At 38.1% G+C, this 72,089-nt stretch overlaps 3 protein-coding genes, 2 long non-coding RNA genes and 1 other non-coding gene across 6 annotated transcripts; 3 read left to right on the forward strand and 3 right to left on the reverse strand.

Annotated features, from left to right (window-relative positions):
- The first annotated feature begins 15,775 nt into the window (after positions 1 to 15,775).
- On the forward strand, positions 15,776 to 16,582 carry LOC104105074 (uncharacterized). The gene is made up of 2 exons (XR_011410618.1): positions 15,776 to 16,029; positions 16,115 to 16,582. It is a non-coding gene; the product is annotated as an uncharacterized lncRNA (long non-coding RNA).
- Positions 16,583 to 17,222: 640 nt separating this feature from the next.
- Positions 17,223 to 20,762, reverse strand: LOC104105073 (uncharacterized). Its single transcript, XM_009613310.4, has 4 exons — positions 19,059 to 20,762; positions 18,153 to 18,954; positions 17,947 to 18,030; positions 17,223 to 17,860 (listed from the first exon to the last, which is right to left on the reverse strand). The coding sequence occupies exons 2-4, from the start codon at positions 18,456 to 18,458 to the stop codon at positions 17,768 to 17,770; spliced, it is 483 nt and encodes a 160-aa protein (XP_009611605.1). The 5' UTR covers positions 18,459 to 18,954; positions 19,059 to 20,762; the 3' UTR covers positions 17,223 to 17,767.
- A 3,831-nt stretch (positions 20,763 to 24,593) lies between these two features.
- Positions 24,594 to 24,700, reverse strand: LOC117278956 (small nucleolar RNA R71). The gene has a single exon (XR_004509337.1). It is a non-coding gene; the product is annotated as a small nucleolar RNA R71 (small nucleolar RNA).
- Positions 24,701 to 26,466: 1,766 nt separating this feature from the next.
- On the reverse strand, positions 26,467 to 29,662 carry LOC104105072 (uncharacterized). Its single transcript, XM_009613309.4, has 2 exons — positions 27,976 to 29,662; positions 26,467 to 27,871 (listed from the first exon to the last, which is right to left on the reverse strand). Exons 1-2 carry the CDS (start codon positions 28,678 to 28,680, stop codon positions 27,815 to 27,817), a joined length of 762 nt encoding a protein of 253 aa, XP_009611604.1. The 5' UTR covers positions 28,681 to 29,662; the 3' UTR covers positions 26,467 to 27,814.
- An 8,166-nt stretch (positions 29,663 to 37,828) lies between these two features.
- LOC138898125 (uncharacterized) lies at positions 37,829 to 41,918 on the forward strand. Its single transcript, XM_070184162.1, has 4 exons — positions 37,829 to 38,152; positions 38,327 to 38,396; positions 38,595 to 38,951; positions 41,761 to 41,918. The coding sequence occupies exons 1-4, from the start codon at positions 37,829 to 37,831 to the stop codon at positions 41,916 to 41,918; spliced, it is 909 nt and encodes a 302-aa protein (XP_070040263.1).
- A 672-nt stretch (positions 41,919 to 42,590) lies between these two features.
- Positions 42,591 to 52,704, forward strand: LOC138896962 (uncharacterized). The gene is made up of 3 exons (XR_011410619.1): positions 42,591 to 43,125; positions 49,979 to 50,431; positions 51,066 to 52,704. It is a non-coding gene; the product is annotated as an uncharacterized lncRNA (long non-coding RNA).
- The last annotated feature ends 19,385 nt before the right edge of the window (positions 52,705 to 72,089 follow it).

Here is a 72,089-nt window from a genome sequence, read left to right on the forward strand (position 1 = left end):
GACCTCGAAGCAGTGCCTTGCGGATCGATTCGGTCACGGGCTCGATAAGGTTATCGAGCCGACTCCTCGAGCGACCTTCGGACTCGAGGTTCGTTAGTACTTACTTCGGAGCTCACTCCCAAAATCTCACTCCGACTTTTTAACACTTGAACTCGATCTGTTATTGTCAGCAGTCAGCGGAGTACTTTGATCGATGGCCAGAGTGTTTGTGTTAATATGGATCCGAAACCAAAATATGATTCTTTTGAACTCAAAGAACCAAAATATGTGAAAAAACACTGGCCACCATAATATGTATAGCGTGGCATGTCACCGCGCTATACCTTAACGACCGTTTGTCCGTTAAGGTATAGCGTCGTGAAATACCGCATTATATTTGAACTTAAATGGACGGCAAGGTCAGAGGCGGATCCAGAATTCGAAGGTTGCGGGTGCCACCATGTTAGGTTGACAGATTAGGAATAATGGGTCGGTTCGGTTAGTTTTTGGTTAATTTGAATAGGCCTTTCATTCACAAAGCAAATAAGTTGGATTTTAGTTCAAATTTTTAACGCTTAATTTAAACACATTCTAAATAAAAATACAAAAGAAAAATAATATTTCATGAAAGAGCGCCTCCAATATAAATATTTGCTTAAAGAGTAACTTAACTACACTATATATTCTTTGTTTGACTAGACTAATTTACTTGTATTGTTCTTTTTTTATTTTTCCATCTTAATTGTTGAATTATATTACAATTATTTTCAAAGAAAAACCTTCAACATTTAACCTATGATATTCGACTCAAAACAACTATCAATCAAGCCATTTAAGTTTTTTTCAAAACCCAATAGAAGATATTGCTCAAATTATATTCCAATATATAAATTAATATCGTTTCATTAAAAATAAAGAAATTATATGCTAATTAAAATCAATTCAAATTAGCTATAGAAAATAATTGTTCGTAAAGTAAAGTATAATGATAGAAACAAAATGAGGACTGAAAGTTAAAAAAAATGAAGAAGAGAGACTTAGCAAGTAATAAAAGGAAGAAAATGAGGGTTTGAATCGAAAAATAAGGAAAAGAGGTGAGGCCCTAGGGCTCAACTGAAAATAAAGGAAATCTTAATAAGTAGAAAAAAGAAAAAATCAAAGGAGCTGCTCCAACAAGGAATCGAACTTGCATGCATGATGCCAAGGAAAACCTTCAAAGGGAAGGCTGAACCAATGGCATCCGCTTCCACTTTGTGACTTCTGGGTGCCACTCTATCCATATATACGTTTCTTCACAGAGATATTATGTACATAGTAAGAATTTTAGCGAAGCGAGCGGGTGGCATGGCACCCCTACCTCATAAGGTAGATCCGCTCTATATCACCCTTATTTACCAAGTTATAGTATAGCGCGGTAAATAAGGGTTATATACCTACATAAATACCATCTTCTTCCCCAAAAACAAAACGTCCCCCCCTAAAAAAGAGCCAAAACCCGCGCCCCCCTCCATTTTTAACCGGAAAAAACTCGGGTAGAGCCCACCGGTCCAACAAAAAGTGTAGATTCTCAGTCCCACATCGTATCTAAGGCGTTATCTCGTAGTGGGTTGCTTGTTTCGGCTCCAAATCACCGAATCTAACTTTTCAAAAAATTTAAATCGAGGTATTCCGACTTATTTTTTTTGTTGAAACTCATGTATAAAAATGCCTATTAGTTATTTTTACTGTGTTGTATGTTATTTCGTGATTGTTTTGCGATTTAATTAATTTGTTATTTTTTATCCGGATTATATTATTAGTGTGATAAAAAAATTAGTAAAATAGAGAAATTGTTATTAGTTGTTAAACAAATATTAATTAGTTAATTTTTACTTTGGTATATATTTTTTTGTGATTGTTTTATGATTAAATTAATTTATTATTTTTATCCGGTTTAGATTAGTTATTTGCTAAAAGATTAGTAAAATAGATAAATTGTTATTTTAGGAATAATTAATTTTATTTAGATGTTATTGTTGTACATATATGAATATGTGACTTTAGTTCCCTGTAGTGGTATTTTGTGCCCGTAATTTTAATATAGTGCCCGTACTTGTAATGTTGTACCCTTTTAGCATAGTAAAATGTAGTGCCCTTTAGCATAGTATCTTTGTTGCTATTGAAATTAATCACTAACCCAAAAATATCTGAAAAAAGTTGATAGTTCAAACACAAACCTAGTCAACAAACGTAAGAAAATAACATTAGAAAACAACAATATTTGTCAAACTAAGTATTGTTACATGAATATTTAATAATTAAATCTTGTATAGTTATGAAAATTAATTATTTAATTTTATTATAGTCAAAAATAGGTGAGTAATAAACTAATATATAAAATAATAAACTAACACATAAAATAATAAACTAACGTATAAAATAAGAAACAAACATATTAAATAATAAACAAACATATAAAATAGTAAACTAACATATAAATAATTAAAGAAACATATAAAAATATCGAATGTATCAACCTAATTAACAATATAGTAAAAATATCGAATAAATTTTAATATTAAAGATATTGTAATATATTTAAAGATGTTAAGCAATGAAAAAGAAAAATACTTTAATTAATATTGTTCAATTTATAGTAGTCGTCATGGAGGTTCCGCATGTGCATCCCGGACCTGCATCGCTAGAGCTACTATTGCTACAGGCCAATCAAAGGTCTCCGTACATATGGGAGGGGCAGTGTTTGACCCAGACATTCCGCTCTAGACAGGTAGACGATATGTGAGACTTTCTTAGGGACCACCCACTCCATCCTCGTATAGTCATACGCCTTCTAGATACGGGTTTCTATAGGATCATAGAGATCGGCCGGTTGCAGTTGGACTGGTCATTGATCAGTAATTAATATTTTACATGTTGTGCAGGCTATTGTCTTACATCTGTTCTACCAGTTGGGGCTGCAGACGCAGTAGCATACCAGCGAGGGAGCGGCAACTTTGCACGAGTATGGCCGCCAGGTTACAGATCTGGCTTCCCGGACATTGAGGCGAGCCCGAGATGACGAGCTCTTAGGACACGAGGCTAATTATCTGTAGCCAGAGCAGTACCATCGTGGGCCAGCAGTGGAGCCTGAACGTGGTCGACGTGACAGGCGTGCCCAGAGAGGAAGAGATATCCCACAAGGTTGTGGGGGTCGGCGAGGATGTGGTCCCCAGCAAGGGGGCGTTGAGCCACCTGTTGAGGATTTTGGAGTTGATCAGCTAGGTGACCACCCTGCGCCGGACGATTCTCCTCATGATATGACGCCAGGGACTTCACCGGTGACCCCGTCAGCTCCATTGTTGATCGCGGGCACGTGCATTACGTGACATGAGTGGGATCAGTATTTTCCTAGTCCCCCAGAGCCATCGACGGTTGCTGATGATCGTCCGACATGAGATGTGAATAGTGGGCACCGACTGAGTTATGGGTCATCATCGAGGAATGCTGAGGATCTTTCACAGGCGCAGGTTTGTTTGTATTACTATTATTTATATTTGTTTTTATTTCATTGATTGGTCATAAATATCTAAAGCGTTTTTATTTTTTTTAAAGGCATTATCCTCGCCCGTCACAGAGGCTACTTTATGCGATACTAACATGCCTGAGACAGATGATTATACTCAGGAGCCTGCCGAGACCATGGTAAGATCATTAAATTTTTTTAGCTAACACGTATATCAGTAATATATATTTCATATACTAAAATATCTTATTATTCTGTAGGTTACTGGTGGACCGACGACCCCTTCTACCGAGCCTGCCAGCCTTACCGACGATCATGTTGCAGCGCATCCTCTGATAAATAGGCGACATGATGAGGATGATCCTGATAGTATAGGTGGGCGGGATGGGATGCGCCTCGGGCCAGTTAATGCTTTAAAGCATACATGTTGTGGGACACATTGACATTTTTTATTATCTATACATATGACATTCAGTACATAATAGCAACATTATTTATGTTTTACATTATTTGCGCATGTGTTTTTATTTCTCGGGTTATTTATTAATTTAATACTACAACACAAAAACATAAACGACAACTTAACATAATTTAAATTTGGTACAATTAATGAAAATACATGACACGTAAAACATAAAGATAAAATACTACACTCAACACATTCATGTGTTTGTTTAGTCATTATCGCCCATTATTCTGTGGTTCAACCACTTAAATTTCTCTTCCAACCTATTTTTTTCTTCTTCTTCATCTTTTAGTTTCTCCTTCACTGTCGCAAGTTGTTGTTGAAGTTTAAAGATTTGGAGTTCGTATTCACCATTCATATTCCAAACATACTGCAAACATGATTTGTAGTATTCCTGGTTAATGGGTTCATCATACCATTCTTCAAATCTACATTGATTTCCGTCCTACCAATGGGGATTACAACACAACACTATTAATTAACATGTTATATAAAAAATATTTACAAACAGTTTTTCCAAACAATAACTTACAAGTTATTGACAGATCCAGTGTCTGCGCCCCACATTACTATTTGACCAACATGGCTTCAAAATCGCATGTTTGCCACAATAACACCTTGGTACGTCATTGCGTCCAGACATTTCTTAATGCAAGAAAAATGAAAATTTTATGAAAAAGTTTTCTATTTATTTTGGTTAAGCGCAAATAATAACTAAAATGCATTAGGCTTTTATAGGCAAGATAAAACACATAATGTCTATTGGTGGCGCGCTATGTTTCGCGTGATAATGGTTCTTTAGGGTACAAGACAACGTTTTCCAGAACGGCACCTTTTTCAGGTCGACAAGACAATACACATAACGTCTATTGGTGCCGCGCTATGTTTCGTTTGATAATGATTCTTTAGGGTACAATACAGCTTTTCTAGAATGGCAGCTTTTTTCGGAACGACAACTTTTTTAGGTTGACAAGACAATACGCATAACACATATTGGTGGCACGCTATGCTTTGCGTGATAATGATTATTTGGGGTATAAGACAACTTCATAAATTGAACCAATACATCTGTATTCAAAGACCATTTTAAGAAATATTACAACATCCATTTAAAAAATGCCACTAACATTTAATAAGTGGTTCAAAAAGAGGCAGAAGGGTAAAGGTAGTTCAACAGATCCCCAATGGAACATGTCTTAATACTATCGATCCCTATCTTAAAAAAAATGCTAGGTTGCTATACTGACTTGGTTGATGACAAGTGGTATGGTGTTCTTCCCCCATTGGAAAATAATCCTATTAATATACACACTGATCTCAAAGTTGCAGGGCACATTATTGAGGCCGAAACACATTCTACAAAGCCTGAAGGTATACGAATTTGGGGCGAAAAACTACAATGGGTTTTCCTTTTAATTCAAAACGATGTGATTATGAAGTACTATGTCACTGGCATGGGCTTATTTTTGCTACAAGCACTATCTGCAACCTTCCTAACAAACACACACAAAGATGAACCAGAAGTGATGCGTCATTTGATGAAGGAGATTTTAGAGATGGAAAAGGCACTAGCTGTTCATCATGCAATGGATGATCTTAACTACCTGGGAGGAATGGAGGATCAGTACTGGAATTTATTCGAAAATGAAAAATTGCATAGAGACAATGATTATCCTATTTTCCCAACAGTTGTCGAGTGGGAGGGACTACCTAAGTTTCTACCACAAACGTTGGACGTTGGAATCCCATATTATTTTAGAAATCAAGCAAGTGGTCTTATTGATAATAGCGATGAAATACGAAAAATGTATGTCAATTGGGGCCTAGATTACGATGCCCTCGGTCCCGAAGGGTGCGTACACGATGTTGACAAAGAAGATGAAGACAGTGACATTGAAATCGTGCCAAACAGCGACGATAATGGCGAATGACTATTATTATTTTTCTTGGGGTGTATGTTAAATTGTTGTACTGAAGTATTAATGCTAAATATCAATTAGATTTAACCCCGTTGGAATAATAATTTTATTTCATACATTTTGCAAGTTGAACATTTACATACATTTATTACAACAAATTACTGTAACAAAACACTAGGTGTATCCTTGATAATTGGGCACATTGGATGAACTTCCACTAGGAGCTGAATTACCACCGCTACCCAAACCAGCGTAAGGACATTTACGATGATCGTGTCCTGTTTGTGAACATATGTCACATTTAAGCGCATAAACGGTATCACCAACATCCATTTGGTTCCGTATACGCGTTCTTTTCTGCACTTGTCGTTGACGCACATACTCCTTGTTACACACCATTTTAAATGGTTCCGGCGGCCAATAATGCTCAGCACCCACTAGCTGCAACTGTCCACTATATGACTTTAAGTATGCAGCAACGCTATATTATTTATGAAAGTACCTCGTTGCCACGAAACCTGTATGTTGAAACCACTTCATGGCACGTGAGAACGACATGTGATAGATGGACCATTTCCCACAGGAGCATAACCTTATGGTTTCATTGACGGTGTGTGTATTATTCCCCCGGTTATGATGGATAGCGGTGCGAACTTCAAAAATATTTCACTCGTTGCAATACTGCAAAAATGAATGCCATTGTGCTCGCTTCCTGTATTTCTCAAATCTTTTCATTGGTATTGGCATGAATTTAACACCCCTTTCCATCAATGAGGATGCACATCTAGACCTTTCAACAAACCTCTCCGCCATCTGTTTGAATGACATCCACACCATGGCAGTGACATGCAATCCACGTGCAGACTTCAATAATCCGTTAAAAGACTCTAACACATTTGTAGTCATAATTCCCCATCTTCTTCCATCCGCATGCAAAGTCTACTTGTCAAGCTCATGTCGCATCAACCAAGTATATGCTCCATGGTCTTCCTCCCTGATCAATTCTATTCGCCTCCTGAATTTACACCCTTAGTGATCTGTTGCAGCCATCCATATTAAATCATGCAAGTCCTTGTTAGGATAAGCCCTCTGGAAGTTGGCCTTCAGGTGCCTCACACGGTAACGGTGGTAGGCATACGGTTCCCGCTATGCATGCAAATTCTGTACAGAACTTAAAATACCACCATGACGATCAGATATTAGACAAATACCTGAATGTTGTCTGACAACGTGCTCCTTCAAGCGGTTTAAAAATAATGTCCATGTATCTTGGCTTTCATTGGCACAAATACCAAATGCTAGGGGAAATATACTTCTATTAGCATCTACTACAACGACGATCAACAATTTATATCATACTTTCCATAGACATGAGTGCCATCTATGGATATTACCGGCCAACAATACACAAAACCATCAATGGCTGAATATGTGTTCTGCTATTCTCAGACTCCACTCAAGCTTCCATTCAACAACAGTCCCGGGGTTAAAATGTTATGCAAAGGACTTATCTCAGTTACCATAAATAATTTCAAACACATGTTTGTGCCCGAGAAATGCTTTTCTTTTGGTAATGGTACATCCATATACCTGGTGGACATATGTTATACATGCTTTGATCTTGTACATTATGGACACTTCAATGTGTGGAATCAAGACAAGATAAATCAAGTCAACATTCAAGTTAAAATGATTCCCATTGAATGTGTCCATTTCACAATTGTGGGTGCCAATGTATTTACCTATAACCCACATATTTGTTTTCAGCTTCCTCGCACGCAGCATCTAATTACAAACTGTAAACTATCTATGAAAAATAACCTTGTATACATCCGGAGATGACTCATGAAATACGATCTCACGACACTCTTTTATGCTGTACATTCGCACTGCCCTGCTTAGGCGCGCTTTATCAGCAAAAAGTATGCCCTTTGACAGCACCGTTGCTCTAGATTCATCCCACATTGCTGTCCGAATTTCATCAAGATCCCTTGTGAGGGCATCCACATCCGACATACTTAGCAAATGATAAAGGTAGGGAATCTCCCTTGAATGAAACGACATGTGAGACTCGTACACACTTGGTCTAACGGGAGGTGGAGCATGCTCCCTCGTCAAATTAGGTTCAGCATTCTCTTTCTCCTCATCATCACCTATCGTGCACTCATTTTTCTCTATCAAAAATCGGGCCTCGACGTGTGACAACTCTTTTAAAGGAGGGCATTAAGAGAGGAGAGTCGCCACCTAACAGTTTAAGGTGTGTTAGGGTACCTATTTGCATATGACTCGGGTTTGACTAGTTTGCATCACCAGAGATCGGTTAAGGGCTAAAAATTACCTCGAAGAGAAGGTGTTAGGCACTCTTCGAGGTCCACAACTGTGGGTCCCAGCTGAACTTGAATTATATGAATTAATCGGATAAATAAAGATAGAGAAAGCAAGAAGTTTGAGAAATTTGATTATCAAAGACTTTGAGTAAATATAAACACTTAATTCAAAGGTAGAATGGGGGGTCCTAAGTTTTTTAGCCAAAAGTATCACCCCATGCAACATAAATAATACTTCGTAACTCCCTTAAGATGGGGTGTTACTCATATTATTCAGCGGGCACAGACTATCATCTCCTGCTACCCGATTACTATCATTAAATTATTACCTAAAGCGCACTAGTTGATTCTAAATCGTGCCTTATGCGTGCAATACCTTTCCCGTGCCTATGGCCCAAGAGGCATTTGGACCTCTATTTGGATGGTTCTGGACTTTACTTAGGTTGCTCAAAATGATAAATCTAAGCGACATTCAAAACAAATAAGACTGCACTTAAGGACAGTTAAAGGCTCAAGTTAACCTCCTCAATTAGACAACAAATGCACGCAAACAGATTTTTACGTTAGGCATAAGACAGTTTCAGAATTAAGGAAGATTGAAGTCATTAATCTCTATAGACATGGTTTCTATATGATCTAATCCAAATATGCAAGCAGTTTCAGATGCAGGGCGCCACTTTAGACCTATGATTTCTAAATTACCAGTTTGAGAGTATCTGATACTGCTAAGTTGTTTATTGATATTACAGATTATAAGTTAATAAAACCTATAGGCATGATCTCTAAGTGGTTTACACAGTAAAGGACAATAAAAATTATTGGAAATGCTCAGAATTACTCATGTTTTCTAATAGTGGCGTGGCTAAGCAAAAAACAGCGTTTGAAGAGTCCAGTATCAGTACTTTAGAGCGAGTAGTAATACCCTATAGGCAGGATTTCTAAAGATTGGCGATTGGAACCGATTTTTTTATATTTATATCCTATAGGCATGTTTTCTAGGTGCAATAGCAAATTAAATAATTAAAATCCTATAGGAATGATATCTAATGAACATGGTGCAGTTATGCAAATTGAAGGATAGTTATTGGCATTTATTTCCTATAGGCATGGTGTCTAGCGACACATAGCAGTAGACATGGGAATAAATAAAGCACTTTATGCTTTGATAGCATACAAGTTGTGTGAGTGTGTGATTTCCCTAATGGCATGATTTCTAATAGTGTACATAGAGAGTGAACGACACATATAGCAAACACATCATTAAGTCCTATAGGCATGTTATCTACACATCGCATATGAATATTAAAATCTACCCCATTCCCTTTTACTAACAACCCCAATTGTTTATACAAAAATTATTACAGGCCCAATAGTGAGTAAAGTAACAATGTCACATAACAATGAACATGCCCACTGTAGGCTCAAATAAATACCCAGCATTGCCTGGGCCTTCAACATATCCTACAACATACACATGCCTTCAACAGAGAGTCGCGTTCAATACAATGACTCAAGGGTCCATAGAAGGATCCAAACCAATTTAATGAGCCACAGCGCCAAGTGTTGCACTACTTGGAACAACCAATATAGATATACAATACATGACAGGGAAATAGAGTATTAGGGACAGTTTTGGAGGTTGAAAGGATGACTAGGACCAAGCCCTAGTGTGTCAGAGTTCACAAGAGTCTCAATTTGACCCCGAGCAGTGCTCACACTAGGGAGGTCGACAATCGACCCTAGATAGCCTTGGCTTTCAGCCGGCTAAGAATGAGAATTCAGAATAGCATGAGTAGAAAATAAAGAGAGTGGACAGTGATAGAGGGACAGAAATTAAGTACTACACCAAGTTAAGCATACAGAGCAACTAATCAAGCAAGCCATCAGGTTCAGCAAGATAGCAAAGCACCACATAGATAGTCTCATATTGAAATAAATTGGGGAAGCAAATAGTTTGCAAGATATACATAGATTATCATTCATGACACTAAACCAATTGAGACCTAAGAGGTTTGGATTAAGCTAAGAATGCATCTTAGGGTCATACTAATCAGTATTTATACATTGTGATAAACACTGGAAGAGGCAAGACATTAAATGAACAAAAACAGACTGGAAAAACATATTAGCATGGGAGCAAGATCATAGTTGAGGCAGAAATGAATGTTTATCTTAACATACTACATGATGCTAGGGATCAGGATAGCAAGGAAAACATGTTTAGAATAAACCTTAAACCAGTGTTTTATATAGTTGTGGCTAGTACACAAAGAACAGTCAATCAGACACAAAACTCAGCACTAAATGATTCATAGAGGGAGATTTCCATAGAGTTGTAATAGTATCCAAAGCAAGGTATGAAGAAACTCTATAACTAATAACACATAGTCACAACTGTCAGATTTAGATCAAAATAGGCACGCATTGAAACTCAAAACTAAAACATATTCAGATGCTAGAGGTACAGGACTGATTCCAGAAGAAAACAAAGAACCAACATACAAGTGCAGACCAGCCTAGCACAAACTAAGGACAAAGCAGTAAACTATCTCATGCATTCAACTATCATGGGATGACAAAAGAGTGTTGAGCATTATCATAATAGTGCTATATCAGGGATTCACAAACTAAATCATACTCATATAATTCAAACACATATAAGTATGCAGAAGGAAAGAAAGAAAATTAACATTGCAGAGGTTAAAGCACTAACCAATAGCAAAAATTATACGAACAGAAGAATAGTAAAGAGCTTAATAGCAAGAACCCCAGATCTCCGATGCTTCAGAGTTCACAAGAGCCTCGAGAAGGGCTCCGAGCAGTGCTTGCATCGAAGGAGGTCATTTAATGGCCTTGGCTTTCAGCCGGCCCAGATTTTCACAGAATATTCGAGTGTAACAGAGTGAATGAGTAAGTGAAAGAGGAGAACGATGAGAATAATAGCAGTGATTAGGAGATTCTGAGGTCTGTTCAATGGATTTTAGGGGAGGGGTTTATATAGTGTAGAAATCAACCAAGTAAACATGGAAAATAAATTATTCAAACACAAATAAGGAAAGATATATTAGAATCAATTAAAATCGGTTTTTAGGGCGTGAACAAAGGGGTTCAGTAAATCAACAGGGAATAACAACTATTACGCAAATAATACTAAAAAATAAAGGAATACAGAAGATTAAAGAGAGAATAAGAAAAATCATTTAGAGTCAGATTTAGGGCAAAATAAAGTAGAAAATAAGGAAACATGGCAGATTAAACAGAAATAAGGGAAAGAATAGTCAAACACGGAAAAGGAAAAGTATCAATCAATCAAAATTCAGTAAAGAAGAAAAAAAAAGTCGCAAACCCTAGTTGGGACTGACGACTTGAATTGAACCAATAATGCAAGAATCGTTCAATATAACATGCATATAGATGAAAACTCATCCAGATCTTCATAGAATCAAAGTAAATCGGTCCGTTCTTTATAAGTAGTTCTTGCCAAAAATAGGACAAGAACTAAGTAACACCATAGACATGCGTATAATGATAGAGTATCACAAAATAGGTAAGTAGATCATGGATTGATTCCATGTTTGAATCGGAATCGGAGAAGGTTAGGGTTACGGCGGCTAGGGTTTAACAGAGAAGAAGAGAGATGAGAAAGTTGAGGGGTAGCGGGTTAGAGGAAATGGGTTAGGGTTTCGGGGTGTTGGCTAATTAAAAGGGTAGGGTGATTGTAGATCGTTGATCTTGAGAGATCAACGGTCAGGATCAAGGAATAGGCGGGGCGGGTCGTCCAACGGTTTGCGACCGGGTTAGTTTAAAGAGGGTCGTTTGGTTTGGGCTGGGGCGTTATTGGGCTGAGGTGTGGGTATTTGGGCTATTGAATTGGTCCGGAATTGGCTCCAAATTTGGGCTATAAATTAAATACATGAAATAATTTAAATAAAAATAATTAATATGTAATAAAATATTAATTATGCAATAAAATGATTGAAAATAATAACTTATTATTGGAAAAAATATAAAAATGTTATTTTAGCAAGAATAATGTAATAATTATAATTATACATAGCATATAGGTTATTATTGCAAAATTATGTAAAGAGCTTAAAAATACAAATCTAATTATGTGAAATAAAGTAAAAAATATTATAAAACATATATGTAGGTGTAAATAATAAATTTGGATGATTTAGTCATCACAAAATAATTTGAAGGGATAATTACTAAATATTTATATAATAAAAATGTAGAAAAAATTGATTTAGAGCTTTAAAAATTATGAAAAATTATAGAAATACTTGTATAGGTTTGTAAACTAAATGATGATGCAAATATGCCATGTTGAAAGTATATATGTATTTTTAGAAAATATGAGGAAAAAATTGGGTATTAACATCACCCTCATCAGGGAAGGGTGTGTCATATCCAAACTCATCAGCATTGTTGTCATAATCACTATTCTCTCCCTGACTCTATGCATCTGCCAGATCCTGATTAAATATGTCGTCTTCGGGCAATTGAGTAAAGACATGACCTTCAAGTTGCTCATTTTCACTGCACAACCAATAAAATAATGAGTTTCTCAAATTCATCCAAACTTTACATATAAACTTTATCACTTCACTTACAAATCATAATGTGTTGATATCTCAAGATGGACATTATCCCGTTGATGATGACTCCCGAATGGACAACCATGATCCAACATACCAAAATTAGGCATATTCCAACTGGCAGTTGGTTCATAACTTGTAAAATTCATATCTGACTGGTAACCCCTATGGAATATATGAGTGTTAATACAAATTCAATAAAAAAAATAAACATCTTAACACAAAGGACAATTGAAGTTTACCACTCGGCTTGTGGATTATGTAAACTAGGGGAAAAATTATTTCCTTGCTCCTCATTCGCTCGTGGAGATAATTTTAGATCATGCCAAACTCTTTCACCTGGAACCTCTTCGGCTAAAACTTCTCCAAAATAACCACCCGATGATTGAGGGATCACATATTTTGATTCTTTGAGTCCAAAAGAACTATATTTTGGTTCCGGACTCGTGTTAATATTGAGTTCCAATTGATTTACTCTTGGGCCAGGGGTGAAGAGATCACGGACTTTGAGTTATTATAACTTAAATTCCTACATATGTAATGAATGGGGGAAATCATAGCATAGTGTGAGAGAATCATCATAATTCTTGGTTTACCTAATGTCGGCCCATTAGCCACTAGCTAGTGATTTTCTTGTCATATATAAGCAGGAGGAAACAATGACTGAGGAGGGTGGTATGGGAGGGGGTGGGGAGGAGGGGGGTTCCTCATAAATGACCAAAAGTACATGATTTTGAGTGTATTTTCTATCATTTTGTATGTGAGATGGAGGATATTATATGCTTATAAACGTGATATATGCTTATTGTATGTAGGAACGAATTTGGATAGAAGTCGGTGAAAATTGAATGATTAGATGCAAAAGAAGTTGAGAGCAAAAGCTGGAAGCGTGCCACAACTGACGCCTCACGCGAACCATAGGCATGCCAAAGGTTTTTAGCTTGAAAAAAAAACATTGAAGTATAGAAGATTGGCACCAGACCTGGTGTGAGAAAAATTCAAAGAGCTGGGAGCGTGCCTTAAGGCCGCGCGAGGCGCGAGCCCTAGGCGCGCCCCTCCAGTTCTCCTTTCTAAAATTTGGAGTGTCAAGTTCCGCCTTATACAAATCCTAATTGATATAAATACATCCTAATTAAATATTTTTTTAGCAGAGATACACTACTTTGGAGTAAGAAAATACTCTCGGAGGCAAGAACGCGCTAGGAGCAAGGAGGAAGATTCAACCACGAGTTTTTCTCCTTCTTCTTTATTTTTTTTATTATTGGCTATGAATTTTAATTGTATGTGTTTCACATACTTTTATGAGTAGCTAAATTCTCTTATCTAGGATTTGTTGGAACTTCTCGGAGGATGAATTTTTCTTACGTTTAATATAATTTTACAGTTGGATTTTCTCTACTTGTTCAACCAGGTGATTATCTGTGTTGATTGAAGGGCCCTCAATTGACTATGCCTATTTATTATGTACTGCTTGAGAGAGTGTGCATATTTAGCTGATTGCTGAACAATGTTACTCCTAAAGTATACGAGAAATCAATACAGATAGTTTAAAGACGAGTTTAAAAATAATAAAACTATGACGTGATTATAGCAAGCAACAAGAAAGTGCAACTAACGTAATTCGAGAGAATACGCAGTAAATTATTGTAGTTCCTCGAGAGAGAAGTAAAATAAGTGAAGTGCTCATGATTAGTAGAGAAGTTAGGCGAAATTATAGGTGACATAGCGGAAGAAATTCCGACATTTGGGAAAATCACAACCCTAGGCTTACATAATCTTGTTTACAACATTCAATTTAGTTAGCGGTAATTTTTACTACATTTTGTTACTTGTTTTTTTATGATAAATAATCAAAACTCATTATTTGCTACTTGTGGCGTGAACTCTTGCGAGACGAATAGTTATGATTAATATCTTAATTTTCTGTGAAATTCGATTCCGACTCTTAGAGCGGATTATATTTGCAATGATCGCAAGTCATCTTAGGAGGTATAGTTGGGCGTGATCAGTTCCTTTACCAAATAATGGACTAATTTTCAGGAAAAAAAAAGAAGGCATGTTCCAATGCAATAATATTTGCAAAACAGGAACTTTAAGCGCAACTGATAAATTTAGTACTCGTGCATATTCAAATAGGAAAGAAAAGAAATCGAGGATGCCTAGATTATAGTCTAGAATATTTTGTTAATAAGAAAATTCTGAAATTCGTAGAATTCTTTCGGAGTTAATAAATCTTTTTGACCACCGTCGTCAATATCCTAGCATTAGATAACCTATCAAATTATTGTATTATATTTTTTCCGTACATTAACACTATTATATAAAAGCATCTACAAAGGCTTCTACCTATTCATGATGTGTGTACACATGCACATACACATACACATACACATACACAGTGACGGAGCCAGGATTTTTATTAAGAGGAGTCAAAATATAAAGAAACAAACTCACCAAAAAGTCAAGGGGTGTCATTATATAGTATATATACATATTTTTAAAAAAATTACCGAACTAAACATTATAATTTTCCGACGAAGGGGTGTGAAGGGGTGTCGGTTGACACCCCTTAGGTGCATGTGGCTCAGCCACTGCACGTGCACGCACCCAAATACGTGATTACGTGCATATGGCTACGATTTAATACTGTCTTTTTTCCAAGATAAATGACCAATTTTGTTAGATGAAAACTTTTCCATTTTAACAACGGAAAAGGTCCAAATACCCCCTGAACTATACGATAAGGTCTACAAATAACCCTCGTTAGAAGTTTGGCTCATTACCAATCTTGTCGTTACACTCTTGGCTTGGATATCCCTTAATTTTAAACGGCTGCCAAAGTGGATAAGTTATCCACTCACAATTTAACATGTGAAATTTTAATTTACACCCAACCCGATTTAATTAGCCTACCCGTTATCCGACCCGTATAACTTAACCCCTTTCTTAAAAATACCTGAATTACTTCACTTATCAATTAGGGATAACTCTTCTTCTCGTTATCAACAAGGATTTTATAGAGTTGCTGCTAATTCCGGTGAAATTCTGGACGACCAAGTTAGGGTTAGTGTCCCGACCATATTTCACCATTCAATTCCCAAAATATGAGTCAGGGATCTTCGAGTTCATCATATGGTTCGAGGAGGAAATTCTGTTGTGGAGTTGCTGCTAGCCAATTCACTGCTTGACTCCAAATAATGCCGGCAGACGATTTAACAAGTGTTCAATGCCTAAGGTAAATTTTATAAGACTTTTTTGTGTATTTTTGCTTAGGTTTATGATCGACAATTCTCGATAATTTTATTCTAATTACTGAGGAGGGACAGAAATGTAAGTTTTGGGAATGGGTAGATGATGAACTTCCTCTTAGAGTTACAGCACTGATCAACAACTTAAAGAATGAAAATGAAGCTCTTAGACGTGAAAGGAATCTTCTGCTGATGAAGGTTGTCGAGATTGAAAGCGTCTTAGCAAGGGATGTTGCAAAAACTGAAGATTTCAAGGAATTTGATGATGTTAAAGGGGAAAATGATGTTTCTAAGGAGAAAATGGATGAAGGTTTAGTGTTTGTGATGGAAAGTTGTCTGAAAAAATGGAATGTGATTGGTATGATATGGTGTTGCTTCGTTGGGTTTATGTACGCTTGGATGATAAAATAGATACTTTGCTACCTTAAGATCAACCAAAGTTTAGGTGTAATTGACATATTTAAGTAATTATGTAACCTATGTTCAAACAAGGTTTATATATAATTGACATAGTTAAGGTTTAATTTATGATTTTAAGTATTTGTATGTTACCAGTTGCAATGTTTTAGAAGATTATTTGCATTTGCATATATGAGTGAATGAAGAAACACTCCAATGTATGTTTGGATCATCTTTTGTATTTTCAGTGATTGTATATTTGGCCATGACAATATTGGCGCCTTTGCACATATGCTTTGGATCATTGTTTTCCTCTGTTTTCAAATTCATCATTAGGTTTACTTATAGGACTTCTCGTTTATAAGCTTAAAGTCCTTGTTTCTGCTTATAAACGTAATTTGTTGTTCTTAAGTAAGATTATTTCATCTAAATCTACTCTATAAATGAGAGACCAAAGTAAAGAAGTGCTCCACTTAATTAGTATGTAATAGTAAATAAAGAAACAAAGGCTTTATTATTGTTGTGGCACATCCTGTCCTTGTATGTTACTAACTCTAGCTACAATTGCTGACTCAAGAGTAACATAACAGGACAAGACAAGGATCATCTCTACATTTACCAATCTGCTTGTTCTATTAAAAGGCCAAAGTTTGCAAAAGATTAACTTCCAAATTCCTATCTTAAAAGTAGTAACAGAAGACAATAGAGACAACTTTATTTCTTCGACATTCCTTTCTTAAAACTAGAAAAAAGGAATGGAAGTAAAACAAAAGTAGACAGATTTGCAGAAAACATATTTGAGTGCTCCACAACTTTGTACGTAGCCAAAAAAGGTTTCATCAATACCATTTGAACAAGGCACATAATAGTTTTACCACACTTAACCATCAGATACTTAACCAACCCCAAAAAAGGTTACTAGCTAAACATAATTGTTTTAATAACCAATCATAGCAATTGGCTTCAAAGAAAATTTTCATCATCAAGTGCAATTTTTCGTTTGCCCTTTGTTGCCATCATCTTGGAATTTCTCTTTCTTGCCTCAAGTTGGACTTGGCTTGATGAGATTGCAGCTTTTTCCTTCCATGTCAGCTTAGTTGGAGAATAAGAAAAATTGGTAGGTGTCGAATCCCCAGTGTGATCTCCAGTAAACTTAATTTTTCTTGCCCCAGATGTAGGCCCTCTTAGGTTGCCCCTCTCAATCCTTGACTGTGTTTCTGAAACAACCATTGGCCTAAGTGGAGGGTCTTCTTTATTGTGAACTTCCGGACCATACGGTTCAAACTCTTGGGTGGAAGCAAATGGTCCAAAATCAGTTTGTGACTCTTAGCCACTCTCCATTGCATAAGACTCTTGAGTTTGACTGCAGCTTGCACCCTTTCTTTTACTTGATTGAGAACACTTTCCAGCAGACTTAGGCTATTGAATTTTTTTTTAAAATAAAGTCAATACATAATGTAACTATTAATGTTATTTAATTAAACAAAGATTAAGAAATGTATTACCTTGTAACAACTCCTTTCATTGTGGCTTGGTTGATCAGATTCTTGAGTTTGACTGCAACTTGTAACATTTCCAGAAGACTTAGGCTATTCAAAAAATGTAAGTTAAAGTCAATTAAAAGTATCAATGCAACTACTATTGCTAAACAGTAACAATTTTTCCAGCATCAATTAACAATATAACTATTACTGAATAAGAAAAGTATTACCTTGTAACAACCCCTTGCATTGTGGTATGGCTCGCCACAGTTACTACATGTCATATGTGTCCCCTTCCTTGATTGACTCCACTGCCCTATCCTTTTTCTTGCCTCATCTGGTTCCCTATTTCTTTTCACTTTGGATCTGCCAACTTGCTTCACAATATCATGAGGTAACATGGCATGTGAAGGTTCAATTTTCCAGAACTGCCGACCCCTAACAGGCTGAAGCTTTTCCTTATATGTTAGCAAGTATGCCTCTTTACTATACCACCAATGGATTTCATCTAGAGGCTCTACCCTCTTATGCATCATTGCTTTTATTGCATGAGGGAAAGGAATTCCAGATAAATCCCCTCCAATCACTATACAGTTTCAAGCAAGCTGGATTATATTCTGCATTCCAACTTCTCACCTTAGCCTCGTTATCTCCTAACAACACCATCACTTTCACTCTTATGTCCTCCAACATTTTGATTATTGGTTTTCTTCTAGCCTCAAGAATTCATGCTTTAAATGACTCAGCGAAGTTGTTATCAACCATCATATTCTTACATTAAGTGTCAAGATAAGCCCTGCACTATGCCCTTGGGGGATACTTTAAGATATCCTTTGCAGTATCTTCAGACAGATTCCCTAATTTTTTCAATTGGTCTTTAAACTCCTCATCATATGAACTCCATGCACACCACCATAACAACTTTCTCATTTCACCACTCCTCCATGATTTTGCACCAGTTAGCCTCAATATGTCTCACACAGTACATGTAATTAGCTTCAGGAAATACTGTGCTAGCAGCATCCAACAGCCCTGTGAAGTGAATTAAAAACAAATAATGAAATAAATATTAGACTATTAGTGCAAACCATCAAATACTTTAAAATACAGAATGAAGGAAAATTAGAACTATTTACCTTTTGCATATCTGATATGAATGTGATTCCTGCACCAGTTTTAAGCTCCAAAGACAACTTCAACAGCTCCATGAACCAACTCCAAGTCCTGCTTGTTTCCTTGTCCACCACAGCCCATGCTAGTGGGTAGAAATGATTCATGGAATCTTGTCCTAATTTCACCAATAACTGACCATTGGTTCTACCCTTTAAGAATGTACCATCCACTCCAATTAATGGTCTCAAACTATTTTTTCAGCCTTGCTTCAAAGCATTAAAGCATAAGTACACTCTCAAAAAATTTCTCTTACCTTCTGCTAGTGCATCTTTGGAGATATTTATGACTACATCACTTCCCGAATTAGACAACCTAATTTCTTGGCAATATACCTCAAGTTTGTTGTAATCATCTATAAAACTACCCTCCAGTTTTTGAAGAACCATATTCTTAGCCCTTTTCAGTTTGGATCTAGTCACATTCAACTTCAAACTATGTTCAAGCTAGCCTCTCGTATCTTTAATCATGTATTTAGGGTTATTTTGGACCTTACTTTTAAAATACTGAGCTAATGTGGCATAATCAGCTCTAGGATTCTTAAAGCCATACTCACATGTGTGTTCATCCTTCCAAGTTTTAACCTTGAACCCACTAGTTCTCCCATCTTCAGAAATTAGACACCTAAAGGGGCACCCTTCTTGACAACCATACCTGGTTCTTTTTTTTCACATTTAATCAACTCCAAAGCCTTTTTGTTAGCTAAAGCATAGAAATTCACAGTTTGTCTGCCTTCTTTCATGTCCTTAAATGACATACTTAGCTTCAACTCCTTATAGTTTTCCAACCTATCATCTACAACCCTCCTCCTTTCATTGGTATTACCCTCAATTTCATCAGAATTATACTCCTCACTATCTGAAGGTTCATATTCACCACCAGAACCAACACTATGTTCACAGTCTGCACCAACCTCAATATCTACATGATATGTTTTTGTATGGTCTGTGGTATGTGGAGCAAAATTAGTCGACTCACTCTCATCAACAACAAAGAAATTTAAGACCTTGAATTTGTTACATAATAAGCAAAGAAGAGCCCTGATACTCTCATCACCTTCTACCAAATAGTACTTACCCGAAGGCCCAACCACTAACAATTGTTTAACTTTGACAAACCCTAATCTAGAGGTAAACTCATCACATATATCCTTATAACTCAATAAATCAGGATCAAATGATGTTCATAAGTGCACAAGTTTCTCACAGTATACTAGGTTAGGTGAAAATACCCATTTACCCCCATAATTGAACACAATATTAACCTCTAAAATCATCATTCGAAAGCTAGGAAAAAAATAGAAAACAATAAAAACAGAGATGGGACCACATCAGAAAAGATACGTATAAAGATAAAGCATGTAATAAAAAAAAACCTAAAAGACAAATATGATTTCGGGACAACCAAAGACCTACCAAATCCCTAACAAAATCATGAGAATACACAAAATCCAGCAATAAACAAACATATATAATACTTATAAACAGACAAACATTAACTCCACCAAATGTCATATTAAAACGATTTTAATCCTAAAAGCCTAACCCAACAGTAAAATGTAATAAAAAGAAGCAAAGTAACTTACCTTGACTAGAAAAGTCAAAAATATGTTATAAATTTCAGCAGAAACCTCCTTCGATTGGTATTCCTTCGTATATGAAGAAACCCTAGCGGAATTTGGGTGAACTAGACGAGAGAAAACAATGTGGCTTAGTCTGTAAATATTTTTTAATATTTTGGACTATACGAGATAAAAAGGGTTAAGTTATACGGGTCGGGTAATGGGTAGGCTAATTAAATCGGGATGGGTGTGAATTAAAATATTTGGGTGTAAATTAAAATTTCACATATCAAATTATGAGTGGATAACTTATCCACTGTGGCAGCCGTTTAAAATTAAGGAGTATCCAAGCCAAGAGTGTAACGGCAAGGTTGGTAATGGGCCAAACTTCTAACGAGAGTTATTTGTGTACCTTATCGTATAGTTTAGGAGTATTTGGACCTTTTTCGTTTTAACAATTTTAATTTAATAGTATTTGGTTTTAGCTACAGAAAGAACAAGCTAAGTGCATGGCATCGCCATCCATTATGCGATCAGAAAAAGTAATGTTACGTTGAGGTTACGTTGTTACACTAAAACCCCCGAGAAATGCTCTCAGAGGAGCTTAGTGTACGTTCTTCATTTTTGTGGTTGCTGGAGATCATATTAATTAATGTTCATGTTTAATTTGCTGTAACACGATATGCAAGAAAAAGATTCTCTTTCCTTTTTCCTAAAAGTCAACTCTTGATTCTCATAGTTCTTGACTCGAAAAAACAGGTAGTAACTGATAAAGTTATTGTCATGTGACTGGAAGGCAAGGCCGACTCTCATGCACAAACCACTAAGGCGAGTGCTTTAGGCCCCTAATTTGTGGGGGCCTCAATTTTCAGGAATAGTTACTAATTGCAAGTGGGATTGTTACCCCAAATAACCGGTCAGATTCAATGTTTACTTTTTCTAGCCGATATATATATATATATATATATATATATATGTGTGTGTGTGTGTGTGTGTTATCCATCCACCAGCTATTTTTAGTTTAAGAGAGTAGGTGAGCGACTATTTGGGCTAATTATTATTTTTTTCTTTAAAAAAATATTGAATCGAGATAGAAATTATAAAATAAAAGGCCTCATATTAGTATTTGGCTTTAGGCCACAAAATATGTCGAGAAGCCCTACCAGGAGGTCACAAGTTCGAGCCGTGAAAACAGTTTGTTGTAGAAATACATGGTAAGGCTGTGTATAATAGACTCTTGTGGTCCGACCCTTCTCTAAACCTCGCACATAGCGGGAGCTTAGTGCACCAGACTGCTTTTTTCTTAACTCGAGAAAGCACCGACAAAAGTTATGATAGAGTACTTGGTAAGTACACGTTTATTCTTAATCATAGATTTCGGGTTCGAATCCTTAATATAAGTCAATTTTATTAGAGCGTGCTTTACATTACTAATATTTAGAGAGGGGACTTCGTGGTGTACGAACAGTCGAACACAGGCAATAAATTGTTGTACAAAATATATTGTAGATTGTACTATAAACTTTACCCCATGTGATTGGTGAATAGACACGTGGATTCGACTTCTCTTTATAGAACAACCTGTAGAACTTTACATATGCACAATATTAATAGCACTTTCGTCTCCTCATATCTCTTACCTCTGCTACAATTTTCCTTGCTCTCTTCAATCTTCCTTCGCTACTCCATCCCTGCTTTGACGTACCATCTTAGTGTTTGGTGAGTTCTTCAACTTTCTTCTATGCTTCTTTTTGTTCTTCAGTCTTTCAATGTCAGATCTATATATTTTGTTGGTTGCTTCTCTCTGTTGTTACCCTTTCAAACTATGATTTTTTTTTATTGTCTTTGATGTTCGGCTATAATTACATATTTTAGTACATTATTTAACTTACATTTTAGGTGCTTTAATGCCAAACTATACTTTATTTGCGCGCAATGGAGTCTATTTTATGTGTAGGTACAATGAAGATGAAATTAGAGCAAAAGGAAGATTTAAAATATAAAGCATGCTCGAAAACAGTTGGAAAGAAGAAAGAAAGAAGTGAGTAGCGGAAAAATGAAGAAGCTGGCGAAGCGAGCTATGGAGCTCGCGTTAGAGCTGGCGAGGCGAGCCTATAAGCTCGCGTGGGAGCAGGCGACACGAGGGGTAAGGCGAGGATGAACGCGCTGAATGCCTGGCGCCGCTCAGTCTCGGGCGAGATGCATCTCGCGTTTTACCTCGCGAAGCACGGTCTGAGGCGAGCCTCATCTAGATTTTGAAGGCTTATTTCGTCTCTTTATTTGACTAGGACTTGGGCTATATCGTTTAGGTCTCTTCCTACACATAAATAGACATTAAACATCACTTTTGAAGGAGTTTTGCAACCGTAGGCAAGAATAGCTCGTGGAACACCCGTTGGGGGATAGAATCATCGATTTCTACATTCCTTCATCTTTACTTTGTAATTTATTTATGTAAAATACTTGGGATATTGTTACTATGAGTATGAGTAGCTAAACTTTTAATCTAGGGTTTTGATGGAACCTATTGGAGGATGATTTTCCTGTTACGTTTACTATAGATTTGTCGTAGCTTTTTCTCTATTTGTTCAACTACGTTTATATTGTGGTTGGTTGAAAAGCCCTCAATCGACTGTGTCTATTTAGTATGTATTACTCGGAAGAGAGTACATATTAAGGTAGTTGTTGAACAACATCACTCCTAACGTATATGAGGGATCAATACGGAGGGTTTAAAAGTGGGATTAGGAATAACGAAATCTTGGTGCGATCAGAGTGAGCCGTAACTTAGTGCCAGCTAGCGTAATTCGGGAGAATATATCGAGTAAGTTGTGGTAGTTACTCGGGAGAGAATTACGACGCTTAGAGAGCTCATGGTCGGTAGAGAAAAATTAGGCAAATTTATAGGAAACATAGCGGAAATAATTCCGACAATAGGGGAAATCAGAACCTTAGACCATTCCAATTTTTGTCTACAAACTGTTCATAGTTAGCTATTAATTACTGCATTTTCATTACGTGATATTTAGTTAGTAAGAATCCAATTTGTTATTTAAATATTTCTAAATATTGATTGCGTGAATTTGTGCGAGTCTAGTAAATGTACTTAATAGGTTAATTCCCCGTGGGATTCGACTCCGAACTTGTTAACCGAAATATATTTGCAACGACCGCTTAGTCCATTTTATAAGGCATAGTTGGGCGTGATCAAACTTTTGCGCCATTGTCGGGGACTTAACGGAGTTATTAATTGCAGCTAAAAAAAGTGCTAGAAATCTTAGTGTAGTCAATTTTCTTCATTTTAAACTAAATACATTTAAATTCTAACGTTTGCAGTCTTGAGTGTTACAGGTACATGCCTAGAAACTCCTCAAGAACTATTGAATTGTTCGAAGCATTATCAGATCCTGAGAAAGTTTTCAAGGCATTGAATCGTGCAAAAAAGAAGGGCAAACAATAATAGAACTCAACAGAACAAATCAAACCAGACATGGATGACGGAATAGAAAATTCAAACAACAGAAACAATGCGAATGACCTGAACAATCAGGGTGTGGTGCCTCTTATGACAGAAGAAGCATTGTATGATTGGGCACAACCCACCGCCGAAAATCTGGCAACTGCAATTGCAGTCCCTCAGATACAAGCAGAATCATTTCAAATCACAAACAACATGCTACATTTGTTGCAGAACAAGGGACTGTTCTCAAGGTCTTACAATGAAGATCCTTAGTAGCATCTGAAAAATTTTCTGTTGATATGTATCACGCAAAGGCAACCTAATGTGACACTAGAAGCAATAAAGTTGTTATTATTTCCATTCTCGGTGACGGGAGAGGCTCAGACTTGGCTTAATTCACTCCCCATAAACTTTATCACTACTTGGGAGGAATTAGTCAAGCAATTTTTGAACAAGTTCTACCCACCCAATAAGACCGCCAAATAAATTGATGAGATATTGAGCTTCATGCAAAGACCAACAGAAACACTACAAGAAACGTGGGAGAGGTTCAAGGGTATGCTGGTTAAGTGTCCACATCATGGCATTCCAGATCAGATGTTGGGGCAGAGGATCTACATGGGATTGGTAGGCAACTTAAAGGCCAATGTTGATACTTCAATAGGTGGCGCATTTTTGAGAAAATCATTCAGAGAATGCAAGATCCTACTTGATAAAATGGCTCAAAACTCAAGATGGATGACAAGAGACTCTACGATCACTCATGTCGTTCACTCAATGGCTTTAGACACAAACAACTCCATAGCCAAAAATATAGCCACTCTGGTGACGCAAATGAGTATCCTCACCAAAAAGATCAATGAATCAGGCCAGAAGCAGCAGGTACACATAGTTGACGTGACTAATGGGGGCTTATGTACACCATGCATTAGCCAACCATATGTATGCTCTTGGAGTGCGGAAAGTGACAACCCGCACTATTAGGAAGATATGAACTATGTGGCCAACTATGGAGGACAGAGGCAAGGTGGTCAGAATTAGGGGCAACAAAAATCAACAATATAGACCAGCACAACAATAGTACAATAATAGCAGCAATCCTGGAGCTATGCGACCATAGGATCAAGTTGTGCCGTACCAAAGGCAACATGGATACAATCAGCAAAATCAGCAGCTAGCTTATCAACAGCCTCAATAACATCAAATAGTGAGACAAGATGATGGGTTGTCTGAAATTAAAGGAATGTTGCAACAACTGATTGGGTCCAATGGAAAAATGCAAGAGAGAGTGGACGCACACGAATCAGCGATAAAAGGCATTGAGATTCAATTAGGACAGATATCAATGGCTCTGAATAATCGCCCCCAAGGGACGTTACCTGCAGACACACAAGTCAATCCAAAAGAGCAGGGACCGAAACAGCTTATGGCAATGAGTCTAAGAAATGGTAGGGACCTAGATCTAGAGCAAGAAATTGCTCGAGAAAGCCAACCAACTAAAATACTTGTGCCAATACCCATTGAGGTAGATGATTCAACAAGGTTAACTAAGGTGCCGATAAAACATGCACAAGAGAACACAAGCAAAGAAAAAGAGGTTGCGAAGGAGACTAAGGTAGCACAAGAAACGACAGAAGAAGTAGTGCCTGAGTAGGATAATGAGAAATCATTATTATTTGTTAAAAAAATGTTAATAAGTTACTTTTTACTGTTGTATATGTATTTTCGTGAATGTTTTGTGATTAAATGTATTTGTTTTTTTTATCTGGTTTAGATTATTTATTTGCTTAAAGACTAGTAATATAGTGCCCTTTTAGCGTAGTAAAATATAGTGCCTTTTAGCGTAGTATCCCTGTAGTTATTGAAATTAATCATTTAAGTATCTCTTATACCCAAAAAATACGTCAAAATAGCTGATAGATCAAACACAAACTCTGTCCAATTCTAATCAACGATCGTAAAAAAATAACATGAGAAAACAACAATATTTTTCGGATATCTTGGTGCTATGGGCCTCAAATATCGAGCTTGAAACCCATTTGTGAATATTTAATAATTAAATATTGTATAATTATAAAAATTATTTATTTAATTTTATTATAGTAAAAAATAAGTGAGTAACAAACAAACGTATAAATAAAACAAGTAAAATAATAAAACTATATATAAATTAATAAAACTAACACATACAAGAATTCAGGATATCTTGGTGCTACTGGGCCTCAAATATCGAGCCTGGAACCCATATGTGAATACTTAATAATTAAATCTTGTATAATTATAAAAATTAATTATTTAATTTACAAACAAACATATAAAATTATAAAAGTAACATGTAATTAATATTGTTTAATTTACAGTAGATGGCATGGAGGTTCCGCCAATGCATCCCAGACCTTCCAGCGATGAGCTACTGTCATTACAGGGCGATCATAGGTCCTCCCATATATGGGAGGGAGAGTTACTGGCCCAGACTCTCCGTATCAGGAGAGTGGACGACATGTGGGACTTTCTGAAGGGCAAAGTTCTCCATCCCCGTGTAGTCAGATGCCTACAGGATACGGGCTTCTATAGGATTTTGGAGATCGGGCGGCTGCAGCTCGATTGGTCTTTGATCACGGCCCTGATAGAGCGATGGCGACTGGAGACACACACATTCTACTTGCCCATTGGCGAGGCCACCATCACACTGCAGGACGTGGAGGTTATATATGGGATGCCCGTTGATGGACACCTCATTGCTCTGCCGTAGGCCATGAGAGAGCTGACGAGTGGGCAATACCTGGATATGCTGCAGCAGCTCACTCGTTTCCGGCCACAGGAGGAGACTGCACTGGCTGGGGCCAGTCGTCTACAGCTGACGACTATCCGAGACCATTTGGAGGTATTGCACCCTGACATCACAGGCGATACACCGGAGCTACATATTCACCGGTACACGAGGTTGATGTTGCTCCTTATGTTTGGAGGGGTCTTATTCCCGAACACTTCGGGGAACCTAGTCAACTTGAGATTTCTTCATCATCTTGAGCGGCTAGATGATTTACCCCAGTACAATTGGAGTTCTGCTGTTCTCGCCTACTTGTACAGGCAGATGTGCCGGGCGACCATAGGCACCCAGTGTGACGTTGCTGGATTTTTGCCGCTGCTACAGGTGAAAACTTATTCGAATACTCTATTCATTATAACATACCCAGTAAAAATATATCTTAAATTTTACGTCCACTTTGTATGTTAGGTTTGGGCCTGGGAGTGGTTCATGCAGTTGCAGCCACCTTTACCACCATTAGCTCCGGGTGTACCACCTCCGTTTCTCCCTCTAACTAGGAGGTGGATTCTCCTGCGGGGATATGGACAAGAGTACGAGGCTTGACATAATCTCCCCTTGTGCAGGGATTTGTTGGATTTGCTAGAGGGTGCACAGGTAAATGTATACCCAAGTTTACTTGGCCTGGCTTCACATGTGTTGCGTATACTCACGTTTTCTGTTGTTACTTAATAGTTCATCTGGACGCCATACAGCGACGCGCTGATAGCTGGCTTGCCCGATTATTACTCGGCCGACCGACTTATTTGGAGCTCTTCCGTCCCGTTGATGTACCTTGATATTGTGGAGCATCATGCCACCGAGCCCTGTCTAACATTATTTTGCACCGGTTAGCATCATTCCATTATTTTGCACCAGTTAGCCTCAATATGTCTCACACAGTACATGTGATTAGCTTTAGGAAGTACTGTGCTAACATCATCCAACAGCCCTGTGAAGTGAATTAAAAACAAAGAATGAAATAAATATTAGACTATTAGTGCAAACCATCAAATACTTTAAAATACAGAATGAAGGAAAATTGAAACTATTTACCTTTTGCATATCTGATATGAATGTGATTCCTGCACCAGTTTTAAATTCCAAAGACAACTTCAACAGCTCCATGAACCAACTCCAAGTCCTGCTAGTTTCCTTGTCCACCACAGCCCATGCTAGTGGGTAAAAATAATTCATAGAATCTTGTCCTAATTCCACCAACAACTGATCATTGGTTCTACCCTTTAAGAATGTACCATCTACTCCAATTAATGGTCTCAAACCATTTTTGCAGCCTTGCTTCAAAGCATTAAAGGATAAGTACACTCTCAAAAAAATTCTCTTACCTTCTGCTAGTGCATCTTTGGAGATATTTATGACTACATCACTTCCCGGATTAGACAACCTAATTTCTTGGAAATATTCCTCAAGTTTGTTGTAATCATCTATAAAACTACCCTCCAGTTTTTGAAGAACCATATTTTTAGCCCTTTTCAGTTTGGATCTAGTCACATTCAACTTCAAACCATGTTCAAGCTCGCCTCTCGTATCTTTAATCATGTATTTAGGGTTATTTTGGACCTTACTTTTAAAATACTGAGCTAATGTGGCAAAATCAGCTCTAGGATTCTTAAAGGCATACTCACATGTGTGTTCATCCTTCCAAGTTTTAATCTTGAACCCACCAGTTCTCCCATCTTCAGAAATTAGACACCTAAAGGGGCACCCTTCTTGACAACCATACCTGGTTCTTTTTTTCATATTTAATCAACTCCAAAGCCTTTTTGTTAACTAAAGCATAGAAATTCACAGTTTGTCTACCTTCTTTCAAGTCCTTAAATGACATACCTAGCTTCAACTCCTTATAGTTTTCCAACCTATCATCTACAACCCTCCTCCTTTCATTGCTATTACCCTCAATTTCATCAGAATTATACTCCTCACTATCTGAAGGTTCATATTCACCACCAGAACCAAGACTATGTTCACAGTCTACACCAACCTCAATATCTACATGATATGTTTTTGTATGGTCTGTGGTATGTGGAGCAAAAATAGTCGACTCACTCTCATCAACAACATAGAAATTTAAAACCTTGAATTTATTACATAATAAGCAAAGAAGAGCCCTGATACTCTCATCACCTTCTACCAAATAGTACTTACCCGAAGGCCCAACCACTAACAATTGTTTAACTTTGACAAACCCTAATCTAGAGGTAAACTCATCACATATATCCTTATAACTCAATAAATCAGGATTAAATGATGTTCATAAGTGCACAAGTTTCTCACAGTATACTAGGTCAGGTGAAAATACCCATTTACCCCCATAATTGAATACAATATTAACCTCTAAAATCATCATTCGAAAGCTAGGAAAAAAATAGAAAACAATAAAAACAGAGATGGGACCACATCAGAAAAGATACGTATAAAGATAAAGCATGTAATAAAAAAAAACCTAAAAGACAAATATGATTTCGGGACAACCAAAGACCTACCAAATCCCTAACAAAATCATGAGAATACACAAAATCCAGCAATAAACAAACATATATAATACTTATAAACAAACAAACATTAACTCCACCAAATGGCATATTAAAACGATTTTAATCCTAAACCCCTAACCCAACAGTAAAATGTAACAAAAAGAAGCAAAGTAACTTACCTTGACTAGAAAAGTCAAAAATATGTTATAAATTTCAGCAGAAACCTCCTTCAATTGGCATTCCTTCGTATATGAAGAAACCCTAGCGGAATTTGGGTGGACTAGACGAGAGAAAATAATGTGGTTTAGTCGGTAAATATTTTTTAACATTTTGGACTATACGAGATAAAAAGGGTTAAGTTATACGGGTCGGGTAACGGGTAGGCTAATTAAATCGGGTTGGGTGTGAATTAAAATATTTGAGTATAAATTAAAATTCTACATGTCAAATTATGAGTGGATAACTTATCCACTGTGGCAGTCATTTAAAATTAAGGGATATCCAAGCCAAGAGTGTAACGGCAAGGTTGGTAATGGGCCAAACTTCTAACGAGGGTTATTTGTATACCTTATCGTATAGTTTAGGAGTATTTGGACCTTTTCCGTTTTAATTTAATAGTATTTGGTTTTAGCTACAGAAAGAACAAGCTAAGTGCATGGCATCGCCATCCATTATGCGATCAGAAAAAGTAATGTTACGTTGAGGTTACGTTGTTAGACTTATACCCCCGAGAAATGCTCTCAGAGGAGCTTAGTGTACGTTCTTCATTTTTGTGGTTGCTGGAGATCATATTCATTAATGTTCATGTTTAATATGCTGTAACACGATATGCAAGAAAGAGATTCTCCTTTTCTTTTTTTCCTTTTTCCTAAAAGTCAACTCTTGATTCTCATAGTTCTTGACTCGAGAAAGCGGGTGGTAACTGGTAAAGTTATTGTCATGTGACCGGAAGGCAAGACCGGCTCTCATGCACAAGCCACTAAGGCGAGTGCTTTAGGCCCCCAATTTGTGGTGGCCTCAATTTTCAGGAATAGTTACTAATTGCAGGTGGGATTGTTACCCCAAATAACCGGCCAGATTCAATGTTTACTTTTTCTAGCCGATATATATATATATATATATATATATATATATATATATATATATATGTGCAGGTGGGATTGTTACCCCAAATAACCGGCCAGATTCAATTTTTACTTTTTCTAGCCGATATACATATACATATATATATATATATATATATATATACATATATATATATATATATATATATTTATATGTATGTATATGTGTGTGTGTGTGTGTTATCCATCCACCGACTATTTTTAGTTTAAGAGAGTAGGTGAACGACTATTTGGGCTAATTATTATTTTTTTCTTTAAAAAAATATTGAATCAAGATAGAAATTATAAAATAAAAGGCCTCATATTAGTATTTGGCTTTAGGCCACAAAATATGTCGAGCCGCCCTACCAGGAGGTCACAAGTTCGAGCCGTGAAAACAGTCTGTTGTAGAAATACATGGTAAGGCTGTGTATAATAGACTCTTGTGGTCCGACCCTTCTCCAAACCTCGCACATAACGGAAGCTTAGTGCACCGAACTGCTCTTTCCTTAACTCGAGAAAGCACCGGCAAAAGTTGTGGTAGAGTATTTGGTAAGTACACATTTATTCTTAATCATAGATTTCGAGTTCGAGTCCTTAATATAAGTCAATTTTATTAGAGCGTGCTTTACATTAGGGCTGCTTATCGGGCGGATTGGGCGGTTAATTACTCTTAACGGTTTGGCTTAACGGTTATCGGCTTTTAAATGTATTAACCCGCTAGCCACCCGATAAGATATCGGGCGGATTGGTAACGGTTTAGCTCTTATCGGGCGGTTATTGGGCGGTTTATCGGCCTAATTCAATCTATATTGCGTTCATTAATTGTTTGTTGGCCGCCTAGCATATAAATTCAGAATAGGAAATTACACATTGAATCCATACATACATGTATGTTAACGCCTACATAAGAATGATGTAGTGTGTCATGTATTGTAGAGTGAAAAAAGTTGTAGCACAACACTATTGTTCTTCTATTAATCATAGACAACATGCATTAGTTTTAAAAAACAAAAGCAGAGGTGAACCATAGACAGCAGCTTAAACAATCTTGTTGTAGGGTGGGAGAATAAGCTAAGCTAAGCCAAGCCTGGGATCTTCTGATGCATAGTACGTAAATGTTCTGATTATTTAGGAATAAGGCGTTAGAACTTAGAGATGGAGTAGTGGAAGAAGTGGAAGGGTTTTTGATATTTAATATATATATATATATGGATAAAAATGAAATATATATATATATATATATATATATATATATATATATATTCTTAACGGGTTAACGGATTATCCGTTAAGAAAATTGAATAATCCGCCACCAAACCGATAAGCCGTTAATAAAAAAATTTCAAATTCGTTCCCCGTCCGTTAAGCCGTTAACCCGATACCAATAAGCCATTAAGCTTCGATTTCGATTCGATTTTCGATTTCGGTTCGGTTTTGAACACCCCTACTTTACATTACTAATATTTAGAGAGGGGAGTTCGTGGTGTAGGAACAGTCGAACACGGCAATAAATTGTTGTACAAAATATATTGTAGATTGTACTATAAACTTTACCCCGTGTGATTGGTGAATAGACACGTGGATTCGACTATTAATAGCACTTTCGTCTCCTCATATCTCTTACCTCTGCTACAATTTTCCTTGCTCTCTTCAATCTTCCTTCGCTACTCCATCCCTGCTTTGACGTACCATGTTAGTGTTTGGTGAGTTCTTCAACTTTCTTCTATGCTTCTTTTTGTTCTTGAGTCTTTCAATGTCAGATCTATATATTTTGTTGGTTGCTTCTCTCTGTTGTTACCCTTTCAAACTATGATTTTTTTTTATTGTCTTTGATGTTCGGCTATAATTACATATTTTAGTATATTATTTAACTTGCATTTTAGGTGCTTTAATGCCAAACTATACTTTATTTGCGCCCAATGGAGTCTATTTTATGTGTAGGTACAATGAAGATGAAATTAGAGCAAAAGGAAGATTTAAAATATAAAGCGTGCTCGAAAACAGTTGAAAAGAAGAAAGAAAGAAGTGAGTAGCGAAAAAATGAAGAAGCTGGCAAAGCGAGCTATGGAGCTCGCGTGGGAGCAGGCGACACGAGGGGTAAGGCGAGGATGAGCGCGCTGAATGCCTGGCGCCGTACGGTCAGGGGCGAGATGCATCTCGCGTTTTACCTCGCGAGGCACGGTCTGAGGCGAGCCTCATCCAGATTTTGAAGGCTTATTTCGTCTCCTTATTTGACTAGGACTTGGGCTATGCCGTTCAGGTCTCTTCCTACACATAAATAGACATTAAACATCACTTTTGAAGGAGTTTTGCGACCATAGGCAAGAATAGCCCGTAGAACACCCGTTGGGGGATAGAATCATCAATTTCTACATTCCTTCATCTTTACTTTGTAATTTATTTATGTAAAATACTTGGGATATTGTTACTATGAGTATGAGTAGCTAAACTTCTAATCTAGAGTTTTGATGGAACCTATTGGAGGATGATTTTTCTGTTACGTTTACTATAGATTTGTCGTAGCGTTTTCTCTATTTGTTCAACTGCGTTTATATTGTGGTTGGTTGAAGAGCCCTCAATCGACTGTGTCTATTTAGTATGTATTACTTGGAAAAGAGTACATATTAAGGTAGTTGTTGAACAATATCACTCCTAACGTATATGAGGGATCAATACGGAGGGTTTAAAAGTGGGATTAGGAATAACGAAACCTTGGTGCGATCAGAGTGAGCCATAACTTAGTGCCAGCTAGCGTAATTCGGAAGAATATATCTAGTAAGTTGTGGTAGTTACTCGGGAGAGAATTACGACGCTCAGAGAGCTCATGGTCGGTAGATAAAACTTAGGCAAATTTATAGAAAGTATAGCGGAAATGATTCCGACAATAGGGGAAATCAAAACCTTAGACCATTCCAATTTTTGTCTACAACCTGTTCGTAGTTAGTTATTAATTACTGCATTTTTATTACGTGATATTTAGTTAGTAAGAATCCAATTTGTTATTTAAATATTTTTAAATATTGATTGCGTGAATTTGTGCGAGTCTAGTAACTGTGCTTAATAGGTTAATTCCCCGTGGGATTCGACTCCGGACTTGTTAACCGAAATATATTTGCAACGACCGCTTAGTTCATTTTATAAGACATAGTTGGGCGTGATCAAACTTTTGTGCCATTGTCGGGGACTTAACGGAGTTATTAATTGCAGCTAAAAAAAGTGCTAGAATTCTTAGTGTAGTCAATTTTCTTCATTTTAAACTAAATACATTTAAATTCTAACGTTTGCAGTCTTGGGTGTTACAGGTGCATGCCTAGAAACCCCTCAAGAACTATTGAATTGTTCGAAGTATTATCAGATCCTGAGAAAGTTTTCAAGGCACTGAATCGTGCAAAAAAGAAGGGCAAACAACAATAGAACTCAACAGAATAAATCAAACCAGACATGGATGACGGAATAGAAAATCCAAACAACAGAAACAATGCGAATGACCTGAACAATCAGGGTGTGGTGCATCTTGTGCCAGAAGAAGTATTGTATGATTGGGCACAACCCACCGCCGAAAATCTGGCAACCACAATTGCAGTCCCTCAAATACAAGCGGAATCATTTCAAATCACAAACAACATGCTACATTTGTTGCAGAACAAGGGACTGTTCTCAGGGTCTTACAATGAAGATCCTCAGTAGCATCTGAAAATTTTCATGTTGATATGTATCACGCAAAGGCAACCTAATGTGACACCAAAAGCAATAAAGCTATTATTATTTCCATTCTCGGTGACGGGAGAGGCTCAGACTTGGCTTAATTCACTCCCCATAAACTCCATCACTACTTGGGAGGAATTAGTCAAGAAATTTTTGAACAAGTTCTACCCACCCAATAAGACCGCCAAAAAATTGATGAGATATTGAGCTTCAGGCAAAGACCAACAGAAACACTACAAGAAACGTAGGAGAGGTTCAAGGGTATGCTGGTTAAGTGTCCACATCATGGCATTCCAGATCAGATGATGGGGCAGAGGTTCTACATGGGATTGGCAGACAACTTAAAGGCTAATGTTGATACTTCAACAGGTGGAGCATTTTTGAGAAAATCATTCAGAGAATGCAAGATCCTACTTGATAAAATGGCTCAAAACTCAGGATGGATGACAAGAGACTCTACGATCACTCATGTCGTTCACTCAATGGCTTTAGACCCAAACAACTCCATAGCCAAAAATATAGCCACTCTGGTGACGCAAATGAGTATCCTCACCAAAAAGATCAATGAATCAGGCCAGAAGCAGCAGTTACACATTGTTGACGTGACTAATGGGGGCTTATGTACACCATGAATTAGCGAACCATATGTATGATCTTGGAGTGCAGAAAGTGACAACCAGCACTATTAGGAAGATATGAACTATGTGGCCAACTATGGAGGACATAGGCAAGGTGGTCAGAATTGGGGGCAATAGAATCAGCAATATAGACCAGCACAACAATAGTACAATAATAGCAGCAATCCTGGAGGTATGCGACCACAGAGTCAAGTTGTACCGTACCAAAGGCAACAGGGATACAACCAGCAAAATCAGCAGCTAGCTTATCAACAGCCTTAATAACATCAAATAGTGAGACAAGATGATGGGTTGTCTGAAATTAAAGGAATGCTGCAACAACTGATTGGGTCCAATGGAAAAATGCAAGAGAGAGTGGACGCACACGAATCAGCAGTAAAAGGCATTGAGATTCAATTAGGACAGATATCAATGGCTCTGAATAATCTCCCCTAAGGGACGTTACCTGCAGACACACAAGTCAATCCAAAAGAGCAGGGGCCGAAACAGCTTATGGCAATGAGTCTAAGAAATGGTAGAGACCTAGATCTAGAGCAAGAAATTTCTCGCGAAAGCCGACCAACTAAAATACTTATGCCAATACCCATTGAGGTAGATGATTCAACAAGGTTAACTGAGGTGCCAATACAACATGCACAAGAGAACACAAGCAAAGAAAAAGAGGTTGCGAAGGAGACCGAGGTAGCACAAGAAACGACAGAAGAAGTAGTGCCTGAGCAGGATAAAACTCAAATCACAGGAAAGAAGTGACCTCCAGCACCATTCCCGCATAGATTAGCCAAATATCAGAAGGATGAGTAGTATAAGAAATTCATGGAGATGTTAAAACAAATACAGGTGAACATTCCACTGATTGACGCCTAGAGGGAGATGCATGGGTATGCCAAAATGATGAAGGATTTGATGTCTCGCAAGTTCGACTTTCAAGACTTGGTCACTGTTACACTAACCCAGACCTGTAGTGCTGGCATGACAAGACCTCTAGGTGAGAAGTTATCAGACCCAGGAAGTTTCACAATCCCATGCACAATAGGCAGTTATGCTTTTGCTAAAGCATTGTGTGATTTGGGGGCAAGCATAAACTTGATGCCCTTGGCTATATACAAAAGGTTAGGTATTGGAAGAGCAAGACCCACATCCATGTTACTACAGCTAGCCGACCGGACAGTGAAGAGGCCATCAGGTATCCTTGATGATGTACTAGTGCAGGTTGGAAAGTTTGTATTTCCAGCAGATTTTGTCATTCTGGACTGCAGGGTTGACGAGGAGATTCCCATAATTTTGGGAAGACCATTCTTGGCCACTGGGAGAGCTCTAATTGATTGTGAAACTGGAGAGCTAAAAATGAGACTGAACGATGAAGAAATAACATTCAATGTGCAGAAGTCTATGCGGAGACCAAGTGAATTTGCTAACTACTCTCAAATAGAAGCTGTGGATATAATTTTGGAGGAGGAAGATAAGACTGTGAACGCTAAAGAACCTCTAGCAGCCTGTCTCATGAACTTAGAAGAAGTAGATGGAGAGGACTTGGCGGAGTGTGTGCTGGCACTTGCAGGCCAAGGGTTGTCGAAAAGAGGGCTCGAATTTGAGTCTTTGCACTTAGAAGAAAGAAAGACTCCTCCAGCTAAGCCATCGATCGAAGAGCCACCACAGTTGGAACTGAAACCGCTACCACCTCATCTAATATATGCTTTCTTAGGACCTAACTCAACTTTACTTGTTATTATCTCATATGGTTTGTTAGATGTGCAGGAAGAACAATTTTTGCAGGTATTAATAGAGTGCAAAACTGCAATTGGTTGGACCATTGCAGACATTAAGGGTATCAGCCCGGCTTTCTGTATGCACAATATTTTACTGGAAGACGACCACAAACCTTACAGAGTACATCAAAGAAGGTTGAACCCCAACATGGAAGAAGTCGTGAAAAGGAGGTGATAAAGTGGTTAGATGCGGGAATCATTTTCCCCACTTCCGACAACAATTGAATTATCCTAGTTCAATGTGTGCCAAATAAAGGTGGAATGATTGTTGTGCAAAACAATAACAACGAGCTGATCTCAACAACAACAGTCACGGGATGGCGAATTTTTATGGACTACAGAAGATTGAACAAGGCCACCCGAAAAGACCACTTTCCCTTGTCGTTTATTGATCAGATGCTAGATAGATTGGCTGGGAGGTCCCACTTCTTCTTTCTAGATGGATACTCGGAGTATAATCATATCTCTATTGCCCCGGAAGATAGAGAGGAAATATCATTTACCTGTCCATATGGCGTCTACGCTTTCCGGAGAATGTCGTTCGGCCTATGCAATACACCCGCCACATTTTAAAGGTGCATGATGGCCATCTTCACAGATATGGTAGAAGACATAATGGAAGTCTTCATGGATGACTTCTCAGTGGTGGGAGACTCGTTCGATGACTGCCTTAAGAATCTAAAAAGAGTGCTGAAAAGATGTGTGGAGACTAATCTGGTGCTCAACTGGGAAAAATGCCATTTCATGGTACAGGAAGGTATAGTCTTGGGGAACCTAGTATCAAGTAAAGGCATTGAGGTGGATCGTGCAAAGGTTGATGTGATAGAAAAGTTACCACCACCCACTTCCGTCAAAGTAATAAGAAATTTCCTTGGCCACACCGGTTTCTACAGACGATTTATAAAAGATTTCTCCAAAATTGCTAACCCTTTGTTTAAACTACTTGAAAAAGATCACCCTTTTGTATTTTTTGATGACTATAGGGTAGCGTTTGAGGAGTTAAAGAAGAAACTGGTGACTGTACCAATCATAGTGGCCCCCGACTAGGGGCAACCTTTCGAACTAATGTGCGATGCAAGCGACTATGCTGTGGGAGTAGTTCTTGGGCAACAAAAAGATAAAGTCATGCATCTGATATACTACGCAAGTAGAACCTTGAGCGGCGCCCAACTGAATTACACACAGTGACAGAGAAAGAGATGTTAGCTGTGGTGTTCGCATTTGATAAATTCAGGTCATACCTGTTAGGCTCAAAGGTAATTGTTTACACTGACCATGCTGCCCTCAGGTACCTAATTGAGAAAAAAGAGTCAAAGTGGCACCTAATTCGATGGGTGCTACTGTTACAAGAGTTCGACTTGGAAATTCGGGACCGAAAGGGAACAAAAAACCAAGTTGCTGATCATTTGTTTTGGCTTGAAGGAGCGGAAAAGAAGGTTGAGGTGGAGGAGATCATGGAGACTTTCCCAGATGAACAACTCTTAGCAACGAGCCTCGAGGCTACACCATGGTATGCAGATATTGTAAGTTACCTAGCAAGCAGTATTGTTCCCTATGACTTGTCGTCTATGCAAAAGAAAAAAAAAATTCATGACTGTTACATGTATTTCTGGGATAAACCATATTTGTTCAGGATTTGTCTTGATAACATGATCCGGAGATGCATTCCCGAGATAGATCAATCTTTTTTTTTGCAGGCATGTCATGCTTCACCGTATGGAGGACATTTTGGAGGTGTAAGGACATCGGCTAAAGTGTTGGAGTCAGGTTTTTATTGGCCGACGTTGTTTAAAGATGCACACTTCTAGGTGAAAAGTTGTAATGAGTGCCAACGGACGGGGAATATTTCCCGTTGACATGAGATGCCCATGAACCCAATTCAAGAGGTGGAAGTATTCGATGTATGGGGAATCGAGTTTATGGGATCATTTTTCAGCTCATATAATAACAAGTACATACTTGTAGCGGTGGACTATGTCTCGAAATGGGTAGAAGTCGTGGCACTTCCAATGAATGATGCGAAGGCGGTTATTGGTTTTCAGAGAAAGAAGATCTTCACCCAATTTGGTACTCCAAAAGCTATCATCGGTGATGGGGGCACCCACTTCTGCAACCGAGCCTTTGCAAAGTTGTTGGAGAAATATGGCGTTTGCCATAAAGTTGCTACTTCGTATCACCCACAAATAAGTGGGCAAGTCGAGGTGTCAAACAGAGAAATCAAGAGTGTTTTGACCAAAACTGTAAATGCTACTCGGACTGATTGGGCGAGAAAATTGGATGATGCGCTATGGGCTTACCGCACTGCATTCAAAACTCTGATTGGTATGTCACCATATAAATTGGTATTTGGAATGGCATATCACTTGCCGGTGTAGTTAGAGCATAAAGCCTTCTGGGCGTTACGATAATTAAATCTCGACTTGGAGGCTGCTGGAACTAGTAGAGTCACAGAGTTGCATAAACTTGACGAGTTCTGTTACCATGCTTTTGAGTAGGGGTTGGCATAAAATCCGAAAAACTGAATTCCGAACCGAACCGAATTAATTAGGTATTTTGATTTCTGTTTTTTCGATATTTCGGTTTATTTTGGTACAGAAATTTCGGTATTTTGGTATTTCGGTTCGGTATACGGTATTGTATTTTTGGTATACCGAAATAGTTTAGTCCAAGCCCAACTTTTTTTTTTAATTTTTAGCCCAATAACTTATCTCTTTTCTTCATCCCCTCCCCCCAAATTTGTTTGAATTAATTTGAACCACATTCTGTTCTCTCTTTGCTTCCCTTACATATGTACAACGTTGTGGATTGAATCATGAAGCTCTTTGTTTTTAAATTCTCATGACCAGATTGCTATCAGTTGTCCATACTGCGATTTGTAATTCATGATTCTCACTTTGGCTTTCACATTTCTCTTCTTTTTTTTATAAGTTCTTGCTTGAGGAGTCTAAGTTCAGAAGATATTCTATTTTTCAGTTCCTTTTGAGTTTTGACTCATGCTTTCTTCAGATGAGCTCCGAGTGTTTGTTTCTTTAAGAGTGGCAATTAAACATGAGCTACTTTGCTAGTTGTTATAGATAATCTATCCAGATCTTGCCATTATCCATCATGAGACTGTTTCTATTGATTGGACATATCCAGGTCTTGTACTTCAAACATGGCTGCTAAGCATAACTAGTTTTTAGCTATTGTAGTGGATATCTAATATCTTAATATCCAGCTCTTGTAATTATTGTACATTAAAGTGATATGCCTCTCTTGACATCGCCCTAAGGATGTTCAATATATAGATGGTGCGTGGGAGCCTGAATGCAAGAGGCTATGTAAAACACGTTGGATTGTTAAATTTTCGTGTCAAACATAAGGTTGAAACATGTACATATCTTTTCAAAAGTTGAAACGTATTTTTTCAACCCGAAGAGCTACACATTGAATACGCAGAAGCCTTATAACATAGATTTGGTTTAAACCAAAACCGTACCGAAATATTTTGGTACGGTATTTGGTATACACAATTAATAAATCGAATACCGAAAAACTGAACTGAAATTCTTAAATACCGAACCGAAGTACCGAATGCCCACCCCTACTTTTGAGAGTACAAGGTTATATAAGTAAATAATAAAACCGGTGCATGACAAAAACATTCTTGAGCAAAAGTTTAAGCCGGGAGATGTGGTATTATTATTCAATTCGAGATTGAGGTTATTTCCGAGCAAATTGAATTCAAGATGGTCAGGACCATTTTGTGTACTAGAGATTCATCCCACAGGAGCCGTAGAGATTGTTTCATAAGTTGGTTCGCAAGTTCGGAGTCAATGGTCACAGGTTGAAATATTATTTGGGCATGGATGAAACGAAAGTAGTATCGGTGACTCATTTGCTAGAGCCAACAATGTTGAGTGAGCCTTAAGTCGATTTCACGCGTCGTGCCGTGACGTTAAATCAGGCGATTCATGGGAGGCAACCTATTGTAATGTTGTATTTGTCATGCCGTGACGTTAACTAAGGCGCTCGTTGGGAGACAACCCAATTAGTAGTTGATTTTTAGCGTAGTTAGAATTTTGTTTTTCTTTTTCTTTTCGTTTGTAGGAACTAACATGTTAGCAGAAAATATTCTGCGGCATCGAACACTGACCTTGCATCGCCTGGTCCCTAGCGAGCTGGGCCAGGCAAAAAGCCTCATGTCGCCTGGTGTATTTCACGCGTGCGAGCTCACCTCGCAATGGTTACAGCGAGATGTATCTAGCGTGGATCCTCGCGCCGCACGCCCCAGAGCTCCCGTTGGAGCTCACCTCGCTAGGGGGAAAGCAAGGCGGAAAGCCTAGCGTCACTAGGTAAATGAATTTTCCGGGTTCTTTTAATTTCTTTTCTTTTGTTCTTTAACTCCCTCCCTTAAAAACCTAACCTAAACGCCCAAAACCTCACTGCTCACAAAAAGCTCACACACTCACGCCAAGAAGACACTGCCTAACCCATTCCCTTACAAACCCATTGAATACAAGCATTCCTCTGCTCTTTCCTTCACCTGCAACATCAATTCAAGGGCAATCCTTCCTCTTAAACATCTAAGGTATGATTTCTACCTCCATTCTTTGGAAATTTCGAATTGGATGAATGCACGCCATTGGATACAAATTTTGGGGTTGTTCTTTATTGTAACAATGTGTTTGTGTGTCCCAACCCCATGAACCCAATAGGAATGGTGTTGTTATTGTGTGAACAAGTGATAACACAGAAATCCCAAGCCGATTTGGGAGGGTGAGGCAATCCCTCATCCCTAAAAGCACTCCCATGGAACTAGTGTATGCTAAGTGTTTGTCATAATGCCTCAAAGGCATTCTTTGTCCCCATTGGAGCTCGAGTCTCCGGGATTGTAAGACTAGTGCTATGTAGCAGTGCACCACTTTAAATTTTTAAGTGTGGGGTGGCTCACTGGTAGCCCGATGCTTCGAAATTGGAGGAAGCACCCATGTGTCATTGCTTGATTCTCATACTAAGAAAAGATAAGGTGAAGTGTGAGTAACCTCGGAAATTGTTGAAAATCATGTGTTGAATTCTTAAGTGTGGGGTCGCAAGACCATGTTTTGAATTTTGCAATGCGTCCTACACTGATTAATGCTCACTTGTGTAGCTAAAAACACGCCTCCAAGGAAGGACACCGGTAAAGGCAAGGCCACATCCACTGCTCAGTCTAAGGCTAAGGCTCCCTCCGCACTCTACCGAAGAAGAGAAAAGGGGGTGAAGCCACTTCAAGTCAAGTTGCAGGACTGCAAGCAGTGGCAGCTATAGCAGCCACTCGCCCACAATCTTAAGGACATAGGGAGTTTGGACTCAAGAGCATACCTACACATGTTAAGGACTGGTACAAACGTTGTAGGCCGAGACATATACATCCGGAATCTACTATTCATGAACGTCGCCTACAAGCCAAGTACCAAGCAATCTGAAGAGGTATTAATGAGTTAGCCTACGGTATGTGTTCAAAAATACCGGGAATATCAATGTCAATCTAGTTCGAGAGTTGAAAGCATGTAATATTTGACCCGCACCACTTTTAAGAGGAATATTTCAAAAATATTTGTTTATTTTTATTTTTAATAGGATTTCAATCAACTTTTAGTTTTAATTTTAAAACATAAGTTTGAAAATACAAAATAGTTTCATTTTTTCTATTTAATACAGGTATTAGGTATTTTTAGAAAGATATCACTTTTAACCCATTTTTATTTTAGTATAATCCTTGAAATTACCAAAAAATAGTTTCATGTCATAATATAGATGTTTTAATTAATTAGGATTGATTTTATATTTTTATGGTATGATATTTTAGGAAAATAAATTAATATTTTAGCTTTGTAGAATTAAAGGGCCACTTTTAAAGGCAAATTTGGTCTAAACTTGAGACCAAATTCTGGCAGCCCATTCCTCCCTCAAGACCATACCCACTCCCCATTTGATATTAGACCTAACCTAATTCCAAAATTCTTAAGCTAAGGGAGAGGGGCAGACGCTAAAAAACAAAAAATAATTGATCTCCATCGTTACTCTCTTTCAGAAGAGAGAACGAGCGGTAGCCGCAAAAAAGCAAAAAAAAGGCAAAAAACAAACGATCCTCCTCTTCTCTATAATTTCGTTTTCTTCTCTCTGCCGTGCGCTCCATATATAAGGGCCATGAAAATTTTGCCATAAACTGAGTAAAAAACGCAGCCATCACACTCCATTTTTAGCCATCAAAAACAGCCATGAAAGCTACTCTTTCCCTCCATTGAAGCAACCTTTAAACTCCACCAAAAACTAGTGAAAACTAGCTCCAAAATCACCGGCCTAACTCCGTTAAACCACCACCGTCCACCTCTGTTTTTCATCGGCAAATGAAACTCCGTTTCATCCATAGAAATATTTTCTCCTACTGTGGGAATGGAATTCATTTGAGGGGTCAGTAATCATCCAAAACTGGAAGTCGTCGTCGAGTTCGTTGTTGAGAAACTTCCTTCAGGTGAGGTTGCCGAAGCTCACGTCGTGGTCCCTTTTTCGGTTGAATTTTTGTTGCCGATTTCTAAGATTTGATCCATCGGTCAGTCATTCTGTTCGAATTTCTTTGATTTGGAGTTTTATCCCATTAATATTAAAAGAACGTTTTCAGATACGTTAGTACACTTGAATTTGCTAGTTAGATTATTTTTTTCAGTACTAATTTTAGTGCTCTATTTTTTTTTTAATATTATGTCTCTGTGTTAGAATATAAAATGTACAGGTTTCTCGTTTTACCCTTTTATTTGTTTTTCTGCATTTTGATTATAGAAGGTTTTGTGTAGTATAATATAACTTTCTTTCCCTCAAATATTTAAAAATCAACACTTTCAATTGAAACAAGAGGTATAAGATACCTTTTGAATATTGCTTATATTTTTACTACACGTATTTCAGTGGGTTTAAAATATTTTTGAAAACAATTGAACAAAAATCTTAAGCTAAATTAACATAAATATCCTATTCTAGTAAGCATTTAAGTGTCTGCATATCTCAGAAATGCTCAAAAGGGAGTAGCTGCGTGTGTTTGCGTATTATGTAGTCTTATGAGTCCTTCCATAAATAAGTGGCAAATTACCTGAAGTTTTAGGAATGCAATTAAACAAATTATGAATACACGTTAGTTGCTTTAGGCATGATTAATAATAACTCATCGTGACTATGGGTACGATTCCCGTGGCATGGTCACGATATGTAAATCCCATTCGGGTGTGCATTTCATGTGACCCGACAACAACTTCTAATAATAATACAAATAAACATGTTATAAATCGCGGGTGCATTTCACATGACGCGACTCACAATGTGTACAAAAACAAACAAGTGTGCGACATCGAGACTTGTTCAAACGAATTCCATAAATACTAAAGAGGTTTTTTTTTTAAAGTAAAAATGCACAGTAGGTTTCAAATGTGTAATAAAACAAATAATTAGGTCAATCATTAATAGTTGAGCGACCATGCTAAAACCACGGAACTCGGGAGTGCCTCACACCTTCTCCCGGATTAACAGAATTCCTTACCCGATCTTCTGTCTTCGCGGACCATAATAATAGAGTCAGTTTCCTCGATTTGGGATTTAAAATATACCGGTGACTTGGGATACCATAAATTATTTCAAGTGGCGACTCTGAATCAATAAACAATCCCATTTCGATTAATGTCACTTAAAATTGAAAAAACTCCCCTATCCCTATTCCCTCGGGAAAAAGGAGGTGTGACAGCTTTGGCGACTCTGCTGGGGATCGAACCCAGAATCTCTGGTTCAGGATTCAGAATTCGAGCTTAGATGATTGTTATACTTGGATTTTGTTGATTGTCTGATATTACATGTTTGGGCCTAGTGTGCTAATTGTCGCTCATTACCGCTTTGATATTCTGTGAATTGTATACAAACTGTTACGACACCCATCTTCTCTTTGAGTCTTCTAAATCTTCTGGGAATCGTGCGCTTCGCGTGGCTTCTTTTCTGTTAGAGTCATCCCTAATTTTAGAACGAGGATCGGACAAGTTGCAAAGCCAGTGAAACTTCTATATTCCCGGTACGCTGCCCCTCCTCGGTTCGAGTTTGTCCGCTCGGGTAAGCCAGGTCTAGAACAATACACCCAAGATTTAAACTTAGAATGACAAAACCTCATGCCGGATCCCTAGTAGGTACGCTTGTTTGCATCATGTGCATATGACTTTGGGGACTCAACACAAGGGTTGGGTCCGTCTAGGACAGGTGTACCCAAAAATTAAAAGACCATCCTGATGCATTTTACGTGCTACTTGTGTATTCATTTGCTTCGGCTTATATGTTGACTGACTTCTAGAATAGGGAAAGAAAATCAAGAAAAAAACAAGAGTGAGGTAGGTATTTGAAACATTTCGAAACTCTGCCGAAATTTTGAAACAAAAAAGAGAGAGAGAATAAGCCAATGTTTCAAAAGTCATTGTTTCCTTTGTTCCGTCAAAACTGCCAAACTACGTGGGTCTTATTCTCACCAGATGTGAGATACGTAGGCAAACCTCATCGGTTCCGACCCCCAATTAAAAACAAAATCCAAAATTATTTCATTTTAATCTCTTCTAAAAATCCAAAAATATTTTCATTCTCATTTCGAAAATTAAAAAGAAAATTCAAGATTCAAAAATATTTTATTTTTTCTTCAGAAGTATTTCTTTCATAAATTCAAAATAAAAGTCCAAAAATCAAAAAATATTTCCTTTCTTCTTTAGAAGTTTTTTTTCGAAATTCCAAAAAAAACAAAAAACAAAGTTAAAAATCAAAAAAAATATTTTTCTTCTTTTCGAAGTCTTTCTCCTGAAAATAATAAAAAATCGAATTTCAAAAAAAAATCCTCTTTATAAGTCTTTCTTTCGGAAATTAAAAAAAATCCAAAAAAACAAAAATAGAGTTAGTTTATTTACTTTATTCTTGATCTTCCCGAACTACGCAAGATCTGATTCATGTTCTCGCATGATACGTAGGCAACCTACATCGGGTTCGATCAAATCATTTTTGAAATTAAAAGAAAAAAAGAAGAAAAAAAGAGATGAAGTTGTCAAACGAGGGGAAAGAAAAGAGTGATAATCTGAAAGAAAATGAGCAAACCAAGGAGTGTAAAGAGGAAAGAGAAGAGGGAGGCTTGAACAAGCAAATTGGGATGATGCCCTATGACTTTCGTACCCTCGAAGTCATTTTAGAATCGTTAACTGTGACTACGTACATTGCATATAATGTGAGATTATCTTATGTTAAATGCATAATACTAACGTGATGACTTCACTTTGTTCCTCTTTGTTGCTTCATTATAGCAGAAAGGTGGTTGGTTTGTGGTTCTTAAACTGTGACTCTTCCCTACAACATAAAGTCGAAAGGCAATGGCAGACGACAATAGAATTGATTTGGTTGATACTGGTGCCCAAAAGTAGATGTCTGAACGAGACACTGGGTTGGTTGAAGAGGTAAGGATGTTAAGACAACACATGACATACATGTATCAGGCTTGGATGACTGGGAAGACACCACCCCCGCCACCACCTAGCTTCCTAGATGCTACCCTCACCTAAGCCCCGACCATATTTTCATATGATCTACCATATTCTCCAGATTTTTCCACTTATCATAGCTTTCCTAACCTCCCTAGTAGCTTCATTGTTCGTCCTCCAACTACATTTACCAAAAATAGCCCTCCTGTTATGTCCATTATTCCCTCCATCACAAATTCTCAACAACCTCTCCTCAGGTCCGACAGTGAACACCAGTTCAAACCTCATGATGCCCAATACTACCCCCTAGAGGTAGTCCACCAGGTCCCGGACTCGTATAATCATAAACCTCAGAATGAGCCTTATGTTGAAAATGAAAAGTCCGCAGGAAAAGAAGGACAGGATGAGATATCCAGAAAGCTAAAAGGCATAAAATAGTCTTTAAAGAACATGCAAGGGATGGGAAATCAGACTAACATGTCTTACAATAACTTGTGTATGTTCCCTGATGTTCATCTGCCCGCGGGGTCTAAAATGCCAAAGTTTAACTTATATGATGGGCGTGGAGATCCAGTGGTCCACCTGAGGGGTTATTGCAGTGAAATGAGAAGTGCTGGCGGGAAAGATGAGTTGTTGATAGCGTATTTCAGTGAAAGTTTGAGTGGGCAGCCTTGGAATGGTATACTCGTCAAGATGTGAGTAAGTGGTATGCATGGGATGACATGGCTCAAGATTTTATTTGACACTTTCAATACAATATAGACATTATCCTAGACCGTTCCTCCCTATCTAATATGGAAAAGAAACCTGAGGAAAGTTTTAGGAAGTTTGGGCTCAGATGGAGGGAACAAGCTACTCGGGTCAGTCCCCCGATTGATGAAGAAGAAATGGTTAATATTTTCCGACAAGATCAAGGACCCACCTACTTTAGTTATTTGATCCCGGATTTAGGTAAGCCTTTCAATGATTTGATAAAAATGGGGGAAATGGTAGAAGAAGGAATCAAGTCAGGCAAAATCATGGGCTATGCTGCATGGAAGGGTAATACAAAAGACATTCAGAACATCTATGTAAGTTTGGGCAGAAGGAAGAGAAATAGAAAATATGTTGAGCCTCGCCAACAACAAGATCCAGCTGGCGTTCTTGCTCAACGCTTTCAGCCTCAACATCGACCCCATGAATATCCCCATACTCCAGATAATCCTCCTCAATTCTACTTCTCTCCACAAAATCCCCAAAGTCATACTTCACCCTCCCAGTACTCTATCCACAATGCACCGCCATATGCTCCACATCCACAACACCCGCAACGGTCGGCACCACCTCCACAAATATCTTACCCAGCTCTACAAACATATCAACCACCTACCCACAAGAGGTTCCAACCGAAGCCTGAGTACAAACTGAAAAGGCAGAAACAAAAGGAAAAGTCTTTCACTCCAATTGGAGAATCATATGCCAGTTTGTTCCAAACGTTGAGGCAATTGGACATGTTGAAGCCGATTCAGATAAAAATGCCAAACCCTCTTCCAAAGAATTTTGATTATTCTCAAAGGTGCGCATACTGCTCTGATGCCCTGGGGCACAACATAGGAAAGTGTTGGCATCTGAAAAGAGCAGTCCAGAAGCTTATTGATGCAGGTGACATTACCGTGCAAAATCCAGACGCAGCGGATACTAGCCAAAGTCCTTTGTCTGTTCATAATGAGACGCATATAGTGGGTATGATTTGTGTTGAAAAGGAATATGAGAACTCTTCTGAGCTCCTTGGAGGGCCACTTGCCCCAAAGTTTTCAGCACTATCAGTCTCGGTTTCAGAAGTTTATCTTAAGAACGAGTCGGCAAAAGGGACTCAAAAGCTATTCGATGAGGTCAATGTGATTGAAATTGGTAATGGTCTTGGTAATATTGATGTGGAACTCAGTGGCTAAGATGCCGAGCTTGGTAATTGGAAAGACGTTCCTTTCTTGGCTAGCTAGGAAGGAGTCTTGGTGGTTTATTTTGTTGTCATTTCTGTTTGTCCGGGTTATTTCAGGGTTGTAATCCGGATATTGTCTTGTGACTCAAACCCTTTTATCCTTTTGTTTTTCCTAGTTCGTTTAGTTGTAGTAACTCATCTAGTGTTATCTAGGATTGTTCTGGGGTTGTAACCCAAGTTTATTTTGCTTGTTTTTGTTGTTCACACTTTTTCACCATCAGTTTAATGTAATCTCCGTTTTCTATTATTTCTTGTCCTTTTTGTTTAGTTCTTTTTTTTTTCTTTTTATAAGTCTTTCCATGTTGACTCTAGTGACATGACATGCATGCATAATTCTCAGCCTGGTCTTAAAAGTTAGTCTAATCATGAAATAATAAAATAAGGTTTGAAGATGACATGGACATTTGAGGGAAATAAGAAACGATTTGGAAATTTTGAGATAATTTAAAGCCCTAATTATGTGAAACTGAGGCAGATAGTTTGGGAAGTTAATAGGACGACAAGAATTTGTTACAAGAGAGTGCATCCCAGACAGTTAAAGCAAGCAACTCTGAGTTCAAGTGTACCTCAAGTTACAAGATAAAGCCAAGGGAGTTTGTCCCAAACTGATGGAAGGTGTCCATTGCGAAGAAGAAATCACCCAACGAGAGTTCTGTACTTGACAATGCACTAAAAAAAGATGGAAGGAATATATATATGATATCAATATCGATGCTGCAAAAGAAATGTTGTGCATGATCTTCATTTTTCCTCCTCAAGTTGCATATGTTGTACTTGGCATTTTCAGAGATTGGGAGGCCCTCTTTCAGCTACCCAAACACTTTATACCCTACGGTACCCTTTTGAGCTTATGCTAATTTCTTTGACCTCCCCTCTTTTGGAATCAGGTTACAGTAGTAAAAAAAAAGAGGAAAAGTCCATGTCCCCATAGGTTTGTTTTAGAAAGTCCATTCCAAGAGAAAAATTCAAAAAAAAGAGAAAAAGATAAAAGAAAAGAAGAAAAAGAAGAAAAAGAAAAATAGCAACAACAACAAAAAAGTAGTCTTTTGAACTACGTTCGACCTGATTCTTGTCACCACAAGATACGTAGGCAGCCTTACGGTTCAGTCGCACCAAATAAAATATTTCATAATCCCACGAAGTCAAGAGCGGGCAGTTTTCTTAGAAATTCCATTTTAAAAAAAAATTAAATTATCTTGTTTAGAAATTGGGGCAAAGTTTAAAATGGATTCCAAAAGTTGTAAATAAATTAACCCTGTTCTTTTAATTATTTTGAGCCTTCATGATATTCTTTCTTTATAACACCGCCCAAAAGCCATGTTACAGTTCAAAAAAAAAGACCTCCCAGATAATCTTTGAGAGTGCCGAGATAGACATGCTAGGAGCATATGATGTTTGTACTATGGTCAATGCCTTGCCATCTGCAGAATCGGAGAAGATAAGAAGAAAAGAACAAGATGAGACAGTCTTATTGGTGAAAACCCTCACGGGCACCATAAGACGACGGTGAGTTGAGAGAAAGAGCAAAATGAGAGAGGCTTTATGGTGATAACCCTTCGGGCCCTACAAGTCGAATAAGGATTGTGAATCAAACAGGATAATTAGAGCATTGAAGCCCAGTTTCACGGCTTAGAGGTACAACAAGATTTGAAGATCAGACTTGCGTGACAGACCAGGCCACTTAATCCAAAATGCATGTCATGGTCATTAGAGTTGGTATCTACATTTGATAGGCTTCTACTTGGTAATTTTCTTGTTAGATGTCATCTTTTTCCATTGTCCCCTTTCTCTATTTTTCTTGATTTGTTAAGTCCTCTAGAGTCTGTTTTGTCAGAACAAGTGGGAATGACTTTAAAATTTTCTAGCAGCTTTCCGATTTTACAAAGCGGTGTTTTGGCTAGCACATCAAAGTGGCATAAGTCAGAAAAGAGCAGTATGCGCACTGAGTTGGCGACAATTGACGTGCTTCGGGATTCATGTGTAATGTAAAGGTTCGGTAAATGTCAATTCATGAGCACAATGCAAGAGATAGAAGGTATTGGTTCTGAACGGATCAGCGGTGTTTTCTGTGGCAAGGGTTGGCAGATAAAGTGGTTAGTCAATAACAATCAAGGTCTTCCAAGTTGAAATCAAAGTTATCATGCCAAGTGTAGGAGCAATCACCCTCACGATCAAGGCCACAAACCAACCACCATGTTTTAAACTCACAAGTTTTCTTTGTTTGAAACAGGGACGAAGACTATGTCCAAATCAAAGCTCGAAAGCTCGAAACTTTCGGGTGTCGTGCCTAGATTTTGTCAGCACAAAGGCTGTTTGAGAAGGTTTGTACCTTTTAGACATCATCCATAGTTGAAAAGAACCGTACCTCCTAGGCAGTCTCCCTAGTCGGAAGAGTCGTTAGCTTCTTTGAGTTCAGGGGTCCCGCCTGGAAAATAGGGCCAGTCTTTAATTCTCTTAAGTTGTTAATCTTAGTTTTCCTTTAGTTCAGGGGTTCTGCCTGGAAAATAGGGTCAGTTTTCAGTTCTTAGTTGTTAATATTTAGCGCTCCTTAAGTTCAGGGGTCCCGCCTGAAAAATAAGGTCAGTTTTTATTCTAGTCAAGCTCAGTTTATAGTTTTTCTCAAGCTCAATCTCACATCTAGGAGACGCACTTCCTAGTTTGAGTTATTCAGTTTAAAGGAGACGCACTTCCTGGTTTGGGTAGTTTGAGTTCATCTTTAGGATACACACTTCCTAATTTGGGTCATTCAAGTGTCACCCCTAGGAGATGCACTTGCTAGTTTGGGGCATTCAGGTTTTATTTTTAGCAGACGCATTTGTTAGTCAAACTTTTCTTGGTTTTACTCACATGAGACGCACATCCTAGTCGAGTCTCTAGTTTTAGTATCATCATTGCATCCTTCAAAAATAGCATAGGTGATTTACAACTTTGCTAACAACTCACGAATCTTCCCAGTGCAAACTGGGGCAGAAAGTTTTGTTTGTTTTGATTGCAGGCACCCACCTGGAAAACGAGGGTCAATATTTCAGAAATCGATTTTAAGTTCAAATCAGAGAAGCATCGGGAGCCCACCTGAAGAACAGGGTCAACTTTCAATTTTCAAGTTCAAGTAAGAGAGGCATCAGGATCCCGCCTGAAGAACAGGGTCAATTTTCAAGTTCAAGAGGCATCAAGAGCCCGCCTGAAGAACAGGGTCAACTTTCAATTTTTAAATTCAAGTTAAAGAAGCATCAGGAGCCCGCCTGATGAACATGGTCAACTTTCAATTTTTAAATTCAAGTTCAAGAAGCATCAGGAACCCACCTGAAGAACAAGGTCAATTTTCAATTTCTAAATTCAAGTTAAAGAGGCATCAAGAGCCCGCCTGAAGAACAAGGACACTTTTCAATTTTCAAGAGGCATCAGGAGCCCGCCTGAAGAATAGGGTCAACTTTTAATTTTTAAATTCAAGTTAAAGAGGCATCAGGAGCCCGCCTGAAGAACAGGGTCAACTTTCTATTTCAAGTTCAAGTTAGAGAGGCATCAGGAGCCCGCCTGAAGAACAGGGTCAATTTTCAAGTTCAAGAGTCATCAGGAGCTCGCCTGAAGAACAGGGTCAACTTTCAATTTTTAAATTCAAGTTCAAGAAGCATTAGGAGCCCGCCTGAAGAACAGGGTCAACATTTAATTTTTAAATTCAAGTTAAAGAGGCATCAGGAGCCCGCCTGAAGAACAGGGCCAACTTTCAATTTCAAGTTCAAGTTAGAGAGGCATCAGGAGCCCGCCTGAAGAACGGGGTTAACTTTAAATTTTCAAGTTCAAGTTAGAGAGGCATCAGGAACCCGCTTGAAGAATAGGGTCAACTTTCAATTTTCAAGTTCAAGTCAGAGAGGCATCAAGAGCCCGCCTGAAGAATAGGGTCAACTTTCAGTTTTCAAGTTCAAGTCAGAGACAGCAGGATCCCTCCTGAAGAATAGGGGTAACCTCCAGTATTTTCAATTCAAATCAGAAGTAGCACGAGCCTCCTGAAGAACAAGGTTTGCAAGCTCAAGTCTACTCCAAGTTCAAGTTTATTTCAAGTGCAAGCAGCAGGATGCCAGTCTGAAGAACATGGCCAACTTTCAGTTTTTTTCAAATTCAAGTCTGCAGGATGCCCACCTGATGAATAGGGTGAATTTTCAATTTCAAGTTGAAGGATCAAGTGGAGATTCAAGACAAAAAGTAGATAGGATCTTGTATTTTTCTTTTATTTTTGTTGTAATTTTTGCTTTCAATTTATGATGTAATGGTAGGGACCGCAGACCGGAACCTCGACGGAACCTCACTCGACTCTCTCATCCTCTCCACACACTCCATCACTTCATTCACCTCTGAACTACACGTGACGTGATTCCTTTAAAGCTAAGGATATGTAGGCAGCTCAAATACCAGGGCTCGATCACAATATTTTGTCCGTCTTGGTTTCGTTTTAAATAAGCGTCGGGTCATAAATTAATTACGTTGCTTATTGTTCTTTGCTCCGAAAACTCTTCGTGTTTCCAAGCAAAGAGGGGCAGTTGTAAGCATGTAATTGTTGACCCGCGCAACTTTTAAGAGGAATATTTCAAAAATATTTGTTTATTTTTGTTTTTAATAGGATTTTAATCAACTTTAGTTTTAATTTTAAAACATAAGTTTGAAAATACAAAAATTGTTTCATTTTTTCTATTTAATACAAGTATTAGGTATTTTTAGAAAGATATCACTTTTAACCCATTTTTATTTTAGTATAATCCTTGAAATTACCAAAAAATAGTTTCATGTCATAATATAGATGTTTTAATTAATTAGGATTGATTTTACATTTTTATGGTATGATATTTTAGGAAAAGAAATTAATATTTTAGCTTTGTAGAATTAAAGGGCCACTTTTAAAGGCAAATTTGGTCTAAACTTGAGCCCAAATTCTGGCAGCCCATTCCTCCCTCAAGTCCATACCCACTCCCCATTTGATATTAGACCTAACCTAATTCCAAAATTCCTAAGCTAAGGGAGAGGGGCAGACGCTAAAAAACAAAAAATAATTGATCTCCATCGTTACTCTCTTTCAGAAGAGAGAACGAGCGGCAGCCGCAAAAAAGCAAAAAGAAAAAAAGGCAAAAAACAAACGATCCTCCTCTTCTCTATAATTCTGTTTTCTTCTCTCTGCCGTGAGCTCCATATATAAGGGCCATGAAAATTTTGCCATAAACTGAGTAAAAAACGCAACCATCACACTCCATTTTTAGCCATCAAAAACAGCCATGAAAGCTACTCTTTCCCTCCATTGAAGCAACCTTTAAACTCCACCAAAAACTAGTAAAAACTAGCTCCAAAATCACCGGCCTAACTCCGTTAAACCACCACCGTCCACCTATGTTTTTTGTCGGCAAATGAAACTCCGTTTCATCCATAGAAATATTTTCACCTATGGTGGGAATGGAAGTCATTTGAGGGGTCAGTAATCGTCCAAAACTCGAAGTCGCCGTCGAGTTCGCTGTTGAGAAACTTCCTTCAGTTGAGCTTGCCGGAGCTCAGGTCGTGGTCCCTTTTTCGGCTGAAATTTTGTTGTCGATTTCTAAGCTTTGATCCATCGGTCAGTCATTCTGTTCGAATTTCTTTGATTTGGAGTTTTATCCCATTAATATTGAAAGAACGTTTTTAGGTACGTTAGTACGCTTGAATTTGCTAGTTAGATTTTTTTTTTCAGTACTAATTTTAGTGCTCTGTTTTCATTTTTTATATTATGTCTCTGTGTTAGAATATAAAATGTACAGGTTTCTCGTTTTGCCCTTTTATTTGCTTTTCTGCATTTTGATTATAGAAGGTTTTGTGGAGCATAATATAACTTTCTTTCCCTCAAATATTTAAAAATCAACACTTTCAATTGAGACAAGAGGTATAAGATACCTTTTGAATATTGCTTATATTTTTACTACACGTATTTCAGTGGGTTTAAAATATTTTTGAAATAATTGAACAAAATTCTTAAGCTAAATTAACATAAATATCCTATTCTAGTAAGCATTGAAGTGTCTGCATATCTCAGAAATGCTCAAAAGGGAGCAGTTGCGTGTGTTTGCATATTATGTAGTCTTATGAGTCATTCTATAAATAAGTGGCCAATTACCTGAAGTGTTAGGAATGCAATTAAACAAATTATGAACACGCGTTAGTTGTTTTAGGCACGATTAATAATAACTCATCGTGACTATGTGTACGGTTCTCGTGGCATGGTCACGATACGTAAATCTCATTCGGGTGTGCATTTCATGTGACCCGACGACAACTTCTAATAATAATAAAAATAAACATGCTGTAAGTCGCGGGTGCGTTTCACGCGACGCGACTCACAATGTGTACAAAAACAAACGAGTGTGCGATATCGCGACTTGTTCAAACGAATTCCATAAATACTAAAACGGTTTTTTTAAAAGTAAAAATGCACAGTAAGTTTCAAATGTGTAATAAATCAGATAATTAGGCCAACCATTAATAGTTGAGCGACCGTGCTAAAACCACGGAACTCGAGAGTACCTCACACCTTCTTCCGGATTAACAGAATTTCTTACCCGGTCTTCTGTGTTCGCGGACCGTAATAATAGAGTCAATTTTCTCGATTTAGGATTTAAAATACACTGGTGACTTGGGACACCATAAATTATTCCAAGTGGCGACTCTAAATCAATAAATAATCCCATTTCGATTAATGTCACTTAAAATTGGAAAAACTCCTCCATCCCTATTCCCTCGGGAAAAAGGAGGTGTGACAGGAGTTTTATGCCGGTTTTGATCCAAATGATCCTGAGCAGCTGGTGCCTATTAGGGGAAGGTTGATCGATTATTCAGCATTGGCAATTTGCAATTTCTTAGGTGCGCCGGATGTTCCCTAGGAACCCTTGGACAACTTCATTACCCGTCCTACATATTGAGAACTAAGACACACTCTTTGTGGTATCAATTCCGTGGCGGCTTGGGTTCGGGACAAGAAAACTAATCGCCACAGGAAATTCCCTAAGAAGAAAATGAAGGCAGAAGCTCAAGTGTGGTTGAAATTGATTAATACACGACTTCTACCTTGAAATCATGATACTCTTATTAGCCGTGAAAGGATGTGCATGTTATATTTCCTCATGACTGGTAAGAGGGTGAATGTGGACCACTTGATCCGCTACCAGATGAATTAAGTGAGAACTAGCAAGAGAATTGATCGAATGCCCTTTGCAAATATGTTGACTCAGTACTTGAGACAAGAAGAGGTGGATGAGGAGAAAGCTTTCGATCACATCATTGATCAGCCTCTACGACTAATGGACATTACAACTTCCGGGTTAAGGAGGAGACTGCTATGCCATCAATTACAGGCGCCGAGTGCAATGCTCACAATGACAACTTTATCGCCTATTTATATGGGATGATGGACTTGCAGCTTCGGATTGGGGGATGTTCGGCCACTACAGAGGAGAGGGCCATATTAGAGGAGTGGTTCCCGCTCAATGCTCATGCTCTACAGCTGGTTGGGCTTGGTGATGGCTATAAACTCCTAGAGGATGAGGATGTCAACACACTTGAGCAGTCCGAGGCCGAGCCGGAGCAATCAGATAATGCTGATGCTGATGAGGAGGAAGCAGAAGATGAGGAATGGGCAGCCTTCGAGGATGAAGGCGATGACGAGGCTTGATCAGGGAGTTTTCATACACCCTACTTGTTATTTTTCTTGTTTTTCTATTTGAGTATGCACTGAGGACATTGCATGAAATAAGTGTGGGATGGTAACTTGTAAATATTAGTCTTGTTTTAGTTTTTGTTTTTTTAGTTAGTGTCATCTTAGCCTTTTAGGAAAAAAAAAGAGTAGAAAAGGAATTTTTAGTGTAGTAATTAAGGGAATTAAGTCTAAAGAAAAAAAAGGATTTTCTTTGTAGGTAGTGTAGTAATTTCCCCTTGGTTTTTTTTTGGACCGCGGTTCTTTTCCAAGGGTTTTAGTTGAACCGGGTGTAATTAGTTTTAATTTTTTGGAGAAGAAACCACTGTGCTATGAATTGAATTGCAGCGATATCTCTTGACTTTGTTATGCCTTGAGAATAGCGAGTACTCTAGTTGTGACGCTTAGGCTCAGTGTTTGACTCTAGTCTAAGTACCTTAAATCGTAGATTCTTAAATTTGCTTAACTGCTTTGACTAGAGTGTCGTGATAAAACCAATCCTGAGTCAGTTATGTGCCATGTTTGTGTGAGGTTTGAATGTGTTTTGTGCATTGCAGTTGATTTCTAGAACTTGCCCCATGTGTGTGCAAAGCGAAATAGTAGTCTTGTTCAGTCTGGGAAGTGATATAGGTAGTTCTTTGTTGAGCCAGATATATATAGTTTACCCGCCTAAATGTCATATAACGTATTTAACCCCTTTGAGCCTATAATCATGTTTCTTTGATAACCACACCACAAGCCTTACCCTTTGTTTGAAGTGACTATATATTTGAACCTTGTCACCTCTCATGAGCACTTGAATTATGATGAATTATGTAAAAGTTAAAGTGTGGGGTGGTGGTTGGCTATTGAGTGGAACAAATAAAATAAGGAGAAAGGTGATCCGTTTTGAAAAGAAAGAAGAAAAAAAATATATCAATAAAAGCCACTTGAAGAAAAAAAAACATATACATATAGTTGTATTGTATAAAAAAATAATTCTTGATGGTGGTGGCTAGTGATGTAATTGTGCTTAAAGAAGTATGGGGTAATATACATTGATGTGAAGGTGGAGTTTTGGTTTGACATAAGTATGGGCTTGAGTGTTGAAGTATATGTATTAAAGTGCTTAAGGGAGGTGTAGTCACTCATATCTAAATGTACCCTACCGGGCCCACAGACTATATTACAACCAAATAAAGTCCTACTTGATCCTAGATTGAATGAGCTCGATTAGTAAAGTATTATACTACGGGCAAGCCTATTGTGCATTATTTGTGGCATATGAATGTTATTTCTGAGAGCGAGTGAATTCTTCCTATCTTGAATTTCTACGGTCTTAAAATTTATTGTGTGTGGAACTAAACTCTTTTGTTGTGTGAGGGCACGTGATTCATGATGGAGAGGTAATGTCGTTGACCTCCATGTTAGAGTATGTAAGTGAATTATTAATAATGCATGGTATTTGTGAGTCAAATCTTGAGGTGAGGATGTTACACCTTTATGCTTAGTATATTTTAAAGATTCTTGGTGTGACGAGTTAAGGGAATTGCTTAAAAAGGTCGTGTCTATAAGTGTAGTTTGATTGCTCGAGGATGAGCAACGTTTAAGTGTGGGGTATTGATGTCCGGCTATAATTTTATATTTTAGTACATTATTTACCTTACATTTTAGGTGCTTTAATGCCAAACTATACTTTATTTGCGCGTAATGGAGTCTATTTTATGTATAGGTATAATGGAGATGAAATTAGAGCAAAAGGAAGATTTAAAGTATAAAGCGTGCTCGAAAACAGTTGGAAAGAAGAAAGAAAGAAGTGAGCAGCGGAAAAATGAAGAAGTTGGCGAAGCAAACTATGGAGCTTGTGTTAGAGCTGGTGAGGCGAGCTTCTGAGCTCGCGTGGGAGCAGGCGACGCGAGGGGTGAGGCGAGGATGAGCGTGATGAATGCCTGGCACCACACGGTCTGGGGCGAGATGCATCTCGCGTTTTACCTCGCGAGGCACGGTCTGAGGCGAGCCTGATCCGGATTTTAAAGGCTTATTTCGTCTCCTTGTTTGACTAGGACTTGGGCTATGTCGTTTAGGTCTCTTCCTACACATATAAATAGACATTAAACACCACTTTTGAAGAATTTTTGCGACTGGAGGCAAGAATAGCTCGTGGAACACCCATTGGGAGATAGAATCGTCGATTTCTACATTCCTTCATCTTTACTTTGTAACTTATTTATGCAAAATACTTGGGATATTGTTACCATGAGTATGAGTAGCTAAACATCTAATCTAGGGTTTTGATGGAGCCTATTGGAGGATGATTTTCCTGTTACGTTTAATATAGATTTGCCGTAGCTTTTTCTCTATTTGTTCAACTACGTTTATATTGTGGTTGGTTGAAAAGCTCTAAATCGACTGTGCCTATTTAGTGTGTATTACTCAAAAGAAAGTACATATTTAGTTAGTTGTTGAACAACATCACTCCTAACGTATATGAGGGATCAATACGGAGGATTTAAAGGTGGGATTAGGAATAACGAAACCTTGGTGCGATCCGAGTGAGCCGTAACTTAGTGCCAGCTAGCGTAATTCGGAAGAATATATCTAGTAAATTGTGGTAGTTACTCGGGAGAGAATTACGACACTCAAAGAGCTCATGATCGGTAGAGAAAACTTAGGCAAATTTATAGGAAACGTAGAGGAAAGGATTCCGACAATAGGGAAATCAAAACCTTAGACCATTCCAATTATTGTCTACAACCTGTTCGTAGTTAGTTATTAATTACTGCATTTTCATTACGTGATATTAAGTTAGTAAACATCCAATTTGTTATTTAAATATTTCTGAATATTGATTGCGTGAATTTGTGCGATTTTAGTAGCTGTGCTTAATAGGTTAATTCCATGTGGGATTCGACTCCGGACTTGTTAACCTGAATATATTAGCAACGACCGTTTAATCCTTTTTATAAGGCATAGTTGGGCGTAGTCAGTCTTGATGCAACGAAATTGATGCATGTGTTCGTTTTTGATAATCTGAGTTCGCAGTAGGTATCGTAAACTCAAGAAAGCAAACATAAAGAAGCCACATTTGGTATCAAAGGGTTCAATTAAGAAGTTTACTGTCTCCCTGTTAGTGATCTCAATTATTGGAAAACATCAGTTTACTATCTTTAATTATGCTTTAATTATTCTAATTTGATTATGTGAATTAAGTATATTTTCTTGCAATTTCACGAAGGTTCTTTCAGCAGTATATTATGCTTATACTGTATATTTTCACTTTGGCTTTGTTCTTTAATGAGTATATTTCTGGAAATAACTTGAGATGTATATGGGAAATAGAACTAAAGGAAAAAAAAAAAAAAAAGGTAGACAATTCATAATTCCTTGGATGTATTACAATTCTTCTGGTTGGCTACATGATTTTGTTCGTAAAAACTTACTCATTCCTTTTTACAAAAACTAATAGCTCATAAGCCTTTGAATAAGTAGTAGAATTGTGTTAGCATTTAGTAAGTGCAGTTCATATTAGCAATTAGTATTGCTTAATTGTTGTCCTTTTGGTTCTGTATTTATAGTGTAGTACTTGGAGTTTTTAGTGTGCTCCATTATAGCTGCGATGTATATATTTCTAAGAAGAGAGCTTGCAGAACTGGTTCAGACAAAAGAGAGCTACTTTATTTTATGTTCACATGTATTATGGAATTGCTATAGAGTAGGATCAATCCTTGCTGCTTCAATTACGAGCTTGATATAGCACATGATTATCTTTTGTGCATGCTTTTAATTGTTGTTGACTGACATTAGTAATATCAGTTTGTAACAATTACTTTGTTATACTGTATATGGTCGAAATAGATTCCGGCCTTCGTACGATTGATCGAGGTCAAAACGTAATAGATTGGAGTAAGACTTTGAGATGGGTTCCAAAGATAGTACAAAAAAGCTTCGAGCCCGAAGGACCGATCAATGTCGGGCTCGATATCATTATCAAGCTCGAATCAAAATCGAAGTATGATGCAAAGTAAATTTATCGAGCTTATGATTCAGAGACCGACCAACACTGACCCCGAATCAATGCAAGGATTCGAGTCAGAATCGAGCTCAAGTCAAGATCGAGAGCTCGAGTCAAGACTGAAAACTCGAGTCAATATCGAGCTCATAGACAAGAGCCGTTGCAATCCCACTAGAGGAGAGAATCCTGGCAGGAATTATGGAAAAGCTGATTTATCACGGGTCTCTCACTATGTATTTTTAATTATATCTAAAGTAAGATCTCTCTACTATAAAGGAGATGGTTATTATTTCTGTAAGGACCAAGTTTTTGCTTACATTGTAATTCAAGCACCATATTCTTCTATAGTAAAAAGTTGTTCTTCTAAGCTTCATAAATCGATTCAACCTGTTCAGTCCTAAATATCGTCTTCTTTGCAACCTTGTTTACTTTGCACTCTTGGAAATTCATATTTGATATTTCTATTTATCCTTACGGTTTGTAAAATCAATGCCATCAAAGACATCACCATCGTAGACAGCGTGAAATCCGTGCAGAGGCTAACGGGACTGATTGCAGCCTTAGGCCGATTCATTTCGAGATCGTCAGATCGAAGTCACAAATTTTTCTCTCTACTCAAAAATAAGAATGATTTCGCTTGGACCCCGGAATGCCAACATGCATTAAAGGAATTAAAACGATATCTGTCGAGCCCAACGCTACTTCATACTCCAAAAACAAACGAAAAACTTTGCTTGTACTTGGCAGTATCGGAAATCGCGGTAAGCGGTGTCCAAGTTCAAGAAGAGCAAGGTACGCAATTTTTCGTTTATTATATAAGTCGGACCTTAAGAGAAGCAGAAAATAGATATTCCCACCTAGAAAAATTGGCACTTGCACTGATAAGCACCTCTAGGAAGTTAAGATCGTACTTTCAATGTCACCCCATATGCGTATTAACCACTTACCCGCTTCGTAAAATTTTGCACAAGCCCGAACTATCAGGCCGATTGGACATATGGGTCGTCGAACTCAGTGGGTACGATATCGAATATCAACCCCGTACAGCCATGAAGTCTCAAATTTTAGCAGACTTAGTGGCCGATTTCACGCCAACCCTCGTACCCGAAGTCGAAAAAGAACTCTTATTGAAATCGAGTACGTTATCGGGGTATAGACCCTTTTTACGGGCAGGGCTTCGAACGTGAAGGGGTCCGGGCTAGGCATCGTTTTAAAGCCACCCACGGGTAACACTATTAGGCAATCTATCAAAACTACCAGGTTGACTAACAACGAGGCCGAGTATGAGGCCATGATTGCAGGTCTCGAGCTAGCTAAAAGCTTGGGAGTAGAAGTTATTGAAGCCAAGTGTGACTCTTTGCTGGTGGTAAATCAAGTAAACAAAACCTTCAAAGTTCGAGAAGATAGAATGCAAAGGTATTTGGAAAAACTACAGGTCACTTTGCACTATTTCAAAGAATGGACTTTACAGCATGTTCCACGAGAGCAAAACAGTGAGGCTGATGCACTTGCGAATTTGGGATCATCGGTCGAGGAAGGTGAGTTAAGCTCGGGGACTGTCGTTCAACTCTCGAGATCCGTTATCGAAGAAGGTCATGCCGAGATAAATTTTACGAGCTTAACCTGGGATTGGAGAAATAAGTATATTGAATACTTAAAGAAGGGAAAGCTCCCATCGGGCCCTAAATATTCGAGGGCCCTACGAACCAAAGTTGCTCGATTCACGTTAACTACAGATGGAACGCTATACCGAAGGACATTCGATGGACCACTGGCAGTATGCTTAGGTCCAGGAGACACCGATTACATCCTACGTGAGGTGCACAAGGGCACTTGTGGGAATCACTCCGGTGCCGATTCATTAGTCCGAAAAATAATCAGGGCAGGGTATTATTGGATCGATATGGGCAAAGATGCAAATGAGTTTGTTCGAAAATGTGACAAATGTCAAAGGTTTGCACCAATGATCCATCAACCCGGAGAGCAATTTCACTCAGTCCTATCCCCATGGCCATCCATGAAATGGGGAATGGATATCGTCGGCCCTCTGCCATTGACCCCAGGTAAAGCTAAATTCATTTTAATTATGACTGACTATTTCTCTAAATGGGTTGAAGCACAGGCTAAGAGAGAAAGAGGTTATAGACTTTATCTGGGATCATATCGTATGTCGATTCGGGATACCCACCGAAACAATGGGAAACAGTTTGCCGGCAGCAAAGTGACAAAATTCCTCGAAGAAAACAAAATAAAGAGGATATTATCAACACCGTATCACCCTAGTGGGAATGGACAGGCCGAATCAACAAACAAAACTATCATTCAAAACCTAAAGAAGAGGTTGAACGATGCTAAGAGAAAATGGAGAGAAATCCTACCCGAAGTTCTTTGGGCATATCGAACAACATCAAAATCTAGTACGGGGGCGACTCCGTTCTCCTTAGTATATGGCTCCGATACCGTGATTCCAGTCAAAATCGGGGAACCCAGTGTTAGGTTTCGGTATACAACAGAAGAGTCAAATAACGAGGCTATGAATACTAGCCTCGAATTATCAAATGAAAAACGAGAAACTGCTCTCGTCCAATTGGCCGCCCAAAAGGAGCGAATCGAAAGATATTATAATCGAAGAACCAAGCTTCGCCATTTTAAACTCGGGGACTTAGTGCTAAGGAAAGTCACCCTCAGTACCCGAAATTCAAATGAAGGAAAACTAGGACCGAATTGGGAAGGACCGTATCAGGTTCTCAAGAACGTTGGAAAAGGATCATACAAGCTCGGCATTATAAACGACAAACAACTATTAAGCAATTGGAATGTGTAGCACCTAAAATGATACTACTGCTAAGGTACGACCCTCCCATATTCGTTTACATTTCGAAACTAACCCCTGCAGGAGTCCGATCAGGAGCTAGGATGGATCCTTCAATACGAAGCCCTAAGTTTGAAAGCACGTGTTGCACTCTTATTCCCTTAGACCGGTTTTATCCCAAATAGGTTTTTCGACAAGGCTTTTAATGAGGCAACCAGTGATCGTGCTAAACTTAGAAACAATTCGACAGTATCCGAGGCCTCTTTACAATCGACCCTGAATACTGGGGGGCATTAGCCCTCAAATATATCAAGTTCTGATGCAAGAAAGTTATTTCATAACAACGGGGTTCCAATAGGAAAAGTTGTAAGAGCCAAATGGTCAAAACGAACTATGCTCATGTAGTTGGCCCGAGCCCTGACACAAAATATGAACACATGTATAATGACTTGCAAAGAAAAGTTCTCTTCTGTACCGATATCTTATATCCAAGAAAAATTCCTCTATTTCGAGATTTATTATGCAAACAGGATTGAGTTCGAGCAAGCGTTCACTCGACTACTAAGCCTACGGGCTACTTTTATTTCGAGTTCGAGCAAGCACTCACTCGACCATTATGTCTACAGGCTACATTACTTCGAGTTCGAATCATTCACTCGACTACTAAGCTTACGGGCTACTTTTATTTCGAGTTCGATCAAGCACCCACTCGACCATTACGCCTACGGGCTACATTACTTCGAGTTCGAATCATTCACTAGACTATTAAGCCTACGGGCTACTTTTATTTCGAGTTCGAGCAAGCACTCACTCGACCATTACGCCTACGGGCTACATTACTTCGAGTTCGAATCATTCACTAGACTATTAAGCCTACGGGCTACTTTTATTTCGAGTTCGAGCAAGCACTCACTCGACCATTACGCCTACGGGCTACATTACTTCGAGTTCGAATCATTCACTCGACTACTAAGCCTACGGGCTACTTTTATTTCGAGTTTGAGCAAGCACTCACTCGACCATTACGCCTACGGGCTACATTACTTCGAGTTCGAATCATTCACTCAACTACTAAGCCTACGGGCTACTTTTATTTCGAGTTCGAGCAAGCACTCACTTGACCATTATACCTACGAGCTACATTACTTCGAGTTTGAATCATTCAATTGACTACTAAGCCTACGAGCTACTTTTATTTCGAGTTCGAACAAGCACTCACTCGACCATTAGGCCTACGGGCTACATTACTTCGCGTTCGAATCATTCACTCGACTACTAAGCCTACGGGCTATTTTTATTTCGAGTTCTAGCAAGCACTCACTCGACCATTACACCTATGGGCTATATTATGAGTTCGAATCATTCACTCGACTACTAAGCCAAAGGGCTACATTACTTCAAGTTTGAGTAAGCACTCACTCGGTTATAAAGGCTACGAAGTCCAAATTTGATCAAGTTTCCTAAATCCTTGTGAAAATATTCATAAGGCGTGAACAAAATCTTCACAAGACAGGAAATAGAACAGAAGAAAGTCGGCAAAAAGGGATATTTTTATATACAAGATTGTCTACATAATTGATTATAACATAAAAATTAAGGACTAAGCTTCTTGGTTATCCCCAGGAGCGGTCTCTTCTCTATCGAGCTCCCCCCCCATTCTCGGACCCACTTTTACTCACATCATCATTGTCATCGGAAATCAAGGCTTCAGCATCGGCTTCGAGTTCTTTGGCCATTTTAATCTCTTCAGCGAGGTCGAAACCTCGAGCATGGATCTCCTCAAGGGTCTCCCTCCGACATCGGCACTTATCAAGTTCAGTGACCCAATGTGCTCGAGTATCGATGGTTTCGGTTGCCTCTCTTGCTTGGACCTGGGCAGCTTCAGCATCGGCCCGATAGACGGCCACGAGTGCCTCTGCATCGGTCTTTGCCTTTTCGGCGTCAGATTCGGCCTTGGCAAGTTCATAGGCAAACCGAACCTCGAGCTCCTCTATTCTTCTTGCTTGGACCTGGCCTTTCTCCTTCATTTTTTGAAGTTGGTTTTCGGACGATGACAATTGGGCTCGATTTATTTCTTTCTTTGCAGCAAAGCGGTCCATTCCTTCTTTCCACTTCAAAGATTCTGCTTTTATCACATCGACTTCTTTACGGAGTTTTCAGATCATCTCAATATTCTGCTGCAGCTATGAGACAGAAACATTAGCCATTGTTCCGGTATCGAGCCCATAGGCTTTTAAAAGTATTATTACCTACTCGGACAGATCGATCTAATCTTGGTGAGCCTTGGCCAACTCAGCTCGGAGGTCTTTTATTTCCTCCCCCCTTTGGCCTAAGAGGCATTTTAGGGAGTTCCTCTCCTCCGTAACCCGTTAAAGCTCGGCCTCGTATCGACGCAGCTCGATTTGGGACCGAGAACATAATTCTTGATGAACTACTGCGGCCTACAAAGAAAGAAGAAACAAAGTTAGAATAGAAAAGCAAACTTAAAGGTAACGCCATATAATATAAGGCTTACCTGATTCAAAACATGTTGCACTCTGTAAAAAAGATCTGATGCGTCACTTATACCGGTAGTGTCCTCGACGTCGATAAACAGGTCACGAAAAGGATCATCTCCATCATAAGGCCTATCTAATTTGAGGGCCCCCAAAGCTTGGGCCTCCTAAATCGCCCCTACAGAAAAAGAAGGGAAGGTGGGCGAGTCTTCGATTGCTACTGACCCAAGTGAATCACCTGGGGAATTCTCTTCGGTTCGAAAAGATTCGAGAAGAGCCCCTTCAGACATACCCCCCATCTGTTGTCTTCAATGGGAAGCGTCTTCGATCTCCAACAACTCGGGGACTCTGCCCGAATCTTTCTCCGATATATCCTCAGTTCGAAGCGGAGCCTTATGAACCACCATCGATCCAACTGCCTGTGGAACGTCGGTGGTCTTCTTCATTCGGGACTCCGGCACAGACCTATCGTTCTCTTCTTCTTCTTCTTCTTCTTCTTCTTCTTCTTCTTCTTCTTCTTCTTCTTCATCCCTCAGATGCAGAACTGATTCTACGGTCAAATGAATGCTATTCTTGTTCGGTTTACGAGCCCTCCTCTTCTTCGGTTTTTGATCTTCGAGGATGGGGGCTCTTTTCCTCTTATTATCTTTCACCGGCTTTGGGACAGAGGCCGAAGCCTCTTCCTCGGCGAATGAGGGCCTCAAAACTTCATCTTTGCCCACACCTGCACACGGAAAATTTTATTAAAGTGTGTGAAAAGCATCTTATTCAAATTATCAAAAGATACGAGAAAGGTGCTTACCATGATTTTTGGCCTCGCATCGACCCTTCGACAAGTAGCGTCATGAGTGCTCGGAGTAGGAGGAGGTCGAAACCAGATCATGTACCCAGTTCTTGAGATCGGGCACTGCGCCAGGTATCCAGGGAACTGCTGCATCACAAAAGGGGAATATTGGTGAAGGAAATGAAAGAATAAAATAGTAAGAGATAATAGCAGAATTACACTTACGCTTCATGTTCCACTCCTCGGGAAAAAGCATTTTTTCGGTCGGAATCAGGTCTGAAGTCCTTACTCGAACGAATCTGCCCATCCAGCCTCGATCCTTATCCTCATCTATACTCGAGAATAGAGCATTGGTAGCTCGACATTGGAGTTTTATTAACCCTTCTCGAAAAAGACGAGGACGGTATAATCGGACAAGATGATCGAGGGTGAAAGGCATCCCCTGGATTTTACTCACAAAATATCGGATCAAAATAACGATCTGCCAAAAGGAATGATGTATCTAGCCTAGGTTTATTAGGTATTTACGATAAAAATCTATGATAACGGGGTCGAGGGGACCTAACGTGAAAGGTTAAGTATACACGCTTAAAAACCCTCTCACGTGAGTAGTAATATCCTCTTCGGGAGACGGCACTACCACTTCTTTTTTCTCCCAGTTACAATTTGTTTTTATCCGCTCGATATGCTCCCGGGTTATCGAACAAATATATCTCGATACGGGCTCACATCGGCCAAGAACCAGCGAACCTTTATCGAGTTTGAAATCGAAGGTAAGAACACACGCCGTCAGAACGCACTCCTCAGGTCGTGGATCCACCGGTGTTTTGTCGGCATCGAATTGGGAAGAAGAAGCTTTTTTCTTTTTGGGGGATGGTTTTTGATGTCTTTACCATTTTGGATTTAAAGAAAGTGATAAAGATTTGGTGGTTTAGAAGAAGAATCACAGATTTGTGAACAAACTTAGAGAGTACGAAAAAGAACTTGGGAAATTTGGAAGATTGAAGATGTAAAAGTGATAAATGATAAAAGGAAGGGTTATTTATAGATTAAAGCAATGTCGGTTTAGTATCAGTGGTGGCCGACCACCGTCTGACATGCATTAAATGCCTTGAAAGACTAAATCGACGGGACAGCTATCACGTGCGTCATGGTCGAGCCCAATGTAAACATCAACTTATAATCCGATCGATCCATTGAAAAATCATATCGTTTCTCACCACATCCTTCCCGAGAAATGAGGGGACTATCTGTATGCGATCGAAATAGATTTCGGCCTTTGTACGATTGATCGAGGTCAAAACGTAATAAATCGGAGTAAGACTTCGAGATGGGTCAAAACAAGCTTCGAGCCCGAGGGACCGATCAATGTCGAGCTCGATATCATTATCAAGCTCGAATCCAAATCGAACTATGATGCAAAGTAAAGTTATCGAGCTTATGATTCAGAGACCGACCAACACTGACCCCGAATTAAAGCAAGGATCCGAGTCAGAATCGAGCTCAAGTCAAGATCGAGAGCTCGAGTCAAGACCGAAAACTCGAGTCAATATCGAGCTCATAGACAAGAGTCGTTGCAATCCCACTAGAGGAGAGAATCCTGATAGGAATTATGAAAAAACTGATTTATCATGGGTCTCCCACTATGTATTTTTAATTATATCTAAAGTAAGATCCATCTACTATAAAGGGGATGGTTATTATTTCTGTAAGGACCAAGTTTTTGCTTACATTGTAATTCAAGCACCATATTCTTCTATAGTGAAGAGTTGTTCTTTTAAGCTTCATAAATCGATTCAACTTGTTCAGTCCTAAAAATTGTCTTCTTTACAACCTTGTTTACTTTGCACTCTTGGCAATCCATATTTGATATTTCTATTTATCCTTACGGTTTGTATTAAGCTATACCACATATCCTTAGAACTACGTACAAATTTAACTCTATCCGTTTTTCGGGTAAACATATATTTTTCTTAAGGCGATTGATTAAAAATATATTTGGAAAAGCTAATAAAAGCCATGGCCAAAAAAATATTTAAAATATTATTTTGCAAAGCTTTGACTAACTTCATTCATATATGTCGAGTCAATTGAGAAACATAAGATCTCATGTCTCTTTAGCCGCAAAACATGTGGCCTGAATGAAATTGCTAAGCAAGGATTACTCCAGTCGTCTGACTCTCTTTCTTTTTTCCACTCTACGTTGTTATTTGTAATCTTCAAATCTATGTTACTTTCTCGGGGAGATAAATAAATGAAAATTTTCATATAGCTGTTTAATTACATTTTGATCATGTCGCACCTAGCACAATCATTTCTTTTTTTTGTTTTTCCTTTTCAGTGAAAATGCCATTGTTACTAGAAGTATAGTGGTTGAACAGGAAAATACATAAATAAGGATATAGAGATCAGTCTATCTGTCAAGTTTGAGCTGTAAGTGCTCATTTATTTTAATATTTTTCTTGGAGATGAAAATTAAAAAATTTATCTTATTTCTGCTGTGCATTGGATACTGACAAGAGAAAAATAAGGAGATTAGATCATATATAGCTGGACAACCCTCTCACTGTAACAATAACACCGGCATCTAGATCTTTTTTGACAAGGAAAAGAATATTTTAACGCGTAAAATAGAGACCTTGAATCTTTAGTTTCTTTTTTGTTCCTTCATTTTCAGATTGCCTGCTTCTTGATTGCCGCATTAATGTCTTAAGTACTTAAATGGAGGAATTTTATCGTTGTTTTATCTATATATTATTCCTATATTTTACACAATACATTAATTCAAGAAAATCAGAGGTCTGATATTCATTTAGTGATTTTAGCAGGAAACTAAGGAAGACATGATCCATAGAATGTTACTACTGCCTCTCTAAATCAGAACGGTATAAATATATTAAACTTGAATGAGTTGTTTTCAACTAGACTAGAGCAATGTTGAGCATAAAATAATATTTTGAATCAAAGCCTAAGTACCTACAAACTTAAGTTAAATTTAGTGGTTATGGGATTTTTAAGCATTTTCCTTCTTGCTTATAGAGTTTGAAGCAAATGTTTGCTACCTTAATTTATTCTCTTGTGTCATCATTTTTCTTCACTCCAGTACTAATGTGAAGAGAAGAAGCAACCAAGAGCAATACAAAAATAGAAACAACATGAAAAGTCAAAGATGTATCACTTTTCACAATTGCTAGATAAAAACTTATTGAGGCTACTGATATTTATTAATATATGTATTAAATTTTACTGTGGTTTGAATTTTTCATATTGGAGTCTAGATTGCTGTTGATTATTCTGAATAGAAATTGGTAGCTTTGCATTCAAGTTATTTGAGTCTCGAACTATTCCTACTTACCCAAAGCAAAATGACATTTCCAAGTACCAAAGGATCGGAGAAAAGAGAGTTGTAGAGAGCAGGGAAGGAGAGAGAGCATTATAGGAGTGAAGGAAAGTGAGAATTGAGAAACATAATGATGTTATAGTACTGCAGTATATATGTATCTAAGTGATACATGTAGGGAGAGAGCAACTGCTAAAGCTTTTCTCAAACAACAAAATGCCAATCCATTAAAAGTCTATAAACTTTTTCAAAATCAACTCTATTCTTTCTGGAGACATCTTTGGTTTACTTTTATAGAAGTTATTTATAATGAGGCACATCCATAAAATAAAAAAAATTGAAAAATTAAAACTAATAAAATAGTATACTAATTTCTGACAGTAATTAATGCATAGAAAATGTAGACAACAAACAAGTCAAATATATAAAAGGCTTGACTGTGATGAATTGAATTGGCAGTAACAATTTTACTTTAAACCATAAATTAATCTCTGTTTGGGTAATACATGTCAACATTATGAGAGAATACAACAAAATGTGGAGATTGAGTACCTTGGCATTTGGAACTAATGCCACCTTCAGCTGAATAAATGAAGAATGCGTCCTGGTATTCTGCAATTGATTTTGTTGGAGAAGCAAAGCGATTATCAGGAAGGATGTGAAAGCTCAAATCTCTCTCCATTAATTGTGAGGCTCCCTTTGTGTGTGCCCTCCACCGTTGTGTGGAGTTGCAAATGTTTCTACTTTGTTCAACTAGGCCACAGTTGGCTGACATATTCTTTTGTTGCTCCAATTTTTTAGTCTCAGTGGTCACATTTTGATTCTTTTTTTCTATCTTTTTCATTTCTTAGGAGTTCCACTACAAGTTTTGCTGATTTTGTAAAGATTGTTTCCATGTATTGAGATGTTTTGCGATTGATTTGTTGTGAGTTTTTTAAGCATTTGTATTTTGTATTTTTTGCATTTTTATATCAATCAAACTCAGTTTGTACATTTATTTCTTGTGATGTTGCTATTCTAACCTTCACTTAATTCCTATATGAAATATGATAAAGGTTGTACATTCAGACAATAATTTGTTGATGTGAACTAGCATTCAAAAGGTACGTACCTGAATTAAGAATACACCAATAAACAAATTTTTGGGCACCTGTGATGCACGGTCATCCTCTTCTAGACTATTCGAGCCTTCTTTGAAAGCTTTATGATTTCTACATTGCCCCTGTTACCAAGGAAAAGTCTGAGAAATGAGAGAGAGGCTGAAAAATGAGAACTGTTTTTTGTATCTGCAGGTTCAAGACTCTTCGAATGCAAGAAGTTAACTTATATGATGAACGTGATTTCTGTCCACATGTCTAACTAAAATACGAACAAACAAAAGGATATCAAAACTAGAAATGTTGGGGCCGTGACCGTATCTAGTTTTAATATAGGACTTTTCAGCGTGGATCGGTGATGTTTGGTTATAATTTCATATTTTTAGTGCATTACTTACCTTACATTTTGGGGCTTTAATGCTAAGCTATACTATATTTGTACTTAATTGAGTTTATTTTATGCGTATGTACGTTGAAGACGAAATTGAGAGCAAAGTAAAGATTTTATGTGTATTTTATACACTACAAGAATTATGATTATTTGATTATTGAATATACAAGGAATAAAGCTTTACATTACAAAGGAAATTAAAACAAAGAAAGGAGAACAACTAAAAAAGAACCAAAAAGCAAGAAATGAGAATGAGAAAAGAGTTTGAAAAGTTAGGCAGCAAAAATTGAATTGAAGCTAAGTTGGGCGACGCGAGAATATTTGCTCGATATAGTGCATGCAACGTGAGGATTAAAGCTCACTATGGAGCTGGCGACGCGCAGGCTAAAGCGAGGAGGAGCTCGCGTCGGAGGTTGCGGCGCACAGTGTGTAGCGAGGTGAAGCTCGCGTTTTGCTTCGCGAGGCGAGACCCGTGGCGAACGTGTTTCGAATTTTTAAAGCCTACTTTATCTCCTATTTGATTTTGGACTTAGTTATTTCGTCTAGGTCTCTTCCCTACACATATAAATAGTTATTAAATACCATTTTTAGAGAGTTTTGCAACCGGAGGCAAGAATTCACGCGGAGGAACACACACCACGTTTGGAGGAGGCTTCTAATTAGTTTTTCTTCTCTTCTCTTCCTTTAATCTCATAGTTTATTAGTTTTAGAGTTGTTGGGTTCTACATGAACGTTGTAGTTTGAAGTTTAAATTGTTCTTACTATTTTATCATAGTGGTTTATTTATTCAATCTTGCGCTTAATTATTTGATTGCTTGATCACCAATTGAATACTATCTACGAATCTAGGATTGAACTCGGGAGAGGGAATTCTAGATTGCATATAAGATTGAGTAGAGTAAGATCTTAACTCTGAGTGGGGGGGCGTATTTGCGGTTAGGATAGAAATATACCTAATTGCCTTGCTTGGTTACTATACAGGAATTATTAATGCATTCTTGTTAATTTAATTTCATAGGAATATAGGCGTTATATTAGCTTGAATAGGCGAGTTGTACTTCGGGAGAAGGCTACGAGCAATATTAACCCTGTCAACCAATAAATCAGATAAATTAATTAGACAATTTAAGTAAAAAACTCAACGGGATTGTTGGCCATAGCTCTAGAATATTCACTCACACTGAATTCGTCTTTAAGCTTGTCGTTGTTTTCTTTAATCTCTTAATTTGTTACTCTAGATTAAATTTTAGTTAAATATTCATACTTTACGATTTGCTTGAATAGATTAATGGTCTTATTTTAATTTAGTTGATAGTTAATCACAAGTCCATGTGGATACGATATCTGGACTTACAATCCTATATTACTTG

The sequence above is a fragment of the Nicotiana tomentosiformis genome, chromosome 8 (genome assembly GCF_000390325.3).
Source record: "Nicotiana tomentosiformis chromosome 8, ASM39032v3, whole genome shotgun sequence".
NCBI classification, from domain to species: Eukaryota; Viridiplantae; Streptophyta; class Magnoliopsida; order Solanales; family Solanaceae; genus Nicotiana; species Nicotiana tomentosiformis.

Excerpts from the sequence above, each read along its gene's own strand:
- LOC104105072 (XM_009613309.4), bottom strand. The coding sequence starts at position 28,680 with ATGAAAAAAAGAACCAGGTATGGTTGTCAAGAAGGGTGCCCCTTTAGG. Across the intron at positions 27,872-27,975 it reads TCATATCAGATATGCAAAAG|GGCTGTTGGATGATGTTAGC; the intron begins GTAAATAGTTTC and ends TTCACTTCACAG.
- LOC104105073 (XM_009613310.4), bottom strand. The coding sequence starts at position 18,458 with ATGATGCATAAGAGGGTAGAGCCTCTAGATGAAATCCATTGGTGGTAT. Across the intron at positions 18,031-18,152 it reads ATGCAAGGGGTTGTTACAAG|CCTAAGTCTTCTGGAAATGT; the intron begins GTAATACTTTTC and ends TTTTTTGAATAG. Across the intron at positions 17,861-17,946 it reads ATGAAAGGAGTTGTTACAAG|CCTAAGTCTGCTGGAAAGTG; the intron begins GTAATACATTTC and ends AAAATTCAATAG.
- LOC138898125 (XM_070184162.1), top strand. The coding sequence starts at position 37,829 with ATGTTAGCTGTGGTGTTCGCATTTGATAAATTCAGGTCATACCTGTTA. Across the intron at positions 38,153-38,326 it reads CACCATGGTATGCAGATATT|GCATGTCATGCTTCACCGTA; the intron begins GTAAGTTACCTA and ends TTTTTTTTGCAG. Across the intron at positions 38,397-38,594 it reads GGCTAAAGTGTTGGAGTCAG|CGGTGGACTATGTCTCGAAA; the intron begins GTTTTTATTGGC and ends ACATACTTGTAG.